The 70,517-nt window shown below is 41.2% G+C and overlaps 6 protein-coding genes and 1 non-coding gene across 7 annotated transcripts in view; 6 read left to right on the top strand and 1 right to left on the bottom strand.

Annotated features, from left to right (window-relative positions):
* Nucleotides 1-11,794, top strand: part of npy8br (neuropeptide Y receptor Y8b) — a 17,452-nt gene extending 5,658 nt beyond the window's left edge. The window contains exon 2 of the mRNA XM_048242555.1: nt 8,279-11,794. Within this exon, the coding sequence (XP_048098512.1) occupies nt 8,396-9,502 (1,107 nt within the window). The 5' untranslated portion in view covers nt 8,279-8,395 and the 3' untranslated portion in view covers nt 9,503-11,794. The remainder of the gene's footprint in view (nt 1-8,278) is intronic.
* Nucleotides 11,795-20,284: 8,490 nt separating this feature from the next.
* Nucleotides 20,285-27,267, top strand: kctd9a (potassium channel tetramerization domain containing 9a). Its single transcript, XM_048244247.1, has 12 exons — nt 20,285-20,446; nt 20,832-20,953; nt 21,200-21,243; nt 21,421-21,520; nt 21,736-21,794; nt 22,836-22,964; nt 23,057-23,124; nt 23,656-23,751; nt 24,462-24,611; nt 24,997-25,102; nt 25,848-25,981; nt 26,705-27,267. The coding sequence occupies exons 1-12, from the start codon at nt 20,399-20,401 to the stop codon at nt 26,819-26,821; spliced, it is 1,173 nt and encodes a 390-aa protein (XP_048100204.1). The 5' UTR covers nt 20,285-20,398; the 3' UTR covers nt 26,822-27,267.
* A 2,303-nt stretch (nt 27,268-29,570) lies between these two features.
* On the top strand, nt 29,571-30,901 carry LOC125294886 (progonadoliberin-1-like). The gene is made up of 4 exons (XM_048243934.1): nt 29,571-29,998; nt 30,219-30,345; nt 30,610-30,705; nt 30,822-30,901. Exons 1-4 carry the CDS (start codon nt 29,937-29,939, stop codon nt 30,858-30,860), a joined length of 324 nt encoding a protein of 107 aa, XP_048099891.1. The 5' UTR covers nt 29,571-29,936; the 3' UTR covers nt 30,861-30,901.
* A 9,223-nt stretch (nt 30,902-40,124) lies between these two features.
* Nucleotides 40,125-53,587, top strand: sytl1 (synaptotagmin-like 1). Its single transcript, XM_048244519.1, has 16 exons — nt 40,125-40,282; nt 40,356-40,571; nt 40,923-41,026; nt 41,503-41,645; nt 46,172-46,283; nt 47,507-47,640; nt 47,900-47,950; nt 48,710-48,801; nt 49,055-49,132; nt 49,261-49,427; nt 49,589-49,691; nt 49,896-50,051; nt 50,913-50,991; nt 51,112-51,208; nt 51,292-51,497; nt 51,631-53,587. Exons 3-16 carry the CDS (start codon nt 40,923-40,925, stop codon nt 51,768-51,770), a joined length of 1,662 nt encoding a protein of 553 aa, XP_048100476.1. The 5' UTR covers nt 40,125-40,282; nt 40,356-40,571; the 3' UTR covers nt 51,771-53,587.
* Nucleotides 53,588-55,140: 1,553 nt separating this feature from the next.
* zgc:110239 (uncharacterized protein LOC550326 homolog) lies at nt 55,141-61,841 on the top strand. Its single transcript, XM_048243448.1, has 11 exons — nt 55,141-55,378; nt 55,737-55,796; nt 56,064-56,156; nt 56,991-57,163; nt 57,256-57,505; nt 57,686-57,881; nt 59,016-59,203; nt 59,404-59,495; nt 60,050-60,211; nt 61,217-61,406; nt 61,598-61,841. The coding sequence occupies exons 1-11, from the start codon at nt 55,324-55,326 to the stop codon at nt 61,783-61,785; spliced, it is 1,647 nt and encodes a 548-aa protein (XP_048099405.1). The 5' UTR covers nt 55,141-55,323; the 3' UTR covers nt 61,786-61,841.
* Nucleotides 58,677-58,811, top strand: LOC125295372. The gene has a single exon (XR_007193663.1). It is a non-coding gene; the product is annotated as a small nucleolar RNA SNORA54 (small nucleolar RNA).
* Nucleotides 61,842-63,284: 1,443 nt separating the features above from the next.
* Nucleotides 63,285-70,517, bottom strand: part of si:dkey-166k12.1 (solute carrier family 22 member 13) — a 7,640-nt gene continuing 407 nt past the window's right edge. The window contains exons 2-10 of the mRNA XM_048243449.1: nt 70,285-70,388; nt 69,801-69,955; nt 67,936-68,104; nt 67,610-67,724; nt 65,623-65,729; nt 64,978-65,189; nt 64,670-64,778; nt 64,281-64,481; nt 63,285-63,518 (exon numbers count right to left, since the gene is read on the bottom strand). Of these exons, the coding sequence (XP_048099406.1) occupies nt 63,443-63,518; nt 64,281-64,481; nt 64,670-64,778; nt 64,978-65,189; nt 65,623-65,729; nt 67,610-67,724; nt 67,936-68,104; nt 69,801-69,955; nt 70,285-70,388 (1,248 nt within the window). The 3' untranslated portion in view covers nt 63,285-63,442. The remainder of the gene's footprint in view (nt 63,519-64,280; nt 64,482-64,669; nt 64,779-64,977; nt 65,190-65,622; nt 65,730-67,609; nt 67,725-67,935; nt 68,105-69,800; nt 69,956-70,284; nt 70,389-70,517) is intronic.

Consider the following 70,517-nt stretch of genomic DNA (forward strand, 5'->3'; position numbering starts at 1 on the left):
ACCAAGGCGTTAAACCTTTAAGCGGAGAGCAAGTGCTGAGGGGTGATTTATCACTGGTGATCAGCCAAGCAGTAAAGATATTACTGTATTGCTCTGTTGCGTTGGAAGTTTAATGTTTAAATTGAACGTGCTCTGCACTTCCCGTCTCCTCACAGCAGAACAGTCACGACTGCCGGGACGAGGAGCACACTGTTCACAACACGCACAATCAAAATGCTTTATGCTCTGCTGAGATTACAAGATATCACTCCATAGTGCAAAGGCCCCTCCAGCTAGTGACAGCACTAAATTAGTTTTTAGAATCACCTCACAGTCAAGTGAAACTAGCCTATAGCTTAATTACATCATTACATACTCCTACAAAATATGTACCATAATGAAATACCAGACTCTGACGATGTATGCGATATTGGACACTCCACAGGTGGATTAATTATGATACAATAAAAATTTAATTTAGAATATAAGCCAGGAGCTGCCAGTGTAAAGTAATATTTCAAAGAGCTTTCAGCTACTGACTGATGAAAGAAAATTATCTCCTGAGTTAATTAAAAATATTTTTGGAAAGACTGAGTCGCTTTTTATATGGAGCCATATTTTGTTTGGAAGTGAGATAATTTCACACAGAATTTTATGAAAGCCCCCTTCGTTTTCTTAAACAGTAGGAGTGCGTGTGGTTTGTGAGAGCACACATAGAAGAAGACATATTACTGTATGTGTTCTCACAGGTGAAATATTGAAATCTCTTTTAATGAATATCCATTTAAAGCTTCTGTTCAGAGATCATGAGCATGATATAACAACAAAACAGCATGAGTCTGATTTCACAACAGCATTCTTTGTAGAACATTTATTGATTCTCAACCTCCAATTACTGTGTGAACAAAAGAACCTCTTTTAAATCTTTATAGATAGCATCTGTATTTGCACTTTCTCTACTAACAATGCTGTCAGGCTGCAGCAGTTAATCTGCCCATGTCCTGTTTAGCAAGACCACAACAGTGCAATAGGAGGACGGCGAGGCGAGGCCGCAGATTTGAAAGTGTAAAGGTGTGGGGTTTTGAACATTCTAACATAAGATTACGTTCTGTAACAATTCAAGGTTCCAAAATTCTATGTTGAATTCAATGAACCCAGATATTTTTTAGAACGTTAATTTTCCAACATTCCCGTCACACCGGTGTGACGGTACACCTTTAAGGGTTAATGGAACGGTTTGACATCCCCAGAGATAGTGTGACTGAGGTGCTGGATAGACTTCTGAGATATTGATTATGTGGCTCTGGCATTTCAGGTTCTGTGTGCCCGTGCCAGAATGTTCACACTCTCAGTGAGTGTTACATCTGAGTGTTACACAGAATTGTTTACTTTCCTTTCCATGTATTGTTCATTTTCTTCTGTTCTACTTGGTGACATGAATTTATGAGCTCAGTGGTTTAATACAGAAAGGATCAACATGATCTGACTTTCTGAGCTACCGAATTGTCTTTTCGTCGTTCTTGTTGATATGAATCCCACCTCTCTCCTTCTGGCACACATTGATCTTAATGACAGGTAATGGATTCACAGTCAGGTTTTCATGGCTCTTCAAAGTGAGCTTTTGTGTGTTCCCAGTTGATTTTTCACAAAGCGCCAAACATCCTCCTCTACCCTAACAGACCAATTCCCTTGTTAGGGTGTTCTAAAGTCTAGAGCTGCTGTCTTTCCCAACATCTAATCAGCATTATTCATGCACTGTTACAGAAACACAAACCAAACTGTTCTGCATCAGTGAATGGATATTGTCACAATGTCAGCGCATACAATGAGAGAAACCCAAGTGTGATCCATATAGGGTATTAAATTGAAGCAGTATTGAAAGTTTTCATAACATCCTCTCTTAGTAAGGGTGGCATCTGGTCTGCGAGCAGCACAAATGTTCTTAGCCACACATTCTCAGTTTACATTAGAGCAGAGGAATTAGCTAGATGAATGTACTACTACCACTTGTATGTGTTACTGTGGGCTTGACCTTGAATTGGGGTTTCTGTCCCTGTCAGATGCAAAACACCACTTCTGTTAGTGAGGTGATCCAAAGTCACAGTATGTGTTCATTTAGGGAGTCAAAAGAAGATCTCACAAGCAGTCCACATTCTCTGTCAGTGAGCATCACATTACATTAAGTTTGCTTAAAAAAAGTCATTTTCTATTCCAGAGGCTCATTTTGAAAAGAAAGCCAGATTATCTCACAAGTGTTACATTCTGCCTACTAGGCTATGTAACCAGAGAGAGAAGACCACGCGGATTTTGCCGTATAAAAATATGTATTTATTTAAGTTAAAGAATTAACAACGTAAGTTAAGTAAAGTCAGTATAAATGATAGGTTGGGAAATAAAAGTGTATGCGATATGAGAATTGAGGTGTCGTGCGTAAAGAAACAAATAACCAAAATGGTGCGGGAGAGGAGGATAAGCGGCGGCCTCCACAACCAGGTCTGGCGAGATCTTAAAGCCCAAGATCCAGGAAGTAATCACACGCGTCGCGCCACACCTGTGCTTGGCCCACCTGTAGAGGAGACGCAAGACAGGAAAAAAAAGCAACAAGGAGGAGGAGCCCGGCAAGTCCGTGACACAAGCAAAACAATAATTGAGGGGCGACTTAATATTCAATACTTAAATCCTGTACACTCCGGTTAATGGCTCAGACTAATTTAACGCCTTATATCAGTGTAGTCTCACTTTTTCTGACAGTCAGGTTTTTTCATGAATACATAATATTAGATATGAACTAGAAAACGCAATTCCAGGGAATTACCAGTGCATGAAAATGCAAAACATATTGTGTGAAATATATTGTTAAAACAAATGATGTGCTAATTGGCAACCAACATGATGAGGTTTAATATAGTTGGAATGACTGAACTAGGTAGATGAGGTTTAATATAGTTGGAATGACTGAACAGTTAAATAGCTGGATAGTTTAAAAGGTTAAATTATTTGCGAGGTAGATGAGGTTTAATATAGTTGGAATGACTGGACAGTTAAATAGGGTGATAGTTTAAAAGGTTAAATGATTTTCTAGGTAGATGAGGTTTAATATAGTTGGAATGACTTTACAGTTAAATAGCTGGATAGTTTAAATAGTTAAATTATTTGCTAGGTAGATGAGGTTTAATATAGGTGGATAGTTTAAATGGTTAAATTATTTGCTTGGTAGATGAGGTTTAATATAGGTGGATAGTTTAAATGGTAAAATTATTTGCTAGGTAGATGATAGTGATGGGCAAATGAAGCTTTGGTGAACCACTAAACCACAGCAGTGTGAAGCTAGCAACACTAATGAAAAAATCCAATATGGCTGCCACATGAAGATTTTTCAACATAAAAGTCCTTACCCAAACCAGTATATGTAACCAAAAATATTGGTTTCCTAAGGACATTTATGTTGAAAAATGTATGTGTGGCAGCCATCTTTTTGCTTTTCAGCTAGTGTCGCTAGGTTCACACTGCTGTGGTTCAGTGGTTCACCAAAGCTTCATTTGGCCATCACTAGTAGATGAGGTTTAATATAGTTGGAATGACTGAACAGTTGAACAGGATGTGTAGTCTTATATTAAGAGAATGAGACTGCGATGAGAATGAGACTGCGAGAATGAGAGTTGATGCAGGTGGCCTGGCCACCTGGCACAAGAGTCTAATTGCTGTGATGTCATAAAGGCCTAATAGTTTTTAATTAATAGTTTAATCAATCAATCAATCAATCAGTTGAACTGGCTCTTTGATGGGGCCTGATAGAGGTGCAAATCAAGTTAATTAGCCCATTGTGATGTCATCAGCCTAATGTTAAGTCTATGGGGAAATTTTGAGTAGTTTTTAATAAATAGTTTAAAAAGTATAAAAGTTACAAAGATGGAAAATACAAAGCCCAGATGTCCTAAGTAAGACCTACGTAACATAGTTTGAATTAAATTTCTACGTTAAACTCAAGGGCTCAAGGGCTGAAGTGCTCAAGGGCTGAAGTGCCCTTGAGCAAGGCACCTAACCCCTCACTGCTCCCCGAGCGCCGCTGTGGTTGCAGGCAGCTCACTGCGCTGGGATTAGTGTGTGCTTCACCTCACTGTGTGTTCACTGTGTGCTGTGTGTGTTTCACTAATTCACGGATTGGGTTAAATGCAGAGACCAAATTTCCCTCACGGGATCAAAAAAGTATATATACTTATACTTACTTACTTACTTAAACGGTTGAAGCTGCATTAATTGCGTTAGAAGAAGAACTAGAAAACGCAATTCCAGGGAATTACCAGTGCATGAAAATGCAAAACATATGGTGTGAAATATATTGTTAAAACAGATGATGTGCTCATTGGCAAGCAACATGATGAGGTTTAATATAGTTGAAATGACTGAACTAGGTAGATGAGGTTTAATATAGTTGGAATGACTGAACTAGGTAAATGAGGTTTAATATAGTTGGAATGACTGGACAGTTAAATAGGTGGATCGTTTAAATGGTTAAATTATTTGCTAGGTAGATGAGATTTGATATAGTTGGAATGACTGAACTAGGTAGATGAGGTTTAAGATAGTTGGAATGACTGGACAGTTAAATAGGTGGATAGTTTAAATGGTTAAATTATTTGCTAGGTAGATGAGATTTAATATAGTTGGAATGACTGAACTACGTAGATGAGGTTTAATATAGTTGGAATGACTGAACAGTTAAATAGGTGGATAGTGTAAAAGGTTAAATTATTTGCTAGGTAGATGAGGTTTAATATAGTTAGAATGACTGAACTAGGTAGATAAGGTTTAATATAGTTGGATTGACTGAACAGTTAAATAGGTGGATAGTTTAAAAGGTTAAATTATTTGCTAGGTAGATGAGGTTTAATAGTTGAAATGACTGAACTAGGTAGATGAGGTTTAATATAGCCTGGCCACCTGGCCTAGGATTCTAATTGCTTAATGGCAGTCTGAATAGAGCCATATTGTATGCTTAAAGCCTGAGACAGAGTATATAGTTTAAAAAAATGTAGATAGTGTAATGGATGTTGATAGACAGAAAGTTGAATGGATGTTGTATAGGCAGATTGTTTAATGGATGTTGATGGATAGTTTAATTGGTGGATGAGTGAATGGTTTGAAGAGGATGAATGGATAGAAAGTTGGATGAAATGTGCCTTATATCCTTGTAGAATGGAGAGACACAGAGAGAGAGTTGGCCTAGTTCAACAGAAAGCAGTTGATACAGGTGCAATCAGTTGAACTGATTCTTTGATGGGGCCTAGATGAGCAGCTGGAAGTTGATACAGGTGCAAATCAAGTTAATTAGTCCATTGTGATGTCATCAGCCTAATGTTAAGTCTATGGGGATTTTATAAAAGTTAATAATTAATAGTTTAAAAAGTATAAAAGTTACAAAGATGAAAAATACAAAGCCCCCATGTCCTAAGTAAGACCTATGCAACATAGTTTGAATGAAGTTTCTACGTTAAACGGTTGAAGCTGCATTAACTGCTTTAGAAGAAGACGAATAATAAGAATAATACTAGAAAACGCAATTCCAGGGAATTACCAGTGCATGAAAATGCAAAACATATGGTGTGAAATATATTTTTAAAACAGATGATGTGCTAATTGGCAACCAACATAATGAGATTTAATATAGTTGGAATGACTGAACTAGGTAGATGATGTTTAATATAGTTGGAATGACTGAACAGTTAAATAGGTGGATAGTTTAAAATGTTAAATTATTTGCTAGGTAGATGAGGTTTAATATAGTTGGAATGACTGAACAGTTAAATAGGTGGATAGTTTATATAGTTAAATGATTTGCTTGTTAGATAAGGTTTAATATAGTTGGAATGATTGAACGGTTAAATAGGTGGATAATTTAAATGGTTAAATTATTTAGGTAGATAATTGATGATAACTGAAAGTTGGAATGGCTCTAATGTTTGCTAGCAGTTATGCTAACTATGTTATCAAAGATAATAATGTTAACCAAGTTACTTAACTTAGTTAACTTAGCTAATGTTTTCATTTTTAGTAGTTATGCTAACTAGCACTATGTTAACCATGTGACTTAGCTAACTTAGCTAATCATTTTTAGTAGGTATGCTAACTATTCTAACTAGCATGCTAACATGTTAACTATGTTAACCATGTTACTTAGCTAACCTAGCTAATCATTTTTAAAAGTTATGCTAACTATGCTAACTAGCATGCTAGCATACTAACTATGCTAACCATGTTACTTAGCTAACTTAGCTAATCATTTTTAGCAGTTTTTTAAAAAAATGCTAACTAGTAACATCTTAACTATCTAACCATGTTGCTTAGCTTAACTTAGCTAATCATTTTTAGCAGTTATCTTAACTATCTTAACCATGCTAACTAGCTACAGTGGGTAGGAGTCATAGTTGATGACAAGTATCAGTTACAATGGCTGAACAGTTAAAAAGTTCAGTAGTTTAAAGGGTTAAATTGTTTAACAGTGAAATATTATAGTGAGGACTTTTATTTTGAAACAGATTTTGGCAGAGGAAGCAGTTGAACAGGATGTGTAGTCTTAATAGGGCCAGTTTGTATGCTTAAAGCCTGAGACTGGCAGTTGATCCAGGTGGCCTGAAAACCTGCCATAGGATTCTAATTGCTTAACGGCCGTATTGTGATGTCATAATCATAATGTTAAGTCAATGGGGAAATTTTGATTAGTTTTTAATTAATAGTTTAAAAAGTATAAAAGTTACAAAGATGAAAAATACAAAGCCCACATGTCCTAAGTAAGACCTACGCAACATAGTTTGAATGAAGTTTCTACGTTAAACGGTTTAAGCTGCATTAACTGCGTTAGAAGAAGAAGAAGAAGAAGAAGAAGAACTAGAAAAGCATTTCCTGAAGGAAATACAGTGCATGAAAATGCAAAAAATATGATGTCAAATATCATACAGAGTAAAAACAAACTATATTGGTTGCTAGGTAGATGAGGTTTAATATAGTTGGAATGACTCAACAGTTAAATAGGTGGATAGTTTATATAGGTAAATAATTTACTTGGTAGATAAGGTTTAATATAGTTGGAATGATTGAACGGTTAAATAAGTGGATAGTTTAAATGGTTAAATTATTTAGGTAGATAGTTGACGATAACTGACACTTGGAATGGCTCTAATGTTTGCTAGCAGTTAACTAACTATATTAACAAAGATAATAATGTTAACCAAGTTACTATGCTAACTAGCATGCTAACAATATTAAAATGCTAAGTATCTAACCATGTGACTTAGCTAATTATTTTTAGCAGTTTTGCTAAAATGCTTAACTAGCATGCTTAGCATGCTAACTTTCTTAACCATGTGACTTAGCTAACTTAGCTAATCATTATAAGTAGTTTTTGCTAAAAATGCTAACTACGCATGCTAACATGCTAGCATGCTAACTATGCTAACCATGTGACTTAGCTAATTGTTTTTAACTAATCATTTTTAGCAGTTTTACTTTAAAACTTGCTAACGACCAAGATGTTAACATCTTAGCATGCTAACTATCTTAACCATGTTACTTAGCTAACTTAGCTAACTAGCTACAGTGGGTAGGAGTCATAGTTGATGACAAGTAACAGTTACAATGGCTGAACAGTTAAAAAGTTCAGTAGTTTAAAGGGTTAAATTGTTTAACAGTGAAATATTGTAGTGAGGACTTTTATTTTGAAACAGTTTTTGGCAGAGGAAGCAGTTGAACAGGATGTGTAGTCTTAATAGGGCCAGTTTGTATGCTTAAAGCCTGAGACTGGCAGTTGGTCCAGGTGGCCCGAACACCTGCCATAGGATTCTAATTGCTTAACGGCTCTATTGTGATGTCATCAGCCCATGTTAAGTCTATGGGGAAATTTTGACTAGTTTTTAATTAATAGTTTAAAAAGTATAAAAGTTACAAAGTTGAAAAATACAAAGCCCACATGTCCTAAGTAAGACCTACGTAACATAGTTTGAATGAAGTTTCTACGTTAAACGGTTTAAGCTGCATTAACTGCGTTAGAAGAAGAAGAAGAAGAAGAAGAAGAAGAAGAAGAAAAAGCCTTGGAATAACAGTACAGTGCATTTTCATGCACTGTAATAAGAAGAAGAAGAAGCCTAGGAAGAACAGTATAGTGCATTTTCATGCACTGTAATAAGAATAATAATAATAAGAAGAATAAGAAGCCTAGGAAGAACAGTACAGTGCATTTTCATGTACTGTAATAAAGCTTGGCTTTTAAAGATTATTACAAGCATTTGTTTATGTGTTTATCTAGGTAAAGGCAACGAAGATTGTCCAGAAGGTGCAATGGCATCTTTGGTCAACTGACTTCAAGCAAGCAGGAAGTACCACCTAACTCACTGCAGGCAAATAACAGGTCAAGATCAAAGACATGTCTCATTTCAATAACAGCAGTCACCCCTGGTTTGGGGACATGCCAAACTGGGAAGATGTGGGTAAGTGTCCGACGTCCGTCACCGGCACCACCTTCTTAATCGTGGCGTATAGCGTGGTGCTCGCGGTCGGGCTGGTGGGCAACACCTGCCTGGTCTTGGTCATCACGAGGCAGAAAGAGATGCGGAACGTCACCAACATCTTCATTGCCAACCTGTCCTTCTCCGACATCCTGGTCTGCCTCGTGTGCATACCAGTGACCGTCATCTACACGCTGATGGACCGCTGGATCCTCGGCGAGGCGCTGTGCAAGTTCACGCCCTTCGTGCAGTGCATGTCCGTGACGGTCTCCATCATCTCCATGGTGCTCATCGCCCTGGAGCGTCACCAGCTCATCATCCACCCCACCGGCTGGAAGCCCGTGGTGGGCCACTCCTATCTGGCCGTTGCCATCACCTGGATGGTGGCCTGCTTCATCTCCCTGCCCTTCCTCTCCTTCCACGTGCTCACCGAGATGAACTTCCACAACCTCACGCTGCCATTCAACCCCTTCCCCGACCACCTGGTGTGCATCGAGGACTGGCCCACCAACGAGAAGCGGCTGGCCTACACCACGTCCCTGCTGGTCTTCCAGTACTTCCTGCCGCTGGCGCTCATCCTGCTCTGCTACGTGCGCATCTTCCTGCGGCTGCACCGGCGCCGGGACATGGTGGAGCGGACGCGCGACGCCCGGCAGAAGAAGGCCAAAGGCTCCAAGCGGGTCAACATCATGCTGGCCTCCATCGTGGTGGCGTTCGCCGTGTGCTGGCTCCCGCTCAACATCTTCAACACCGTCTTCGACTGGAACCACGAGGCCATCCCGTCGTGCCACAACGACGCCATCTTCTCCGCCTGCCACCTCATGGCCATGGCGTCCACCTGCGTCAACCCCATCATCTACGGCTTCCTCAACAACAACTTCCAGAAGGAGCTCAAGGCTCTGCTGTACCGCTGCCGCTGCTGGGGGGCGCCCGAGGACTACGAAAGCTTCCCCCTCTCCACCGTCAGCACAGGCATCACCAAGGGGTCCATCCTCAGCAACGGCTCTGTCAGCATTAACGCCTGACAAATTGGCAGTGGAAGAGGAGGCTGCCTCTCTGGGCTGTAGTTGATAGATATGAATATCCACATGACGCCAAGGCACAGGTCTAAACCAATGTTTTCATTGGCACCTGAACAGGACATAAGTTGGACTAACCCATGAAGAGACACAGCACTTATTCATTTAAGACTTGAGGTCCTGCTTAAGGACCCTCGGTTATAGGACTGGTTGCAGACTGTCATTAGAGAGGTCATATGGCTTGGTTTGGTCATGTGAGTGTTTTGCAAGACCAGCTGTAAAAAAAAAAAGTATATTGTTGCTGAATGTTGTGGAATATACATGCTGAAGCAGCTGTTGCTTTGATAAGAGAGCTGATAAGGAGTTTCTCTGGAAATGTAACAAGAAACTTTAATGCTTTCCCAAATTAAACTAGCAGCACAGTATTTATCTGAGAGTTACATGCAAAATTATATTTTACCATGCTTAGAGGCACATGACATCAGGGTAATGTATTATACTCATCAGAGGAATTAAATTCAGCATTACGTTACTGTAAATCAAGAGGCTCTTATCTTAGAGCCAGTGTTAATATTATGTAGTCATGCTAATGGTTTGTTTGATAACTTGATATTTTATGATGTCTGAACCACTGTAATATACTATGTCATTTGTGGTGATTGTGTGCCATTGCCTTCTGATTGAAAAAAAAACAAACAAAAAAACAGGTTGTGTACTTTACTAAGGTAGCTTTTGTTAAGTGATCCCTAATTATATATATTTTGTTGCTATATTTAATTTTCTATCTCTTATTTCCGAGTCATTCCAAAGACTTTTTCTGTTGTGGGATGGAAAATCTGTGTTCAGGAAGTCACCAAAGACTGATAGATGAGCCTAGCCCAGTCATGGATGGATGGATGGATTTGTTGTTCTCCCATGAAACCACATGGCTCATTTCATGAGGCAAAATAGGCTTCTAAAACAAGCACCACTATATACCATAATTCTTGAAATCCAGATTAATTTGTTCATGAAGTGTTACTCCGAATAGGGGTTGAAAGATTTACTAATTGCCTTGCAGTCTTACCATCAACATATTTCAATAGTTATAAAGATTTGAAGAGGCATTATTTTACAGTGTAAAGTTGATGAGTAATATGATACAGTATAATTCCTTATTTGACATCTGTATATCTGATCAGCAACAGCAACATCTAAGCTTAGTGAATGTAATATTACAGATGTAATAGGTGTGTGTGTGTGTGTGTGTGTGTGTGTGTGCATGCATTCTTCTAATTGTCAATTTGTCAGTTCTATTACTTTCAGAAAGAAAATGCTTTGAAGAATTTATGTATCAGTAATCTCATGTTGAATATAATAGTCACTCAGTGTGTGTGTGATGTTGATGTGTGCAAGTGTGCATTTATGTGTGTATGTGCATTTGTGTGTGTTTTGTGTGTGTGTGTGTGTGTGTGTGTGTGTGTGTGTGTGTGTGTGTGTGTGTGCACTTTGTAGGCCTTCAGCTTTGGATTGAATGTATTGACAGAGATAAATGGGTCCAGTCTAATCAAGAAGTTACCATTGCAGAGCTTAAATGTCTACACTGTATATAATGAATGTAACCCACTCCTTATTTAAAGTACACTACATGGATGCATCTGTAAAAAACACATGCATGGGAAAGAAGCCAGATAAATGTGGCAATATGCTATAACACAATTTATACTATAAATATTTTATGGAATGGACATTTGATTATTATGTCTGCTATGTCATATAGATATTCAGTAGCAGAATACTATTTGTGTCCTACAGCATTCCAACATAATTACAATATCTGTGAAATGGGATTGTGCCAAATTAACCTTATTAAACCTACCATATTGTCTTTTATTCTATTGCCAACTAATTACACTGTATCGAGTTTAAAACATTATGACATTAGTCACGTACATTTTGTCAATTAAATTTCCAGGTTAAGTACCTTTGTAACCCCCCACACACACCCCAACACAGAAAAAATGTGTTTTCAAATGGGCAACAACATCTCATATTGACTGAGCACTGATGGTTTCAGATCCTCAGAGCTCAGGCAGAATGCCTTTATTTACCCTCTGACATAGTGGGTCACCATATTTTACTTAACAAATACAGTACATGTACCTTGCTATTTGATGCACTTAGATTGATCAGCTCCTGTGAAACTGAAGCATTTTGTTTTTTATACTGCAATTCCTTGTAAAGTGTGCCGTGTTTCTTCATCGTTTTGTATCATTGTTTTTCATTATTAAAAGGGTGAAAATACACCATTAGAATGAGGCCTTCCCTCTGGTTTTGTGTCTCGCTTTGTCCCTCACATTACAGCTGAACGCACACACACATCGGGTGCCTTACATAACCACCAAGCCTTCACAAGTTACAAAGTGCCAGGTTTCTATTGCAGCTCCAGGCCACGTCCATCGAACACCAATCATCCAACTCGAGGCTCTGTTGGCGGAGACCTTCCCGGGGAAAACGAACGCACACACGCACGCACACACACACACGCACACACACACATGGTTCTGCCTGCCAGTATCCAGGAGTCAAATACACCCCGCCCCCCCCTTTATACCCAGCAGGCCTGGTGCGGATGTGCCCGAACATGACCCCAGCACGACTGGGCCAGTGTAACTGGAAGCTGTAAATTAATAGGCTGACTTGAGGGAGATGACTGATATTTCACATGTTGTGTGAAAGCATGACATTGCACTCCCCAGTGTTCCCTGCACAGCTTCAGGTTGCCATACTTTCAGCCGTCACGGCTGCACTGCTTTGTTGTTCGGTGCACAGTCGTGAGTGCAAAGGATATTTTTGTCTTTCTGCACTGTATATTTCTACATAATGATATGACACAAATAACAACAAGGGTAATGATGCGGAAATCAACCTTCTTACTTCAAAAAGCAGTTTTTTGTCAAGGCACTCGAACGAAAGTTTTGAAGAGACAGGGGAATTCATGTGAAGAACAAAGCGATTTCAGTGTTAAAATTCTGGGTTAAGAGTCTGATTTTCCCACATTTGCATTGCTGTCCTCAGGGGCTCCATGGAGGGTGAGGGATCTAGGCCATACCTCCCCATCTCCTGCTCTAAGCAACACCTGACACATGAGACTGAAATTAAAGGTACATTTTGTGATTCTAGAATAGATCGATTCCTTATTAATCCAAAAAGGAAATGTAGGATTCTGGTGAATGGTTGTTGATATATGAGCTCAATCACCAAATGAATTGCATCGCTCCCTTCTGCTGTTCGTGCTCATGATAGCAATGTGTTGTTTGGGCTGTAGTGTATGGCTCAGTCTGAGCTGCTTTGTTTCCTATTCACAGAGCCAGGACAGGGTGCGAACACCAAGTGTTTCTGTCCACAAACTGGACAGCTAAAGACAGTTTTGAGGAGCAATTCACTAAATAAAAAAAAAACATAATGCCACAATGCTTTGAGCTCTTGTTAGTTGAGTGAGTGTTATGCCCTTTCTACTATTAGTGTATAATATATTCATATCTGTAATACCTCTAAAATATTTGCCCTCCATAGTGTTAGTACAGTCTTATAGTACTAGTATGTCCCAAAATACTATAAGATTCCTATAATATAATTAGTCTGAAATTACTGTAATATTTTGTCCCAAGATACTCAGATTCCTATAGTTCTTTTTCATGAGGGTAGATTTGTTGGAGTAAAATGGAGAGATGCTTTTTCTCTTCTCTCCTTCTCTGCACGACTGGATTCTCTGTGTATCTGGACGTTTCTCACTCAGTGGTGTATTTTGAGACAACATGTGGCCTCATATCTTATTCCTATTTTGTAGTACTTTACCTTCCAACCGTATGGAGTAATTGTTTTACTCCATAAAAGGTCTCTTGTGGCTGAGAAAAATTGGGAATAAATGTACTTTGGAGATATGAGCCATGCCTGGCTTGTTTCTCCCTGATAATGAGCCTGGCCACGTCAGCTCTGTTTATCACTTTGACATAAATATTTTGGTGGAATCACAGAGAGCCCTTGCCATAGTACTAGAGAGTTATCAAAATCTCAAAACCTCATGTCCTCCAAAATGACAAAACATTGTAGAGAATAATAAATGACCTCAGGAGGACTAAATCTTATTCTACCCACTGTTTGAAGTTAAAAAGAGATTTTACATTCAGAATAACGACATGTGTTCTGTGTCTTTGGGGTTTGTTTCTCGCTGTGTGTCTGTGGTCTTCATCAAAGTGACAATGCAAAGTTCCGACATACACGCCTGTGTTTTATCTGGCTGTAATTACCTCCATCAATCTCAGCCTTGTTCAGTTAAAGAAGCTGACAGCTTGGTGCGTATCAACATGGCACGGAACAGTGATAACTCTCTAGTCTCGTCTTCTCCACACTCTATGGGCACTGTTAGAACATTTCTCTGAACAATTTTTCAATGCTTGAAAGCTTGATGTGCTCTCTAGTCTTATAGTCTGTCCACACTGCTAACGGTAACTATAATGATTCAAATGTACTGTAAAAATATAGCTGTATGTAGTCCACAGTGCACCACACACTGTTACGATAATCTCATGAAGAACGATATCATTGGGGATAACTTTGAGAGCAATTTTGTGAACACAGATAACTGACAGAAACAGACAGCCAGTCAGAATCTATTGAATTACGTGATCTAGGTAATTCCATATGTTAGTTTCTGTGGTCGCTCATATCAGTATAGTTACAGTTGTCTTTACCATTAAAGGAGTTTTGAGGAATGGGTGGCTAGCTTGATACCAGTGGGAACGTCTGTGAGAACACACTTCAGTCCAGTCCCGTCTTTAACGTCATCAGGGACAGGCCTCAACTATATAAGCTTAATTTTCAGGAATAGCTTGGCACAAGGAAATAATGTTATTCTAGGACTGTTTTAGAAGTAAAGAGTGTTATAAGGAGGACTTATAGCAGCTTTCTCGGGTAATTTCCTATCCTTTCTATGTAAACATATCTGCCATCTGAGGCCAATTCTGACCGGGGCACCAAGCGATCATGGAGTACAAACCCTTTGGCCTCCTGTTAGCCTTCCTGGGGCCCTCTTGCTAAGGGAATAATAAAAGCCCTCTCTCAAGACCACCGATGTGAAGTCTCCAGGGGTCAAGGCAACTGGAAGAGGGGTGAGAGGGGAGGATGGAGAAGCTGGGGGAAGGGGAAGTTTGCAACGTTTCCCAGCAATCTGCTCTGAATACTAACATCTGCATTAAGAGGATCCAACCCCATCTACACACCCCCATATGGTGTGCTGCCGACATTCGGCCCAGTCAATATTTGTAACAGACATTCACACTCTTTTACCCAGTCGCAGCAATATTCTTCCAATCTTGTTTCAGTCAGTCATGTCCTAACATCACAATGACCCATAATATGATTTAACCATTTTTGTGGACATCGGGAAAACAACATTCTTTTTTATGAGCAGAATATCAGTGTGATGTTCCACATAAACCAGCCTGAAAATACATTGCCTCAGCAACACTGAGAAACACCATAAAAATAATGTGATATTTACCGTTTATTATTCTTTATATCTGTGACTCTTTTTATAACCATTGGAGTTTTGCTTTTATTTACAGAGCTCCTGTGTGGAAATGATGCACTGGGCAAACAAAGCCTATTTCATTGAGCACTCTCCGTGACCAAGGCCTCGACTAATTTCAGCTGAGAGAATACAGGCACCACTGGCATCAGTGCGGATTATAGTGCACAGAGAATGCTGCACAGAACGAGTCATCTGAGAATCTGTAGCCTCAGGCTTCAGCCAGCTGTTTTATAATTGAACCATCTTCATCTATATGCAGCACCCACACAACTATGTTCACCATCAAGTTATAACTTTGAGGGTTTTGGAACTTTTGTTACAATTCACCGGGTCACCTCTCTTCCACAAGCCATGGTACAAAGTGCTGTGTGCAAATATAGCAAACAATTTGGAGGCAAATTCAGATAAGTTCTTGGTCTTCTACAAGTATGAATTCTACTAATTCTCATCACAAATTAGTTGTTAAATGGCCTGTGTACATATTTCCTGTGTTCTCTGGTCATATTCTAATTAAGAAAGTGAGAAATAAACAATAGGGTCCTTATAGCATTGCTGAAACAAAACATATAAGGTGCCTGCTACTTTTGCACAGTACTGTACATCTCCACCAGATTTTACTCCCAACACAACACATAATCCAGGGTGGGGGATGGAATATTTATCAGGTGTCTCTCTAGTTCGGAGCTGTGTTGAGTCTGTCTGCTCACCAGTACTGGCGAGGAGAGGGAATCAGAGAGACTTCACATTCTGACAGTTACTCTGGTTGAGATGAGGGACCTGAAATTCTCAAACCTGCCTACACATACAGAGGCAAAAAAAAAAGTTGGCTAGAATAAATTGGGTGCTCTAACTTCATCCTGGGAGTTTCAGCATACTTTTCCTGAACACTACCATGACAATGTCATATTTATTTATTTATGAGGCTCTGGGTGAGACATTAATACTCTCTACTACTCCAATAATCTACTCCTGAACAGTTACAGTCAACCATATTTTAATATTTGCATGTTACTAATCTCTGTGTTTTCAAACAGAACAGCTGTTCACAAAATATCTGTTGTCACAGTAGTTTCTAAATATAATGGCCTACCATAACAAGGGAGGCCAGTGTGAAGCTGTTTTCCCCTCCACATATCCTTCTTATCTTTCAGCTGCAGAGGCCGCTTGGATTTAGGAGTCCATTTCTTTGCTGGAGGGGATCCGGTCTATCCCACAAGAGGGCTGACATTTCCCCACTAGTTCTCGAATGTAACAGTGAAAAGGAGAAAACAGAAATGCAGTCACAATCCATGAAAGTACACCACTGCCTTTGGTCATCGATCGGCTCCACATGTGATTTGAATTTTGTAATACTGCATATTTCATGTAATTTATACGATTCACATTGCTCAAAAGGATGAAGGCGCATTCTGCTGAGTATTAGTCAAGAGAGGTGATGTTTTTGAAATCATGGCAGACTGGCAGACGCACACCTCTGATTTTTAAACTCCGCCGTCTCTCCAAACGTTGCCTCTCTGCCGGCTTGTTGTGTTCTATTTTCTCACATTTTGACACTGAGCAAATCCATTCATTATTAATCTCTCATTTCAAAGAGTTCCTAAAAAAAAAGATCAGAGCTGTTGCTCCCTTATGTTTTATTTATGATGCATCTTTACAACTCATTGATGTTACCAACTCTTTCAGCGGGCCTCACTGGTGTGGCATAGTGGGGCCTTTTGTGTTTAAACCAGGTGGAAATGCACTTATGTGCAAAGATCACCTTTAGAGAAGACTTTAGAGAAGAGCAGCTATATTTCTGAAAATACCACAAACTCCATAGCACAAATTCCAAATGCCCCCTCCTCCCCAACCCCACTACACACACACACACACACACACACACACACACACACACACACACACACACACACACACACACACACACACACACACAAATGATTGCTTAGGTAAAGCACTTTTTGGCCCGTTGCTAACAGTTGAAGTGTTGGCTGTTAGCTTTATCTCTTTGTCTCCACCTCTTAAAGCTGACATTCCTCCTCACTGGATACTGACAGTTGTTCAACAGGTTATCTCTTGTTCTCGTTGCTAAGTAACTGCTTCCAGCACTAGTCACTTAGGTGATACTTGGCAAAAGACAAAATCAAAGCTCAGTATGATAAGCTGTCATACTAACATGCAGGAGAACAAAAAATATTTTAGGATTTTAGGTTTAAAAAATAAAAATTGATTTGAGATGACACTGTGATATTTCCTTTCGATGATCTGAGGGCTTAGAGGATTTTTCTTTTTCGTAGTCTAAATTGTCAACTAAAAAACTGAACAGAAAAAATATTTTCTTTGTTTTATACATTTCATTTGACTTATTTGCAGCTGCCATAAATAGTATCTGCTAACAAAGTTATTTCACTGTATGTCTCAATATGTTTGCCATCCTGAATGACAAAAATAACAGTTGTTAATGAGTCATTTGAACCAGCGTACTTGACAAAACAAAATATTTCCCTCAGGGAAAAATCCTCAATTAATCTTCAGTAAACTTCATGATCAAGCCTGTGCACATTATGTCTGTCTTTGAATGGCCACTTCCTTGTATACATCTCCTTTTTTAAGCAGGTCCAGGCAGTTATTGTGGCCTGCTAGATCAGTGTTTGTTTTATCCAGCTGATTTCAGCATCATTTAGCTATATTTACAGATCTCAGAGACCAATAAAACCATCAGGGCCAGAAGCTTTCGATATTTTGAGCAATGGCTGTGAGAGTCGCTTTATGGCTCAGACTATTTCTAAACATTGTAAAAAGAGACACATTATCACATTTCCCAAATGTATCAATTATTTACGTATTTCCCCCGAGTGATACTGATGGGGAACTGATAAGACACAGTTCCCCATGATGTAATGGCAGTGTGTGTGACCAATCCTGATTAATTCTGCACACACTGAATGCACTACCAAGACAATGTATATGTATCTTGAAATTGAATTACAATGTATGGGTGAAGTCTGTTATGATATCGTTTGAACTGGATGCAAAACCATGTAATGTGACATCCACCTCTGTCTTCTTGTCAGAACATTTTCTTGTGTTGGGCTCTAATGAGAAAGTAATTTTATCAGAACTCTGGACATCATGGTAGACATAGACTGCGTGTTATAGACTGCATATCAATGTGTACATTTGTTTAATGTCGCAATCGCAAAATGTATTTGTCAGTTGCAATTAAACAAAAAAAAAAGCCATGTTTTTACCAGGTCAAAAAGTATATATAATTCCTTATTGACTATCTGATAGCCTCCCTATCCTAAATTGTGGATCATGTTATTGGATGTTAAGGCCATTAATCAGTGCAGCTGTTACATAAATAATCTGGCGCTTGTGCTTCTAAAGATACTCACTGCCATGTCCTGCATGAGTTCATTTTCTAATATCGATCAATCATATGACCCCATTTCTCAGTTCCTGATATGAGAAGTATACAACTGGTGTCCAGGCCGACCCTTATCTAATATATTGTTTTCAAAGATAATACTTAGTCAACACTGACCAACACACTGTATGAACAGGGCCAAGTTTTGTGTGGGAGCCCACCATCTAGTCAACAGTGTCACCCAGATACACGATTATCTGCCCTTTGTGTTTACCGAACATGCAAGCGGCTTCAGGTACCCACACAGATATTCAGAAAAACACCTTTTTTTGCTGGCGATAAAATCGTGGCAACCGCATGAAAGGTAATCAGTGAAGAGGATATTGCTACACTTTGTCTTACTGTTTAAGCACCTTTATTAATGCCTCTGGGTTTTTACCCCCATTCAATGTAATGCCCACAACACCAAAAAAGCAAACAAGCACACTTAATTATGTCATTGTTAGTTGCTTGTTACCAGGTCCTTTGTATTAGCTAATTTGTAATATGAGTTGCATACTGTAGAAGAGGGCAACTTAAAGCACCTATGGCCAAGTTTTCTTACATAGGCTACTTACTACATACTCCACTTACTATTATAAGATATTGATCATCAGACATTGATATTGTAGTTTACCTACACAATTCTTATCATGTTTTTAGGCACAAAAGTCATATTATGCATGCAAATAACAACAAAGCCCAATTCAAGTCAACTATAATCCACTAGTCTTAGTCTTTCCAAATTCACAAAGCCTAATCATTCAGACATTTAACTTTTGATCCATATATTCATTTATCATTTGATATAATTTGATTCTCAAATGATAGAAAGGACTGCACACCTTGAAAAGTTCTAAGGTACTACAAGTGCAGCTATCTCACAGTACAAGTTCATAAAAACAAGTAATTTGTGATAACATCTGGACCTCATTCCCCTAATTTGAGCCAGTAAGTCATTTTTTTTCTCTCTCTGCTGTTTGCGCTAGGCTAATTGGCTGGCATGATACAGCCAAGTGCAACACATTGGACTGAGTGTCATTTACAATGACTAATGAGAACACATGATGGTCTACTGAATCTATGATGTGATGGCTCCCTCTGTGGGTGTACACAGCATCAAACCACCATGCACGTAGAGCTAGGTGGAGTTAGGTTAGTAGGCCTGCTGTAACATATAAGCCTATTGATTTAGAAACGAACTTAAACTTTACAGGAGCTTAATAATATTCTCAGTCGCCTACTCATGAGCTACAGCCAAAGAAATATAATCGCTGATGTAACTAACAATGTTTATAAAGTAGGCCTTATTTGCACCAACAGAAGAGTAATGCAGTCTGTAGCCTATTTATTCAGCTTTTGTGGGAAGGCCTAAGCTTGAGAGATCAACAAAAAATCATGTTTTACACTATACCATCTAGGGCTACATTCATTAAATCGATTATTACGATGCCTACACCTTATAGGTTAAAGCATAGACTTAAAGACACCAATTAACTATGCCAAAAACAAGAAAGATTGACCCTCAAAAGTTTGGTTTCCTGCCGCTGTAGGCTACACCAAAGATTGTTAAGGCGCCTTAACAATCTTTGGCTACACTGTACTCATGACTGGTATTATAATACATGTAGTGTCATTCATTACCAGAACCAGAAAGGATGTGATACGATTGGTTCACGAAGCTGACCAAAAAGCGATTTTAATATTTGATTGGCTGACTTGCAAAGACAGAACAAAGATCTAACATTTCATTGGACAGAGGCACACACTGCCATCTGGATTCAATATGTTGCTACCTTTCTATAGGAAGTGTAGTCTTCCTAAGCACTTAATCAAAGGCGACATTATTTTGCCTTTGAGGTAACACAGCGGCAAGTTATTTCGCCTTAAAGAAGTCATATTTCAGATTTGTTTTAATAAAAGCATGAGAAGAGTAACGTTCTTTGTTAATGGAACCTCAAAAAATGGAAAGGTAGGGTTATGTGGCTTAGTAAAGCTGAGACATTGGCTTTGCCTGCTAGTTTGAGGTAGCTAGCAGTAATGTTAACGTTAACGTTTGTAACTCGTATGCTACATTCATCTTGATTAGAATAACGTTACAGCTATTTCCCAAGTGTGAAAGATGAATTAAAGCTATTCTATTAAGAGTTCATAATAAGACTGTATCGTTCTTTGAAACAATGAAAATACGTAATAAGACGAGTTTGTTGGCGTAACATCAGCTAAGCTTTGCTGTCCCAACCTAGTGTTATCACTAGGGTCAACCAAACGTTATCTTTAGTTGATATGATTTTATGCTAATATGGCTGATGTTTACATTTAGATCGCGTCTTTTTATGCATATGCTTGTTTTTCAGGTTGTAGCTGTGTATGGAACTCTGTCAGATTTATTATCTCTTGCGAGTAATAAGTTGGGAATCAGAGCTTGCAGTTTGTACAACAGCAAAGGTGGGCTCATCGATGACATTGCACTTATCAGGTGAGACCTTAGGCCCAGATGTGTGAGTCATCTGAAACATAGGTAGCTCAGCTCAGCTGCATTGGCTTGTTTGTAGCATGAGGGACTTTGAGTAATGTGAAGGATGTTAACAGTATGGAGGGAGAATAAAGATTAATTGACTTCATATTAAGATATGTGAAATACTTTATTGTAAGTTCACCAAGTGTTGAACTGAAGGAAGAACTAATTATGTTTTGAAATGCTTAAATGGCATGTCTCCAACAGAGATGATGACGTCTTGTATGTCTCAGAAGGGGATGCTTTTGTGGGTAAGAACATTTCTGGGCCTATTTTGCCTGCATATATATCTTGTGTGTGGTCAGCCAATTCATAATGTGCCTTTCATGCGGATGTCGAAAGTTAAAGGAACTGGCTCCGTGTGACTTCCACCATTGTTTGGTTTTTGTTCTTTACTGAGCGCTCAGTTTGTTGTGTGTTTGCTTCAGATCCTCAGAATGCCTCCAAGGCCTCCGATGACTCCTGCTCAGGGGCTCACACTGATTGGTTGACCCTCAATATCGGTGGACGTCTTTTCACCACAACACGGTAAGATCAAATATTAAAGCTTTTCCGCAAGAGCTGGGTTATGCTAGTACGTCACTAGTATAAGTCTTCACTCTCCTGTCTCATTTGCTCCCTGTCTCTCTACTGACTTTAGCCTTTTTTGTTGTTGCCTTTTCTGTGCATTGTGAATATAATGTGTATCTAATTGAGGCTAATCTGAATTCTAACAATGTCTCATGTTTCCTCTGTACCAACAGGAGCACTTTAGTTAGTAAGGAACCTGACAGTATGTTGGCCCATATGTTCAGGGAGAAAGGTACAGTATTCCCTACAAGTGTCTTGCCGAGTGAACAAGACCTGCTGTCTAAGACTGCATTCATATAGCTGGTCTTGATGCATGATTTAAACCGCCTGTTTACATCAGCTTAAAAGTTACCCTTATCTGATTCTTGTGTTTACACTTGAAACCACCCACATGTGCACAGAAAGGTTTGATGACCAAAATAAAAGTAAACCAGCTGATTTTGTGCTGATCCTGTATTCACAAGTGATCTCCCTTTGTGGCTTCATCACGGATTTGTTTTAATACTGTATAAACCCTGTACTGGCATATGCCAACTTCTTGCCCTATAGGCTTAAAAGACCAGTAACCTTGGCAGGGGGTCACTGACCTGAGCCTTTGTTCTCTATTTCACTTTTCATCACTTTGGTAGTTGTGCATGTGAAAGTCACCTCACACCTAATTGAAATGTGAAAAATGCAAATGGCAATGGTAGGGAATATCTAATTTGTCTGATTAGATGACAACGTCAGCAGATATCTGAATAAAATTTGATTCATGGCCACCCATGAATAAGGCCTGAAATATATCTAAGCATATCCAATTCCATGTGCTTTTCCCCTGTTTTTCCACATTCATCTCATATTTTATCTGTACCATGTGTGAAAAGCAGTGTTAACATGGTCTAAATAAGCAGAGATCACTTTGTACAGGCATTGTCTGCAAACAGAATGTTTGTTGCATTGTAGCTCTGAGAGTGGTGATTCCATTTCAGTTTTGCTACCAGGCACTTTGCCAAGGTTGTGATGTCCTTTTTGTCTAACTAGTGTTAGGCCTACATTTATTAATGTAATCTACCTTTTCATTTATCATCTGGGTCACTCTGATCTCCTTGATCAGAAGATGAACCACTTAAAGAGATTTGTGTTAACGGCCATAATGCCAGGCATAATCTCTGCTTTCTCCTTCTGTAACAGGCAGCTCTCCTGGAGAGATGAAAGCTTTTCTGTTTGGGTCTGTCAGATGTCCCTTTTCATTGTAGCGCTTAACAGTTGTGCTCTTTGTGTTCTTGTGTAGATGTGTGGGGTAACAAGCAGGATGAGCGTGGAGCCTACCTGATCGATCGAAGCCCTGAGTACTTCGAGCCCATTCTGAACTACCTGCGGCATGGACAGCTGATTGTTAATGATGGAATCAATCTCCTAGGTGACAGGCCATGGATTAATCAAAATGAAGGCTTATACTGAAATGTTTCATCATTAAGGATCCAACAAATTAAATATTCAAATATGTTTTAGGTGTGCTGGAGGAAGCCCGGTTCTTTGGGATTGAACAGCTTGCTGAGCAGCTTGAAGTAGCCATAAAGGTACCAGAGATTTGATCCTCAAACCCTTTGAAGCATTGTGAGAATGCTCTTACTTCAAAAGTACATCAAAAGTCAAAAATAAAAATTATTTCGCAAACTTGATATTGTGAAGATAACAAACTATAGTCTTATGATGTTTAAGTGCTTAAAAGATCATGCCAACTTTTCAACCGGCTTATTTGCCATCTACCAAAGTAAGATAAGAGGACACATATCCCTCTCTTCTCTGTACAATAACCCAGTCTGAGTTTGTTAGCCAATCTTAGCTTAATTCTTAGGAAGTGGGTTAGACCAGTTAGCATTTAGCTAGCCTGTAGCTGAAAGGGAGCTATAGGCTAACTGATCCTACCCACTTCCAGTAAATTATGCTAAGCTAGGCTAACGGTGTCAGACTGGGTTATTGCATGCAAGCGAAAGGTATGTATCCTCTTATCTAACTCTTGGGTAGACACAAATAGGTTTATTTCCCCAAAAGTCGCTGTGTTCCTTTAAGAGATTGTAATAGTGATTGCAGTATTTATCATCTCGTAGAATACCCATCCTCCTGAAGACCACTCTCCGATCTCTCGCAAAGAGTTTGTACGCTTCTTGTTGGCCACCCCGACCAAATCAGAGCTTCGTTGCCAGGTAAGGTCTACAGTAACAAGATAATAATATGACTTTTACACACTAGGTCTTAAATACAGTTACGTAGGTTTAAATTATGTGAATGCTCTTTGAACACTTGTCTTGTACAGTTGTCTTGTAGATTGAAATTGTTTAGTACTGTAGTTCTTTTTCTTTATGGTAGAGATATACCACAATGTAATAAAGCTTCAAAGATCAGTATTGAACTGACAACTGAATAGAATGTATTGCAATACATTAACTTATTTATTTAGCTAGAAATTCAAGAACTCTTTCCTTCTTCAGAAAATTTTCCTTCATATCCTTTGTTTTTTTTGCCAATATGGGCTCGAAAATAAATTTCATTCATAAAGGTCTAAAACTGTCTTAAAATTTAAACCTGCAAAGACCCTGTGAAGTTGACATACTGCCTTCATTCCTTAAGTTGTGACCAGTTGTTGTCGCCTGCATTGTATTTCATTCTGATATATGCTTTGTGTTGGGCTAATGAAATAATTCGGTTATACTGATGATCTACTTTGACCCTGAAGTTTCATGACCAGACACACATACTTAGATGTATATAATGTTATGCAGAAATTATTTTGTCCTGACAAATCTTAGAGTTTGTCACATTGAGACTTTGAACCTGTTCTTGTGGCTCTGATTGGAGATGTACACATTGACTTGTTGCCATGGAGACCCCTTTCATCCTCTGTGTCCCTCTGCAGGGTCTGAACTTCAGTGGGGCGGACCTCTCTCGGCTGGACCTGCGATACATCAACTTCAAAATGGCCAACCTGAGCCGCTGCAATCTCACCCACGCCAACCTGTGCTGCTCAAACCTGGAGAGAGCCGACCTCTCCGGGGCCAATCTAGATGTGGGTCACACACACACACACTGTTGCAGCCAACAGTGTTTGATGGGTCTGACTTTCATGGGACACAATAGCTGCAACTGCTGAGCCAGGCTGAGAAAAGGCTTACAGTATTTGAGTTTTCAGGTGTTAATGGCCAGGCTTTGGACCGACAGTGGGGAAGGGGCTAATTACTCACCCAGTGTGTGCCTTCAGTCACTTGTAAATCACTCCGGACAACTTCCTGTCCGAGTGACATTAAAATGTTAAAAGTAATGGTAAAGTTACAATGCCATTCCTGTTTAATCATTCTAATAGGAACTGCCCTATAAGAAGCTCATGGCAAGGTGAAGGCATTTTTATGGGATCTGCTCTGCCCTTAAACAGCTGCATTTTAATCTGTTTACAGGGTGCTAACTTGCAAGGTGTCAAAATGCTTTGCACAAATGCTGAAGGAGCATCTCTAAAGGGATGCAATTTTGAAGACCCCTCTGGACTCAAGGCAAACTTAGAAGGTAAGCAGAATTAACAGCTCGGTCATGCACTATTCTCAAACACATTCATGGCCTGACTCTAGCCTGGCGAGCCAGACCCACATTTAAATGTAGGGTCCGGGCACTCACCGTTCGCAGTGCTCAGTCCGAGGGGCGGGATAATCAGTTGTCTGTCAAATTCCCTCTGCACGCTAATGGGGACTAATAGGATATTTGTTTTCAAGTAGCAGGGAATTCAAGCCAAACCGTTGCAACTCTGCCATCAATCATTATGTCAAGCCCACCAAACGACTCTATACACGATTTCAATGCCTGATTAAGTTTTGATTTCTGGAGCTCACAAGCCAACGGAGAGTTGCTAGACTAGCCCTGGCAGCAAATGTAATTTGCTGCCGCTAGGGGCGCGTCTAGATTTCTAGGCTAGGCCTGACTCCGCTGCAGGGTTGTGTACGGCTCATAGACGGCGATCATTTTTCATACATCTACAGCGGGATCCAGTGATCCCTCATTCATATTAATAAAAAAAAAAAAACATTATATAGCATGACGCTTTGTGTTATGAGCTTATGTGGTAATGGCTCAAATGACATAAAAACGTAATTATAGGTTCACACAAATGGGGATTTATGTATATCTCATAGATGTGATTCGCAAAAAAGTATATTAATCATGTTAATATTGCAGGGTAGGCTTGTGTGATCTTTTGGAATAATGGGTTTTAACCTTCACCCCTAACACACACACACACACACTTGTCTTTAACCAGGTGCCAACCTGAAAGGTGTGGATATGGAAGGCAGTCAGATGACTGGTATCAACCTCCGTGTGGCCACACTAAAGAATGCCAAACTGAAGAACTGCAATCTGAGGGGCGCCACCTTGGCTGGTACTGATCTCGAGGTGAGAGACCGCATGCTGCCATACTGAGTCTGTACATGTTGTAGGAGGTGTGTGCATGGATACGATCGACTGCGTTCGAGACTATACTACACAAATATTAATATCTCTATTCGCTTATTCTATAATGCACAAATTCATGGTAGAAGTTGTGCTACCATGGTAACATAGTGTATTATAGAAGTTAAGATACCATGTTATGCTACTATGGTAAAGGTTATACTACCATGTTACTGTTAAAGTTAGAATGCTGCAATCACAATAGCATTCAGACATTTTTGTCTTTCTTTGTTCTGTTTATGTAACAAATAGAGTGTGTAGCCCATACAATGCAGAGAAATAAAAGGGTGACTACCTAATCCACAGTCTAATAAAGGACCATCTTTGCATTGCGTTGCTAGGGACATTGTATCGGACAGACCAGAAGCTATCAAAGATAAGGTCTTGATAATGCACCCTCAAAATATCAGCGTTGGTAAGGTGAATAACCGAATAACCGTCAGTTAACACTGTCGGCTGTTAGAATATTTTGAATAATTTGAATGCACACCCCTAGTCAAGAGCACATGGGTTACATCCGTCTTGTCTGTCTGTATGCATGTATGTATTTATCTCTGACACTCTATCTCTTTCTCACTCACACTGAAAGTGTTTTCTTCTGCGGTTGTGTTACATAGTGATTCTGTTTATTTATTTATCTATCTTTATCTGCTTTATCTCTGACAGAACTGCGACCTGTCAGGCTGTGACCTGCAGGAGGCAAACCTCAGAGGCTCCAATGTCAAGGGCGCCATTTTTGAAGAGATGCTGACTCCGCTGCACATGTCTCAGAGTGTGAGATAACTCTTGCACCACACGAAACATTCCATTCAGATTCGGAGGAGGAGTGGTGAAGAAGTTGGGGTGAGGGGTTCTTGGCATGGCGCTCAGTGCGCCAGTGGAGCACACACTACACCCCTCCAACCCCCTAGTTCACCCCAGCCCACCCCCATGTTCCGTTAGATGCCCTGGAAAACATATGCAATACTGGCGGATAGCAGCCGTTATCTCCTAATCCCCAATCCCTCGTCCTTGCTTCACTTTATTCTCCTGCACTAGTGCACAACCAGGGTGCTTATCTTTTACTTTTCAAGAGCAACCTGCGAGCTAGTGCAGAGTGTCTTGTTTTTCACCTTGTCCCATTATTTATTTCTTGACATATAGCTGGAATGACTGCCTGGACTTACTGTTGTTTTGTGTTAGACATTGCTCATTCTGGTTTGCGGGGGTGTTTGTATACACCCACCATTTTTTTTAAATGTTGCTGTTCATTTCAAGATGACGTTATACCAAAAAAAAAGACATTACAGTTGTGTGAGTAGACAAAGAGCTCTAGACAATTCAAAGATGACGATGACCGTAAAAGATTTCAGTGAGTTTGCGTCAAAACCATGGCTATGCTAAATATTTTTGGGGGATGTTTAGTTGTTCTCCAGCTCTGCAGTAGCTCAGGGGCTAACATAGACCGTTTTTTAATCGAGAGATAGCCTGCACTTCTCTATGGACTGTAGTTTTAGGGTGTCGATGGCCAGGCACTGTGCTTGCTGCGCAATAATAACAATAACAATAAGAATAATAATACCCAGAAGATTTCAGGTTAAGATTAAAGCCATAATATATAAAGCACGTTTTCAAATGGCAAAAAAACATCTAATCATGTTATGCTAAGTCTGTTTCCCCAGCTTAGTGCAGTCCCACTGTTCTTATGTACTCATTGGTTTTGAGTATACAATTTCAAGTAGCTGCCACGAATACTGTCCACTCGTAGCCTAGATGTTCAGTGTTTCCGTTTTCAGCCATGTCTTGTGAGTGTATATGATGTGATGGAAGCTAGTGGATTGTTCTATGAGGGTTCCCCACGGATCTACTTCCCTCTCTGTTGGGACTTTGAGAAGGCTTTTTCTCAGTGGTTGGCTGCTCGGTCGATTGTATGGAAGAATGTCTCTTGTTGCATTTGAATGAAGCCGTTGCAATGACATTTGTTTTTTGTGTATGTGTGCGAAATGAAGACAAACCAAATGGTTGGATCGCGTGGGCTGTCCTTGGGTGAGAGTGCAGTTGTCCAACAACACTCATCATAAGGGTGATGCCTACAGACACCAATAGTATGAACATATCTTTAATTTGTATATTTCTATATCAATGCTTTCCACCAAAAATATTGTATCCGTTTTAATTATCTCCCTTTTTTTGTGTAATTTTGACATTTTTCCCTTCACAAGTTTTTTTTGTTTGTTTTGATTTATTAGAGCAATTACCATTGTACCACTGTGCTTCTTACACCAAAAATGTTATCACGGTTCCTAAGTTGTATCCTATTTTCAGTGGAATCCTTCTTCATTAGCCTGGGTCAGATTCTGCTCGAGACTTCAGCCAAAGCCAACCTCTGTGCTTGTACCCGAGTGGGTATGGGGAAAGCAGAGTGTTCCAGAAAATCAGTCTCCTATTCAGCAGCTACACACACATCTCAGGAGCTACAGTAACACAGTAGATATTGGACTGCTTTCGGCTGTACCGACGACAGAACTCCCAAGGCAATGATTCTTACGAGACTGTTATCTTGGGTTAGCACTATTCGATTCCATCGTTGCTTGATTGCCCTATAAGGTGTTTTTATGTTTATTATTTTTTATTAATATTATTATTATTGTCAATCATTAGTATTCACATATATCCTGTCCTGAACATGTATGACCAGAAATAGGAACTTAACCTTGTCAGTATTGTCACTTGTCAAAGAATTTCTCCCAAGAAGTTGCTGTGAGCATTTGGGATCATGTTGTGTTTTGCATTGTTGTTGTTACTCTGTCAGTAGTAGTATAGTTATTGTTATAGGTACTTAGTCTATCCTGATGAAGGCAATCACATAGAACTTTGCACTCGGAGGGCATCGTTCTATAAACATCAGACCCACACAATAAGGGGAGATGCTATTTATTTTATTATGTATCAGAATATATTTATCTGAGGTGGAGAAAGGTATACTTAGACAAAGTAGATTTGGTTCTCTTTGTGACTTAATCCTGCTCAACAGTTATTGCACTCATTCAACCAAGGAAGCATATCTCCATAAAAGGACTGTGAGAATTAAACTCTGGCCTTTCTTTGTCTTTATTTGGTAACTGTACTAACATGTAACATGCTTTATGGTATTCACATATACCCTGACATCAAAAAATATCTAAGCAATGTGCATGAATGCTGAACCCCTTTTTTCTTACATCTTAGCATCTTGACTGTAAAAAATCTTGATCTCTGTAGCCGACCTGCAACACCAAAGAGCCAGGCTCGTGGTATGGCTGTCAGAGCACATACTCCACCGTAGTCACGACACTGTAACAGTCTCATTACTTGATAGTTTCAGTCAATAACAAATGACTTGGGACATGAAGTGTGATTAATGAAGTAATCACCACTTAAAGAAAACAAATATATCTCTGACTTCTACTTCGTAAATATTTCAGTTTTGACATCTTCCAGATAGAAAAGGGGGTAATGTTAAATGGACAATGATCAGATGAAGCGATTGCTGAAGCAATTATGGTGTGTTTTTGATTATATTTTTTTATTAAAGGTTGCAGTAGATGGAAATCCTGCTTCACTACAAGAGAAAACGATCAGGAGCAACTCAAAACTACCATTGTACCTCCTTGCATCTTGCGTTGACTTTTTGCTCATTTGGCCTGGGTCAGATTTTGCTCATTTGGCCTAGGTCAGGCGCTCCCAAAGCTGATCTCTTTGCACCAAAATTTATGTACAAAAAAATGTTTTAGCGTCATGCTGTGAGGAGCCACTCCAGAGTGCCTCTGAGGGTTCAGCGGAAGGTTTTGATGGCTTAGAGCGCACTCAGACCCCTGCTGCTGTGTTTGAGACAGCACACCTGAGGTTAGAGGAAGCCCCGATATATAAACCCCACGCAATGCTATTCCTCAATCCACACAGACAGAACAAAGACGCTTCCTGCCTCTGCCACCTGAAAAGGTAAGTTTGCATTGCCAATCGAAGTCATGTTTGTTTTTTACATATTATACATACATGGACATGTTTTGTGGTAAATTGATGCATTTCATACCACGAAATGCATTCTGTATACAAAAGAGTTTGTTACATTGGTGCCCATAAAAGATTGACCCTCAACTGTAGTGTACTGGCAACAACACTGTCTTGGTTGGTATCTTGGTGATGCTTGATGTGTTTCCAGAATGGAAGGGAAACGTGCCCTCCTGTGGCTACTACTGATTGCTGCAGCGGCCTTTCAATTGTCCGCCCAGCACTGGTCTCACGGCCTGAGTCCAGGTGGCAAGAGGGAAGCTCACACTCTGTCAGAAGTAAGATTCATTTAACTTGCACTAACAGTTGTGGTCAAAGTATGAGCTAAGCTCTTGGCTTCAATTCTACAGGTCCACAAGCATGGTTGGTCACTGTAAAGAGCAAAAGTGATACTTATACAATATGGAAGTCTAAATGTTCTCGAATACATATGCACTGCTGTACTTTTGATGTTCTCTCTTTGTAGAATGTAACATTAGAGAATTAAGAATGTCCTTGAAGGGCAAGCGTATTTAGGATGTAACTTTACACAACCCCCTTAGGTGATGGAAGGTCTACCAAAGAGGAGTGCATCGCTTTGTGGGAGTGAATACAGGGACGGTTCCCCATATAAAAGGCCAGATAGACTTGAACAACTGGTGAGCATATCCTCTTGTCCTGTTCATGTTTTCCAGGGAAAGCTCATCATATATTCATTATATCCTGATTAAATGACTAAACTTTGCTCAATCTCTTGTCTGTCTGTCTCCCACAGCTTAATCTGATGGAGGGAGAAAATGTAGCTTATGACTGAACAACAAAAAATGAACAGATTCAATAAAACACTGCAGTGTCTTCTACATTATGGCATTCTCTCAACAATTTGTTAATAAGAATACTGTCTGTCTGTACATTGTACACACACAATGCAAAGACTGCTGCTACAGGACTGTGCTTTCATCTTGCCATCAATTTTGACTAAATTTGGTAGCTCACACAATTCCAAAACATCAGAGATCCACATCCATGCTTCACATCAGGGATGGTGCACTTTATGTCATAGCCCTGGTGGACTCCTCTCCAAAAATAATGTTTATGGGTGTCAGTGACCTTCAATCTAAATTTTTGTCTCATAACTCTATGACTTTGTTACAGAAGTTCTGAGGCTTGTCTAGATGCTGGTTTTTGGCTTTGGGACAGATTTCTTTCTTTTTTGGAAACCCTATTGTGCAGCCCATTTTTGTTAAAATGCCTCCTTATTGTGGATCTTAAAACAGACGTTTACGAGTAGATGTCAGTCTGAAACGTACTTCCTGGGAGAGCTCTGTCACCATTTTTGATTGTAGTGCCAAACATTTTTAGTAGGCCACACTGGAGACAGAAGAGACAAAACTTAAGGACAAGGTCTTATGTTTACCGGGAAAAAAAATCAAATTTTTAGAGAAGAATTGTGTAAAAGAGCGAGGTGAACACAAAATTAGCTGTACAGTAACATTAAAATAATTTCAAGCACAAATTTAAATATAACCGCGTGCAGCAATAGCAGGCTCGAGCACCTGCAGTCCGCAACCCGTGACATTTCGGAATCCGATAACGCACTCACATGTGGTGCGTTTGTCAACTGTACATATCTGATGTGTGTGCCATTTATTTTTCCATGTTTTGTAAAAATGTAAATCAGGTTTCTAGACCAAGTATACAGGGAATTTGGTCTCTGCATTTATCCCATCCGTAAATTAGTGAACACACAGAGAGGTGAAGCCCACACAGTTGCTACAGCGGCGCTCGGCACTGTGTGTAGCTTAGTGGTTCTCAAACTATTTCCGTCATTCCCAACTTTGGAGGTGGGGAATTTTCAAGCCCCACCTGACCCCATCACCCCAGCAAAATATAATTTTCACATTTTGGTTCCACGTTACATTTCCCATCTGGGTCCGCTGGATCTGATGAAGTTTTAATTCATATGTCGGTTTGTTTATGATTCCTTGGTTTGTGTGCGGCTATTTTGTTTTGAAACTATAATAATAATAATAATAATAATAATAATAATAATACATTTAATTTAAAAACGCCTTTCAGGCCACCCAAGGTCATTTCACAGATAAAACAAATATAAGAAAAAAAAAATATATAAAAAGGATTAAAAAAAAATTATAAAAAATATATAGTCCATTTAGCCATATCGTAGTCCATAGGCTAGTCTGAAGAGACAGGTTTTCAGTTCCTTTTTAAACTGGGCAGTGGATTCACACTGCCTGATGTCATTTGGAAGTGAGTTCCATAGCTTTGGGGCTGTGTGGGAGAACGCTCTCTCTCCCATGGTGCTGAGGTTCATCTTGGGCACCTTGAGCAGACCAGCTGATGAGGATCGCAGCGAGCAGGAAGGGGTGAAGCTCTCCAAGAGGTCGGTGATATAATTGGGAGCAAGGTTATGCAGGGTCTTATATGTCAACAGTAGGATCTTAAACTGGACTCTGGGTAACTGGTAACCAGTGTAGCTGCAACAGTACAGGTGTTATGTGGCTTGTGGACTTTGTGCCTGTTACTATCCTGGCTGCTCTGTTCTGAATTATTTGGAGGCGGTAGAGTGATTTATGAATGCCAGAGAAGATGGAGTTGCAGTAATCAGTGCGGGATGTAACATAGGCGTTTACAAGTACTTCTGCACTCTGCTGACTGAGGGAGGGGCGCAGTCTTGCAATGTTGCGCATATGGAAAAAGGCGCTGCGAGACACACTGTTAATATGGGCAGTGAATGAAAGTGTGCTGTCTAGTATAACACCAAGACTCTTCACCTTGGTGGAGCAGGCAATGTTGGAGCCATCCACAGATAGGGAGAGTCCGTTTTTCATCTTTGCCAGCGTTGTTTTTGAGCCAACAACAAGTAATTCAGTCTTGTTACTGTTCAGTTTTAGGTAGTTGTTTGTCATCCACAGATTTATATCATGCAGACAGGCAGTCATCGCAGCCGGAGGAAGGGAGGCAGTCGGTTTGGTGGACATATAAAGCTGGGTGTCATCAGCATAGCAGTGAAACTGAACACCATGTTGCCTCAGGATATTTCCCAGTGGGAGGAGGTAGATTATGAAGAGCAGGGGCCCCAGAACAGTCCCCTGCGGCAATCCCTTCGTGACAGCAGCACTCTCCAACTTGTGGTCCAAAACAAGCTGTGTCCTGCCAGAGAGATAGGAGGTAAACCATTGATGAACACTGCCCTGCACTCCAATGCTGGTAAGATGCTCCAGAAGCAGCTGATGGGATATAATGTCAAAAGCTGCACTCAGGTCAAGGAGGATTAGGATGGAAATGAGTCCAGCGTCAGCTGTGCAGAGAAGGTAATTTGTTACCTTCACCAAGGCAGTCTCTGTGCTGTGCTTTGGTCGAAATCCAGACTGAAATGGCTCAAACAGATCATTGTCCTTCAAATGAGATGCAACCACCCTCTCCATAATTTTTGAAATTAATGGTAAATTGGAGATGGGTCGGTAGTTGTTGAGGTCATCATGGCTCAGCCCACGTTTTTTCAGGGTTGGTTTGACAATAGCAGTCTTCAATGAAGGAGGGAATTGACCAGTGATGAGCACGGTGTTAATTATTGATGTTATCATTGGGATGATGGATGGTAGGCACATCTTGACCAGGCTTGTCGGAACAGGGTCCAACTGACAGGTGGAGGAGTTGCACTTGGTGATGAGACCAGAGATGTAACTTTCAGCAGGGAGACTGAATTCACTAAGTGCATTTATTGTAGGTGAGCCCAACTCAATCAAGGAGCATGGTTGTTTCAGCTTAGTAATTAACACACTCCAATTGCTGATGGATTGCCTCAATTTTTGTGTGAAAAAAGTTCAAGAAGGCTGAGCAGCGTTCAACAGATGCATTCTGATAGATGGTACTATCAGGTGGCTTGAGGAGGCCATTCACAGTGAAAAAGAGAGCCCTGGTTTTTCCTTCTCCCTCTTTGATGATCTTTGCATAGTATGAGCTCTTTGCAGCAGAGAGTGCTTTTTTGTACTGAAGAATGTGCTCCGAGTACATCCCTTGGTGGACAGCAAGACCAGTGTTTTTTGATAATTGCTCCAGGCACCGACCCATTGACTTCATTTGGCGTAGTTCAGGAGTGAACCAAGGTGCGGAGTGCACAAACGAAACGGTCCGTGTCTTTAAGGGACTGTTGAGTGCTGCAGACATGCAGTTGTTGTAATTGCCAACCAGATCCACTACTGAATCATTGGGAGAAGGGCAAGGATAGGAGGTAACTAGTGAAGTAAGTTTCTCTGGCACTACCTTTTTTATGTTGCGATATGACATGACACGCTGAACTTTAGATTTCCTGATGGACAGATAGGTGTCAAATTGCACAACTTTATGGTCTGATATGGGTAATTCAGCAGTACTGAAATTGGTAGGTGTTATACCAGAACAGACCAGATCTAAAATATGGCCTTTGTTGTGAGTTGGAAAATCAATGTATTGGGTGATGTCAAAGCAATCAAGCATGTCCCATAAAGTCTTTTGTGCATGTTTTAGTAGAATTATCCAGGTGTAAATTAAAATGACCCACCAAAATAATGTTAGGAGACATTGCATTAAGTTCAGTGAGTACAGTTGAAAGTTCAGAAAAAAACACATTTGATGGTTTAGGAGGTCTGTACAATACCGCAACAATGGTAGGTGTAGATCCTTGAAGTTTGACAGCCAGCAGTTCAAAAGAGGATTGATCAGGCAAAGTGAGAGGTGTCAACTTGACGTTCTCGCGATAGAGCAGGGCGAGTCCGCCCCCTCTCCCGGAAGAGCGTGGCTTGCAGATGTAAACATATCCAGACGGAACAGCCTGATTCAGATAGAAGAAGTCGTTGCTTTGCTGCCAATTCTCAGTGAGACACAAAAAGTCAATTGTATGGTCTGTAATAAAGTCGCTGATCAAAGGAGCTTTGTTGGAGATAGATCTATATATAGACTATGATATTCCTTGTTATAAAAAAAGAAAGTCATTATTAAAGATAGACACAAAGAAATGTCCTCCTGTTTATCAGGCTCCACCTGTCATGTCTCTATTCCCCACTAGTGGGGCCCGCCTCACACTTTGAGAACCACTAGTGTAGCTGACTGTATATGCCAACCACAGGATCAGTCAAATAAGGGGGTGCTAGCGAGTCCCTGGGCCACACCTAGGGCCAAGGCTTTGTCCCTGAGTAATGACTATCACACCTGATATATGTGCCAAATTCCAAGACTTTTTCGCCCATGAAAACCTCCTCAGAAAAATAAAAGTACGGCAGACAAAAAACAAATCGGACCAATCGGCATAATAATAATAATCCTTCCAAAAACAATAGGGCTTCACACTTCCAGTGCTGGGGCTTTAAAAAAATGGAAAAAAAGAACAATAACAGAAAAACAAAAAGGTCCACAGACTTTGGATTATTGCCTGTCTGGTGTACTTACTTCATTATGGCCTTTGATGAGATGTTCAGCTGTTTAATTCTCTGATGGATTGTACCTTTGTGAAGCATTATTTGCTGGTAGGCATTTTTGTACATAGGTCCTGGCCCTCCGCCTGTTTGCCTCAGATTTGGGTATGCAATGTACAAGAAGCCTCTTAGCAATCAGTGACCAGTGAGGTAACAGTTTCAGTGTGAGCCACCATCTTCCCTTCACTGGCTCTTGCTGGGCCACACTGCAAACAAGAAACGCAAAACCCACAGAAAGTAAGGACAATGTCAAATCAATCAAATCAAATGTTTATTTGTCACATACATTATACAGGTAGCCTATAAATGCAGTGAAATGCTTGTTCCACTGACTCCAAGACTGTACAAAGGATAAATATATAAAAAATGGAGAGGAATTAAGAAAGAAAGTCCAAAGTGCAAAGTGTTTAGGCTATGCTGGTGCTCCTGCTACAATCCTCATTAAGAATCCTGATAGCCTGGGGGTAAAAACTTTTCCGCATTCTCGACTGATGGGTTTGTAGTAGTTGGAATTACGATCTTTCACAATGTTGTAATTCAATAGTTACGAAACAAACTGCAAATGTCTTTACATGAAAAATTGTCTTTAAAATTGACAAACATCATATGGGTAATTCAAGGCACAAGTTAACCGGGACCAGAAAATAATTTCTTTTTCTGCCGTTCTGCCGTACTGCCGTTCAAATTTTTTTGAAAGATAGGTCCCATGGAGGCAAACGGAAGGGGCGGGACTTCACCACTCTATTGGTTTTACCAAAAATATTTTTCAATATTTTAAACTACAAAAATACATACCTATAAAGTATTTTGATACAAAATACGAAGCCGTTTTTTTCAACCCAGTCAAATACAAATTACGAATATACGATATATTTTGTATTTGAAATATGGAATACATGTAATAAATACTGCTCATCCCTGTAGGCATCACTTGTTCTGAGATACCATGTTTAGTTCAGGAGATATAATGAAGAATTTGGAATATAGAATATAGAATATAGGCGTAATTCAGTTATAGTGGAACATTTAATGGTTGCCACGGCGACCATTAGGGTTTTTTGATAATGGTTTTATATCTGAAAATGTTCAGGGCTCCAAACTGTACAAGTTCACCAAGTTTCATGCCTTTATGAAAGAATTTGACCTAATTTTCACATATCCCCTGTGCTATGAAAGTTCAATAAAACTGCCAAAGGTGCAGCTTTTCGCCATTGACCTATGCACAAATAATTCCAATTTTGACAATGTTCCACCACTTGGATTTTCATGGACTTTTGGTATGTGATATGGGAAGGTTTCATGAACTGAATACAACAAAAATCATTTCTGTTGCAATTAGTTTTGGGTTGGGTGATTTTTTCTCACAGATTGCCTGGACTAATTCAATCAATAATATAAAAAACAATGATATGGTAAGATATTAAGAAGAATATCAATAATAAACAATAATGTCAAATTAATCAACAGCCTAATAGAAATAAAATAATATTATACAAACCATAACGCATAAAAAGTGCTTAAAGAACTAAGTGCATGTTGAACAGGAATGTCTGGAACGGAGAGCACTGGGCAACTCATTCTACCAACATGGAACCACTGAGGAAAAGAGTCTTGAATTAGACCTAGTGTTTATGACTGGTCGACATAACAGACGCTCATCAGAAGACCGCAGTGGGCGGTTGGCCCAAAATAACTAGGAGCACATCCAGTCAGTGTCCTATAGGCCAAAGTGAGAGATGTAAATTTAATTCTGGCTACTATAGGGAGCCAATGGAGAGTAACTAGGAGAGGAGTTACATGTGTCCTCTTTGGCTGATTGAAGACCAGGCGTGCTCCAGCATTCTGAATCAGCTGTAATGATCTTATTACACAAGCGGGTAAGTCAGCTAATAGTGAATTACAATAGTCCAGCTTGGAGATGACCATGGTTTGAACAAGAAGTTGTGTGGAATCTTGTGTCAGATAAGGTCTGATCTTCCTAATGTTGTAAAGCATGAACCGACATGATTTTGCAATAGAAGCTACATGCTCAGAGAAGTTGGGTCGGCCATTAATTACAACGCCCAAGTTACGTGCCGATCTAGTTGGGGTCAGTGAAGTTGAGTCAAGCTGGATGTTAATCTGTTGGGGAATAGCTGTTTTAGCTGGAAACGCCAAAAACTCAGTTTTTGAGAGATTAAGCTGAAGGGGCCGATCTTTCATCCAGGCTGAAATATCCTCAAGGCATGCAGAAATCCGGTGGGAAATGCTAGAGTCATCAGGTGGGAAAGACAGGTAAAGTTGAGTGTCGACTGCATAACAGTAATAGTCAAATCCATGGGAGCGAATGGTCTCACTTAAGGAAGTGGTGTAAATAGAGAAAAACAAGGGTCCTAATACTGATCCCTGAGGCACACCTGTGGTGAGGTCATGAGACTTAGATACCCGTCCCTGCCAAGACACGTTGAAAGAACAGAGTAGACACATGCCGAGTAGTTTGGGGGCCTGTGTGTAGTCTGTTTAGTGTATGTGTATTTATGTGTGTATGCACATGTTTTCTGTAAGATCACATGAACAGGTAATTTCTCGCAAATTCATCTAAAAGCGCCAACATTTGGCACAGATGTAGGAAGGCCCTACCCTGGAAATCCAGAGTTCTCGCGAGAGCACAATGGATCTGGATTTTCCAGGTTAGGAAGGCCCCATCCCAAACTGCTTTTTTGGACAGCCGCCATATTGGAATTGTAGGAATAAGCAAAGATTGTTAAGGCGGAGCAAGATGTTTCATCAGGAGCCACTTCCGGGAACCCGGATCGCACGAGGGGGGGGTCAAAATCCCCCTTTATGCAGAGCAGAGGCAGCGACTTGCCATTGAAGTCTATGGGCATAGCTCAGAATTTCACCACATATGCTAAGGTCTTGGTTCTATAGAGTTAGGAATGTGAATTTCGGCACGCGTTTTCATGATCCTCAAACCCTTCTGAACATTTCAGGTACATTTTTAGCATTTTTGAGCATTCCAGTCTGAGAAAATCAACCTTATATCAGGTGTCGCGCCGGTTATTTATGCAGCTGCTGTTGGCGGTTGCAATGTACGCTCATCAATACGTCATCGACACGCCTCTTTATGCAGACAGGATTCGATCCCCATTTCGCGCCCATAGACATGAACTACCAAAGATTGTTAAGGCGGAGCAAGATGTTTCATCAGGAGCCACTTCCGGGAACCCGGATCGCACGAGGGGGTCAAAATCCCCCTTTATGCAGAGCAGAGGCAGCGACTGCTCCATTGAAGTCTATGGGCATAGCTCAGAATTTCACCACATATGCTAAGGTCTTGGTTCTATAGACTTAGGAATGTGAATTTTGGGCACGTTTTCATGATCCTCAAACCCTTCTGAACATTTCAGGTACATTTTTAGCATTTTTGAGCATTCCAGTCTGGAGAAAATCAACCTTATATCAGGTGTGCGCCAGTTATTTATGCAGCTGCTGTTGGCCGGTTGCAACGTACGCTCGTCAATACGTCATCGACACGCCTCTTTATGCAGACAGGATTCGATCCCCATTTCGCGCCCATAGACATGAACTACGACGAAGTATCTTGCTCCGCCTTAACAATCTTTGGAACTACTACGAAGTATCTTGCTCCGCCTTAACAATCTTTGGAATAAGGGGTCCAGATGTACCGGGTCATAAAAATGTGACCCTGCAAGGCGAAACCAGTCACTTCGGTAAAATGTACAAAATTAAGTTATTGTACTCACATGAACGGCCATAAACTAAGCTTTCCAACGACATGTATATCGAGGGTATTGCAAAAAGTATCGCTAAGATAACCACATCCAAAGTTGGCATGGTTCTCCTGTCACGATACGGCAGAAGAGGAGAAAATCACCTTTTTAAGTAAATTGTCACGTGCGATAGTGTGAGGGCACTGTTATTACAGAGAGGATTAAACAGTCAAAACGTATGTTTTTCCGTGAAACTTCCGTTGTCTTCCTCTAAGGACAGTAGTTTTTTTTGCCAAACATTTTAGATACATATTTTTAAAACTTAAACAAAATTGATTAGGCTCGTACTAACACAGTATCCAGAATGTCAGTTAAGCTAAAGGAGAAATCCTCCGGCGAGTTTTCACATAGATCTCCATTTCGCGATCACCGAGTAGCCTACTGTCGGTAGCCTACGAGAGAAACAAAACGAAAACAATCGGCTTTACCTAGCTCGAGTGGCTACAGCCAGTAGGTAATGTAGCAAGGCAGCTACAGCGCTCTGGGGGCATACATGGGGGGCTCACTGTGCCCTTTTTACATTTACATTTTTTTACATTTAATTCAGGAATACAATTCTTAACTTTCTCTTCTGAATTAGCCCATTTCACAAGATGGGGCCGCTGTGTAAATCAACTTCCTGTGGAACAGCACAGTCCCATAGACAGCAAAAAAAAAGTCCACAGGAAAGACAAAAGCAGGAAGACGTTTTACCCTGCCAATTAAGGCATCATTAACATCAACGAGGCCGGACACCTGGACACTGTGAAATAGGCTTATTCTTGATTGTGAATTTTGGAGAGCTAGCTAGATTGGTTCGATCTTGAAAAAGGAAAATACAGTGTCACATGTCAGTTAACATTCTGTGTGTGTGTGCGTGAATGTGCATATTTGTGTCTTTGTAAGTGTATTTAGTGGGTGAGGACAGATAACAGTTGACAGTCCCTGGTTACACCCATTTCTAAAGCCGGACCTGCATATCCGTGGTGTTGGTGGGGTGTGGTTTAAAGGTATATGGTGCTTTGATATTTATTTATTTAACAAACGCTAGCTAGCATATGAAGTAATCCTGTACATTGACAGCACTCTCTTGCACATCCCTATCCAAGTCTGTGCAGTGATCCAGTTCTTGTTTTCAAATCCTCCGGGTGGGTGGATGAGGAGAATGGGCTAATCAGGCAGAAAGCAAACCTTAACTCTGGGGAGACCGGCAGCAAGACACGGAAAGCAACAGACTGGAAAAGCAAGCTGGAAAGCAAAGTGGGCAACTTTCTGGTTGGTTGTGATGATGAATGCAAGGTAAATATAGAGGCTTTATTCAGCTCCTTTTTCTCTCCGTCCTCCCTTCTCCATGGTCCCCCCTTTCCCGGGTGTTGACAAGTGCTTCATTGTGTTTGTAGTTAATGGCAGGATGGGAAAGGAATCCACACTTTTGTCTCTGGTCTGTTGTTAATTCAGCAGAGGGGTACAGACTACTGGTTAGAAAAGTTTGAAGTTTCAGTTGCATGTGCACATTCTCAAGTGTTTGCATGACTTTCTGTACACAGGATAATTCTACACCCTAAGTTGTTGTGTTAGGGTGAGAGAGGGATTTATTTATTTCTTCAAATACCTGCAATATCTCTCTCTCTCTCTGATTGTATTTGTCAGATGGAGGTTGAATTGGGGGAGTTGACAGATGAGGAGGCAGCAGTCATCTTGGATGTTTTGGAAAGAGACAAGGAGTTGCAGAAACGGGAGGAGAGGAGACTATGGTTTGTGTTTGCATTGGATGTGTACGCACAAATGCACAATTGAATACAGTGCACACAAACACACACTCTCACACACAAGCTAACATAGTATTTATGATAAGGGGAATACGTTTGTCTGTACTTTTCCAGACTACCTTCCATTAGTGTGAAATTCTAGAATTTACTATATACTCACTCACCCTCACTATGGGTTGCTTCAAATGATCTGAGGATAGTGGGATGTTGTTAGGTGCAACATTTCACTGTCCCTCAGATGAAAAATCTCAGTTGTGCTCAGGACCATGTCCTCTTTTACAAGACTTCTCGATTGCTATCAGTTGCAGCCCCGTGCTTGTTTGTGCTTAGAAGGTGGGGTGAAGTAATGAGACCCTTTGTTGTGTATCAGATTTCAATTTGTTCTAGGGTTAGTTGCTGAAGCTCTCAACATTTGACAATGACTGTGTGTGTGTGTGTGTGTGTTTACCTGTGTTTAACAGCCAACTGGAAAAGACAGAATGTGACCCACTGCGTCTGCGCCAGCTTTCGGGCACATGGTTTACTGAGGAGAGGGACAGGAGACACCAGAGAGGTGGAGTCGACATAGTACATTCCTCCATCCGCCAAAAGAGATGTGTCAAAGGTCACATGCTCTTCTATTGCCTTCCATTAATAGTGACTAAGTGTGAAATCACTGATAAGAATATCAACTGATTAATGTTGACGTCTGTTAATGTGGTCATGTTGACGCCTGATTCATTTTGTTAAAATTTGAGTAGCCACACACATATTTATTGATGACCAACGTTTCGCCACACAGCCTTTATCAAGGTTCAATTTATCAAGATTTAATTTCATTTGATAATCTCCTGGCCAGTACCTTTACTTGGGTGTGCATTCCTCCTCCACACTTTTTCATTACATTACATTACATTACATTACATTTGGCTGACGCTTTTTTAACCAAAGCGACTAACAACATGGTAAACAGTAAGTTTTAGAACAATTCTCACAATTTTAGGACAGTTTAAAACAAAAACAAAACAAAAAAACACAGAGTACAATAAGAATAAGTGCGTCGGTGAGTGCTGTATTTTAACAGTTACTTGTCAGTTTAACGGCTGGTGAGTGCTAGGATCAGTAAGACTTGTTGTAAAGTGTTGCTATGAGAGTAGATGTTCTCTAAAGAGCTGGGTCTTCAGGAGTTTTTGAAAGTGGAAAAGGATGTCCCTGCCCTTGTAGGAACTGGCAGTGTGTTCCACCAACGAGGAACAACAGATGAGAAAAGTTTGGATTGGCTTGGCGTGCATCGGGTGGTAGAGCTAGACGTTGTTCGGCCAGAGGAGCGCAGCGGTCTGGAGGTAGTGTAAGTCTGTATGAGGGCATTCAAGTAGGTGGGAGCAGAACCGAGACTACTTTGTAGGCAAGCGTTAGAGACTTGAATTTGATGCGGCCGCCATAGGTAGCCAGTGTAGCTGGATGAGCAGCGGGGTAACATGTGCCCTTTGGGTTGGTTGTAGACCAGCCGCCCAGCGTTCTGGATCATCTGAAGTGGTTTCACTGGGCGCAGGCTGGGAGACCTGTCAGGAGGGCATTGCAGTAGTCGAGTCGTGTCGTGAGATGACTATTGCCTGAACCAGAAGTTGGGTAGCATCTTGAGTCAAGTAAGTCCTGATTTTTCCGTATGTTGTAGAGTGCTAAACGGCATGACCCGAGGCGACTGAGGCAACATGATCTGAGAAGTTTAGTTGGTTGTCGAGAACAACTCCTAGATTTCTTGCAGTCCTGGTCGGTGAAACAGACAGGGAGTCAAATTTGATGTTGATGTCGTGGTGTATGGTAGGTTTAGCTGGGATGACCAGCAGTTCAGTCTTTGAGAGGTTCAGCTGGAGGTGGTGTGCTTTCATCCATGTAGCTATGTCTGAAAGGCAATCTGAGATCCGTGCTGAAACCAGGGGGTCGTCAGGTGGAAAGGACAGATAGAGCTGTGTGTCGTCTGCATAGCAGTGGTATGAGAAGCCGCGCGCGAACGGATAATCTGTCCCAAGGAGGTGGTGTAGATAGCAAAGAGGAGGGGGCCCAGCACTGAGCCCTGGGGGACCCCTGTGGTGAGATGGTGAGGTGCAGATAGCTGACCAAGCCATGATACGTTAAACGAGCGTCCTGTGAGGTAGGATTCAAACCAGGAGAGAGCAGCTCCGGAGATTCCCATGTCAGCGAGTATAGAGAGAAGGATACGGTGATTAACCGTGTCAAAGGCAAGCCGATAAGTCAAGCAGAATGAGTACTGATGATCGGCGGTCGCCCTGGCTTCTTTAAGGCTTCTGTTACAGACAGCAGAGCCGTTTCGGTAGAGTGGCGCTTTTTGAACCCAGACTGATTTGGATCCAGAAGGTTGTTCTGTGAAAGGAAGTCAGAGACCTGTTTGGAGACTGCTCGTTCAATGCCTTTGGATAGGAAAGGCAGTAGTGAGACAGGGCGGTAGTTCTCGACTTGAGCAGGGTTGAGAAGCTTTCTTAAATAACGGTGTTACCGGGCCATTTTGAGCGCTGTTGGAAATGTGCGGAGGTTAGCGAGGCATTGATCACATGTGTGATAGCTGGAGCGATGGTCGGGCTGATGGACTGAAGTAGGCTCGTGGGTATAGGGTCCAGCGAGCATGTGGTAGGACGGCTGCATGTCAGGAGTCTGGACACTTCACTCGGAGAGAGGCGTGAATGCTGAAAAGGATGTTCCAGCAGTCCCTAGAGGTTGTAGGAGTGCGGTATCTGAGTCAGATCGTTGAGTGGGCATGTAGAGAATTGACTGCTGATTGCCGCCACTTTGTTTTAAAAAAAATGAGGCGAGGGTATCTGCAGTAAGGCTGGATGGAGGAGGAGGCAGCTGAGGGTTGAGTAGCGATTTGAAGGTTGAGAAAAAGTTTTCGAGTGTCTGTAGCTGTTGATTTTGTCATTGTAGAAAGCAGTCTTAGCAGCAGTGATGCTGGCTGAGAAGGAGGTCAGGAGTGTCTGGTAGTTTTTGAGGTCGTCAGCTAGTTTGATTTGTGCCATTTCCTCTCGGCTCTGAGTTTGGTGCGCGATCGGAGGGTATCATTTAGCCATGGATGAGAATGTTTGGATCGAGCTGGCCTTGTGGTAAGAGGGCACAGCTCGTCTAGCTCGTCCGTTTTTCAGGCCTCCACAAATTGACACTTGCTGATGAGTAAGAGAACTGACCAAAGAAATGGCATCATTATTGTGCCAACGGCGTCAGTGTCAATAATATTTTGACTGTTCTGATGGACATTAACTAGATCTTGAGGTCAATTAAAAGCTGTGGCCGCTGAGGGACAATCGGTCAGAATGTGCACACCAAAATGTTCTTCCAACAGGTTTATTGCAGAAATCCACAGATGGCTGAATCCCAATAAACAGGTCTATGTGTATGGGTGTGTAAGTGTGTGTGTGTGTGTGTGTGTGTGTGTAGGAGATAAGAGAGACAATAATCAGCTATGTGCTAGATACAAATAAACATAAGCTACAACATGAGCTATAGCCTATACATGTCTGCTACATGTTATAATAGCAACCTAGCTTAGCTGAACATAGCATGACCTCACCACATTAACATTAACACTACTGATGAATGTGTAACAGGTAAGTATAGCATAATATGGTAAACAAGTCACATAGGCATACATAATAATAAACATGGTACTATTCGACATTCATATGGAATGTGTCCTAACATTATGTGTGGCTAAGTCCACACTTACAGCATAAGCATTTCACTCGCGGTAAACACGCACTCGTGGTAAATGCATGTGTGAATCGCGTGCCTCACGCTTTTACGATATTTCTTCAATAACTTGACACATAACATACACCAAACATAATACAGATACTCACTTGTTACTGAACGCACACAAGTAGAAAATACACCTTAAAACACTATAACAAACAATCATTTAAACAGCACACTCAGTCACTTAACGCCAGCTCTCTCGAGAACTTTCTTCTTCCTCTGTATTAACAACGTTCTGAAGTCCCGGAGGGCAGCGTGCTCTCTGATTGGCTGGTTGGAGGCAAGCAATACGACTGATCTAGAGTCGGCCCTTTGTTACATTGACTGTGTGAATATTTAGATTTTTTCTACTACATTTCCGCACGTTATTACAATACTAAGTCTTGACTATTTGAAAAAGTGTAATATGTTTGTGTCTCTGCCACTTTGTACATAATGCTGGGATGTTAATCGCTCTGGGGAGTGTGCAGAAAGTGCTTGGTGGTTTCAAGTAATCCTGTGTTCAAGTCAAGTCAAGACATTTATTTATATAGCACATTTAAAAACAACAAGGGTTGAGCCAAGGCAAGTGAGAAAAAATATGTCTTGACATTGGAGTTAATTGTAGGGGAGGATTTGATATGTGGAGGGAGGGTATTCCAGAGCTTTGGAGCAGCTACAGAAAAAGCTCGGTTGCCACGGGTTTTAATGTGTGTATGTGGGACGGCAAGCAGCAGTTGACCTGGTAGTAGAATGTGGGGGCAGAAGTTCACAGATGTAAGGTGGGGCTAAACCTTTAAGGGCTTTAAAAACAAAAAATACAATTTTAAACTCAATCCTGAATTTGATAGGAAGCCAGTGTAGCTGAGCTAAAATTAGCATTATGTGATCACTCTTTTTGGTGTTGGTAAGGAGCCTAGCGGCAGCGTTTTGTACAAGCTGGAGTTTATTCAGGTTTGATTGTGACATGCCAATGTACAGACAATTGCAGTAGTCTAAGCGGGAGGAGATGAATGCATGGATAACAGTTTCAAGATCAGTTGCGGACAGAATGGGTTTCAGCTTGGCTATGGTTCCTAATTGGTAGAACCTGCCTTTGAAAGTCTTTCAACACAACATATCTAAGTCAAACGAGGAGGCTGTTTTACATTTTGGTGAGGTTTGGGGGCAGGCTGGCATATCGTTTTGTTTCTTTCTCACAAAGAAGATTGGTAGTTTGCCCATGTTAAATGAGTGAGTGAACATACAGTGGGCTAGCTAGCCTACTGGATGAGTTGGAGTTGAATTGGAAATGCCATCACTGGCCATATTCAATAACCATTCTGAGAAGGATCATAACATCAGGATTGATCAATTCTTTATACACTCTGATAAACTGATAAAAATTCTGATTGGAATATCCAACAGACATTCCTCTGACGACTGTTTTTGAGAAGCAGACAGACATTGAATGTAAGCAGACAGCTGAAGAGGATGACTATGACAGAGATGAGAAGGAGGAAGAGGATCGTGAAAAGGGGTGAGAAGTCCTAAGAGTGTGACTGTGCAGGTGCACGTGTACCCCAGAGTGTTCTTAGAAATGTATAAACTTTTGTGGAAGTGTATGTTTGTAACTGTGTCCCATATAGTTGTGCGTCATACCTGCCAACATTTAGCTTTCAAAAAGAGTGTTTTGTATTGATTCATTGATTCAAAAAGTGTTGTGTTGATTCATTGCTGTTTGTGTGTCTAAAAGTAAGCTATTTAGGCCCACTTGGAAAGATGATGGTAACCCACTTGTTTTAACTGTTCTGCCCACTTGTTCTTCATAGGCTATTGTTGTTTTTTGATGCTCTATGAAACAGATTTTATTGTCACACTGCAGCCTACACTCCAAACACAACACTGCATTTCAGTCATTGCTGTTATCTTTACTGAAAGTTGTACTCTGCATGCCAGTTTATGTACAATCCACCTGCTGCTGTACTAAGAGCAAATTATAGACCCTTTCAACAAGGTAAACAAAAACAATGCTTGAAAGTTATATTTGGGCCCCAATCTACTTCCTCTGCATTAAGATAACATATGGAATGTTAAAAAGGAAGTCTTGTGGGGCCAACTATGATGCTGATAATGGAATTCTCTTGAAAGGGTCCATAGGAAAAAGAGAGAAAAGAATAATGAAGAAAAATGCCTCATTCATTGGCTACTTAAAAACATTAGTTACTGCCGTCACCTTGCCTACATAAAAAGGTGCCTCCCACTCAGAGACAAGCCTCTTTACGGAATGAATACAATAAAACCAAAAAATATATATATATTAAGAAAAAAGAAATGAAATGACATTCAACTCTTTATCAAGTTGGTTACATTTCTTCATTTTAGTGCTGGTTGACTTGGATTACAGTTACAGTTGCATTACAGTTCATGCATGTAAGGTACAATAGTAAATGGGTTAAAATAAAATCCTGAATCATTTCACTGTTACTGCACTGGATGAGTGTACAGTATATGTCTATATTTTATTTTTCAGGGAAAGTAATGCATAATTACAAAGTGCTGTACAGATTGGTCTTGTATGCAGGCGCCCTATAGTTCCCTCTGCTGTATATGTGTATATCCATTTTCAAGTTGTGCTATGCAAAGTTTTGAACACAAAAAAAGTATGCAGCTTCTGTGTAGAATATAGTGGTCATTCAATGTGCTCTACATTTTGTGCTTAAACTTTAAGTGTTGTTTTATTTGTTTCTTTCCCCATTGCAGTTCCCAGACCAGGGTGCCTCCCACACCTCGCCCAAGAATCAGAACACCTCTGCAACTTCGGTGTCAATGTGTGGACTCAAACCATGTTCTCATGCTCTTAATACTCTTCACAAGCACTGGCCTTTTCTGCCTTTGACAGACTTTTTTTTATGTTTGTAAAACAAAAGGACAGGGGCATTAACCATATCATCCATTCAGTCAAATTCTGATTAGAAATACTTCAACATAAAACATGTGCCATGAATGCTCGTATCATTTTGACCAAAACATTAGTACACCTCACTTCAGTCTTCTTTCAAAATCACAACAGACACATCCATATGATTAATGATTCAATCCGGCATGTTAACTCTTTGACTTCGATGCCTCTATGACTGATGTTGAACATTTTGTTTTGCTTTTTAAAGTGTAAAGATGCGAATGAAAAGAATTCAGAAAACAAAGGTACCGTATCTATCATTTCTCTACTACATTGTGTTTGACTATGCTTTTATCTGACAAGATTATTTTTTTTTCTAGTTTGCTACTATGCCACTATGTTTGATTTCATAAAATTGTTATTAGATAGATAGATAGATAGATAGATAGATAGATAGATAGATAGATACTTTATTGATCCTCAAGGGGAAATTCAAGAAGACACGGAGCTACCTCGACAGGCTGCCTCTCTCGACAGCGCTGGAACCGGAATTATATCATTGAAATAGATGATGCACTGCTAGAATTATGCATATATTTAATGTTTTAGATGTATCTATCATTTCTCTACTACATACACCTTTTTCACAGCAGCCATTTTGACATGAAATAGTAGGGGAAGCACAGGTGTTACTAATTAATTACATGAATGAAGTCTCTGATCAATTAAAGTGTAGCAGAATCAGAACCTTAATTTAATACACCTGGGTGTGCCATAGATTTCATATGAAAAATGGCTACTGTGAAAAAGGTCCATTGTGTTTGACTATGCTTTTATCTGACAAGATAAAATACTATGCCACTATGTTTGATGATTTCATAAAATTATTATTATATCATTGAAATAGATGATGCACTGCTAGAATTATGCATATATTTAATGTTGTAGATGTTGTAAGTATGCAGAATGATGGGAGAATAAAATAAAAGGTAGAAATGAAGTGAAGAACAGATGTAGTAAAGACTTCTAGATGAAATAACACTTGTGCATTTTCTGTCTAGTAGTCTCCACACATGGTGATGTGTCTCCATTAGGAAGAGATGTGGAGGAGAAAGCTGAGGAGAGTATCTCTGACCCGACGCCCTCCTCACTGCAGGTACCTACACACCCAGAGTCTCTCTACAGCTATTACTGTATGATGCGAGAAATTCACTAGAAAGTATTTTTCCTGACCAACAACACCACACAGCCAGATTCATAATCCGCCCCCCGAAAACACTGATACAGTGTAGCACCTTGATGTTAAACAGATCAATTGTAAAAAAGTACAATTTCAGAAATGATCACACGTCTTAGTCTGTGACTTGTGTAGACATTGTGAATGACGAGGTTTGTATCTATACTTGCAGGACACAGACTCTATCAGCATTTTGGAACTTGATCCAATCAGAATTGGCTCAACCAGCAGTTTGCAGTACAATACTACGGTAAACACCACCACAACTGTCTCTTTGTGTGTGTATCTCTCTCTCTCTCTCTCTCTCTCTCTCTCTCTCTCTCTCTCTCTCCCCTTAATACATAAAATAAATAACTGATGTCTCTGCATGTGTTTCAGTGGAATGGCAGTGTGACAAGTTTGATGAGTGTTGGGGAAATTGGGGATGCGGTTGTAAGTGGACGAATCCAGTTCTCTCTGCAATACCACCACCACAAGGAGGAGCTTGTAGTGTATGTGTATCGCTGTCAGGATCTTGCACAAGCCCGCAGAAACCGCACAAACCCGTGAGTACATTTCAAAAGAGAGAGAGACATGTCACATGTCAATCTCTCTGTCTCGCTCTCTAAGTCTATGAAAGCACAAGCTTCTTGTAATGTATAATGTATTATTGTTGTGTACTTGATATCTACGTACAGTGTATGCCAATGGGTCATATTTATTGTAGGTATGTAAAGGTCTATCTACTGCCAGATATGTCCAGTCAGAGTAAAAGGAAGACATCCGTGAAGAAGAAAACAGTCAACCCAATTTACAATGAGATCTTCACAGTAAGCCACCTCCATCTAAACACCTGACGCCTTTAACACAAAGTCCTCACATTAGAGATAAACCACTGTTCCTCATGCCTATCCTTCTGTTCTTATGTCCTTTACTTTAACAGAATTTATCTACCTAACACATCTATCTGCAACTCCATCCCCCCCCAGTATAAGGTGGTCTGTGTGGTTATGCCTGTGGTTTTGCTCTCCCAGTATAAGGTGGCTGACATCAGGGGTCGTGTTTTGTCGCTGTCCGTGTGGCATACTGAAGCTTTGAGGGCCAATGTGTTCTTGGGGGCAGTGGAGGCCCAACTAAACCAGTGGGACTGGGACAAGAGCCAACCCTGCTGGCACTCCCTGCAGCCCCGAGTGAGTCCACCCTCCTCCTACCCATCTAGCCCCATGACAATGTGCCAGTGTTACTCCTTACTAGACAAATTACCACTGAACCTCTGAGTGTTTCCATGAGTGCAGTTGTAGTGAGACATTCCATAATGTATATTTTTTAAATCATTTATTTTAATTATCACCACCCAAAGCCTTTGATCAAGCCAACCCAAATGACCTTTCGTCAGTCATGTCCATGCACGACCTTTTGTCATGCCACATGATGGCGGCAATTAATCATTGATGACAAGGTTTTCTCTTGACACAATCACCGATGATTACTATTTCCTTTAACGTAATGCCGGCGCCTCACAAGACAAGATACGGCCGGAGAGAGGGCCCACGTGAGGCGACGAAATGAGGATGACTAGAAACGTATTTAAGCAAGAGAGCTTGTATTTTGTGTGGAGTTGGTACGGTGGTGACTCTGGTATAGCCTACTTGCTATATATATCTTGAATTTCCCCTTGGGGATCAATAAAGTATCTATCTATCTATCTATCTATCGATCGATCGATCGATCGATCGTGCTGTATCAACTCCCGGATTCGTTAATAAACCTCAAGTTTTTTGTCTTTGCCACTGCTCAGTTTGGATTGTCTCCACTTTGTTATGTAGTTGGTTATTTTTTACACTACACAGTGAGGTCTGAAAATAGTTCCCCCAGACATATCTAGTCATATCTGTTTTTCATTATTTTGTTTTACTTTGACTTCTTTATTGTGAACAATGATCAACATTCATTCTCTGATTACCTGTCTCTATTCCACACTGACACTTCCATCTTCCTCAGTCTCCTTCCTTACCACTCTAAACCATCTTCCTTGTGCTCCCTTCACCCAGTTCCTCATGGATCCTGCCATGGGAACTACCACAGGGACCATACTGCTCTCAATGAAGTTCGTACCACCTGGCGCCGAAGGTACACACACAACGTACCAAAAACAAACAAGCGTGAGAGAATTGGGTCTGTGTTGTGGAGCCTGTGTGCTGACTCTTTACTTTTCTTCCTCACCCTTTACCTTTCTTCCTCACCTACTAGGCTCTGGCCTGCCCCCTACAGGAGAGTTGCACATATGGCTTAGGGAAGCTGCGGTCATCTCTTCAAAACAGAGAGTTCCCAGCACATTTGTGAAAAGGTACACAGTTGCGCGCACACACACACACACAAGCAAGCTTACTAATAAACATCCCAACCTTGTCCTTGTTTCTGTGTGCTCAGCTGTGTGTTACCAGATGAGAACCGGTCTAGTGGCCAGAGGACTCGCGTGGTCAGACGGTCAGCTTCTCCGGTGTTCAACCACACCATGGTGTACGATGGCATCCACGCATCTGACCTCACACACATCTGTGTGGAGATGACTGTGTGGGACAAACACGCACTCGCCGCACATTGTTTGGGAGGAGTGAGGTTCAGCACAGGCGCAGGTGAATGGCACACATCATAAACAATGCATTCATATGCTATGATGACTATGGCACTCCAGATGAAAATGAGGTTTACAATGAGTTATGCTTCCAGTAGTCCTACCTGACCTATCTCGGTTTTCTCTGTGTGTAGGTGTCAGCTATGATCAGACAGTCCTATGGATGGACTCCTCAGAGGAAGAGCAGAAAGTGTGGATGGCAGTCATGAACAATCACAACCGCTGGGTAGAGACTGCTCTCCCACTAAGAACTGAACTACAACCCTACACCTGAATCTAATTCTTAGGCTTATTTCGCTTACTTGCACTTAGAACTTTAAATGCCAGTGTTATTTGTACCACTTGTGTGAAGTATAAGGGGGGGGGGGGGCAGACATGTGAAGTTAAAGAATTTGGTAGGTGAATAGAGTAAGGTGTCAACCTCTCTTCTGTAACACTGAAATGCTGTTTCACAAGGATGCCAGTACAGGAAGTGGGCGCAAATGCCATTACAGGAAGAAGACCAGGCACTGCCATAAAGAATTAGGTGCAGATATGTATGAGTTGCTCGTATTGCTTTGTAGAATTAATCTCTGAATGATGTGTGATTGCTGCTGTACAACTACCGCACAAAGAATTTGGGGCTCGTTGTCTTCACTCGATTTTTGCCACACATGCACATCGCATGCACATGTGCAACCATACGGTTGAGTCACAAACATGCACACACACATGTGCAACCATACGATTTAGTCACAAACATGCACACACACATGTGCAACCATATGGTTGAGTCACATTAGCACATATATGTGCACGTTGAGTCACATTAGCACATATGTTTGCACATTAATGTGACTCAACCGTACCAACCGTATCTCCTGGATCAGACTCACTAACTTAACTTCTGGCTATGTCTTAGTTATTTGCCCGACAGTTTAGACCTAAGGTGGACGAGTACAAGCTTGCTAATGCTTATTTACAATTATAAGAATTAAACATTTTTAAACATACCTGCGAAAAATGCTCACATGTCATTTCACAGATTTTCTTTTTAATCCTCTCAGCTCTTGTTCCATTTTGAGGTCATTTCTGTTATAGCCAGTAGTTAGTCCAGTGTTACAATCAGCTAATGAAGCTTGTCAGGCTCAATCAACACAAAGCAGGGAGATGTTGGAGGGGGGCACCACAATCTTTGATTTTGTCATTTTAGGAAAATATACTGTGTGCTGTGTAGTTTACTGTTTGATTGAGTAAAAAGTGATTAAAATGAACAAAACTACTGTTATTGGTTCCCTAAGCACAGAATGTGATGTTGTATGCATACCACCTCTGTCACGCCACTTTTTCTGGTGTTATGACACCTAGGAAACCTTGGATGAATTGACTGATTTCAAGGGGCCTGCACTGACAGCACAGCATAATGACCAATATCATTGGGGGGAGGAGGGTATATTAGTTCAGATGGCCCACATTTTCTAGCAACTCCCCTGCATAAATGTAATCTGCTTTTTTCAGGAGGGAGGGCAATGACTTTTAGTTTACATTTGGATTTTGTTGGATTGTTTTGTTTTTGTTTTGTCTCGATTTAAACCCTGTATATTATCTGAATGTGTTTTGGTTTTAGATGGTCAGGTCCAGTGAATTACATTTACATCAGAGCACTCAAAGAGTTTTACTGTAGAGACAGTAGAGATTACTGTCTACACACTCTTACCCATTCACACACACTCACATGCATATCATCGATGGCGGTTGCTACTGTACACAAGGTAACCTGCACAACTGGGCAGTTGAGGTTCAGTGTTTTGCTAAAGGACACTCTGACACAGAACCAGGGGGAGTTGGGATTGAATCAGCAACCTTCCCATTATTTCACAGTGTTTCCCACAGAGTTGAATTCTATTTGTGGTGGTAGGTTTGCAGAATTAACTGTTTTTAACCAATTAGTGCAGCGTGGTTATGATGCAGGTTTAAGCACGATTTAGCCTGTGGACTTTTACAATTGCAGGATTGTTAATGTTTTCTTTAAAAATGCATGTAGGTTTGTTGAGAGACAAGGGGAGGCTGCGCAAAGGTGCACATATCTACAATAAACAAATTCCATCTAAATTAAAGTACAACATGCAAAGTCATTGTGTGGTGGTCAATGTTGATAATGTGGTGGGCCGCCACAAATAAGTCAATGTATGGGAAACGCTGTTTCACACTACTTCTCTACCTTGTGCCACTGTCAAGTCAACACTGTTGAGTTGTTGGGAGCAACAACAGAATGTCGTCCGAAAGTTCAACAAAGTTTAGCAGACAAAAAAGTATTTTGGCTATTTGGTGGAATTAAGGGAAGGAAAACTATCCAGGGTAATTGTTCACATGACTAGTGTGAAACTAAAAGTCACCATGTACTTGAATAACAATAAGTATGTGGCCTGTGAAGGGACATGATGGGAATTTATTTTGTATCTTCTATTGTGTTCCTTCACAATAAATGTTGCATTCTTTCACAATAATGTTGCGTTCCCTCACAATAATTTTGACTTTGCATGGGAATTTTTATTGCTGATGACAGGCCTTGGTGACCAACCTAACAGCTGAGCCCTCATTATGCTCAGACAAGCAATTGCAGAGACCCGAGTGTTTTTTTTACAGTAGGCTAATGGTCAGCTAGATGAAATGGGCTTGAAATCATGTACAATCGCTAACCTAGGCCTCTGTCAGAGTCAAACCTAAGACAATTTTCTGTCATTTTGAGAGAGACAACTTTAAACTTTTTGATTTGAATTCTTTGAAAATCTATGCCACCATATGTCTCACTATGTCAGATAGGTGAGCAATGTTTCACACTAATTATAGCCTACTGTTACACAAGAATGTGGATCCATGAGGAACTTGACTTTGATTTTGCTCTAGCAAGCCAATTTGTAGGCCTATTGAGACCTGGCTGGCAAGTTATTTTTTCTTTCAGACATCTACTTTTTCTAGGTGAACGGTGTGTATTTTTGTTGCGAGTTTTGGTATTTTTGACGACTTTATACATGGATTTCTATGCAACGTCACGAAAACATGCGTGCGCAACCAAGAGGCAGAAAGCACCATAGAACAGCATAGAGCAATGCAAAAGAGCAAAAGAATAAAATGAGTTTTTGTGCTGAAAACTGCACCAATTCGAAATCACGATGGTTAGAGAATGTTAAATATGTTCAATACCCCTAACGGAATGCATGTCTTCGCCAAAAATGACAAAATACAATGTTATATTAATAATCCAGAATACAGGAAATCACATCAAACAAATTTAAAAAATTCTGGGGGAGGACGCCCAAACCCCCCCTCCCACATATACCACAATTAGTGGGGGGCCCTTAATACTTCTGGGCCCGAAAGTTCATAATCCGCCCATGCTGCGCGCGCATCTAGTTTTGTTGGTAAACGGGAAACCCGTGTGCAGGCCTATTATTACTGAGCAAAACTTTTTCACAAAAATGTCCAGGTCTTTTTCCAGGTCTAGAGCTTTCTATTAAAATATCTATAAATAATATTCCAGAGCTGCACAACATCAGACTTTCTAGACAGCTGTTTTAAAAATCCTGCAGCACTAGCAAAGATGTCCGCTGTCTCATCAGCTGATCCATCAGGTGACGTTCAACCTCGTTGTCATATGACCGAGGCTAGCCACTCTACTAGTTTAACCGCGCGTCTGCTCTGTCTGTGTTGTTGTTGAAGCAATGAAGCAACATTGCACTTCGAGAAGTGGTCAGCACTGAAGTTTTTGTCGTCTGCTGGTCAGGCACATTGTGATACTTTTTGAGACCAGTCGTTTGTTTTTGGTGGAGCAGGTTTAATGTAATCGAATGCTAACAATGTGGGCCATGCTCTTGTTCGCATTTCTTCTGTTTGCCGTGGAAGGTAGGTTGAGACGAAGGAGACGAAGGGAGATCATTAGGCGATCTGGTTTATTAAGATTCTGTTGCTGTAACCATGGTTGGCCTCTGCTTAATCTGAAGCGGGTTAATTCTAAAGGGTGATGGGCTGTGGAAAGTGTGTGTGTGTGTGTGTCTGTTACACATTTCAGGGAACTGTTGACCTCATGATTTCTTAAATTTTGCATCATATTGTCATAATTAGGGCAACGCGTAGTAGGCCTGCTACTTTGGGTTTCTTGTTGGGTTCTGGAATCGTATTGGCTCAGAATTAACACGAGATTCCAGAATTTGGTTCTTGACTTTAACCTTACTGATGAAAAACTCGTGTTCTTGTTCCGCAGAGATCAAAGCCACACCCCTCCTTGCCGTGCCAGACTTTGGACAGGCATATCACGTGAAAGGTCTCCCTGCAATTTTGTTTGTCTGTGGTAGTTTATATATAGACGCAACTTCTGTCCTTTCCCTGAATTAAAAAACAACCAGCTCTGTTTCTAAAGCCTTTATAACATTTATAACTCAAAATGCTCATTTATTTCAGTGTGTTGCTGTGTTCAGTTTTGGATCCTTTATTGCTGTTTGCCTTTTAAAGCAGCCTACATAAAGCTGTATCTTTCAATGTTGAGATTGATGTGTTGCTGAATTATAACTGTAATTGTAAATTTGTGCAGGAGTCATCTCTCTTCCTTATGCGGAGATCAAGGAACCTTTTGAGGCTTGGTATGATTTGAAGGGAGGTAGAAGCCGGGTTGATTATTATCATGGTAAGCAGACATGCTCTCTCTGAATTCCATCTCCCAAATGCAGTAGCACTCTGCGACACCCTAGCTGTCCAACCTAGTTGTCTAACCTGAGTTTTGAGAAGCCCAGTGCTGCACTGGACTGGGGCCTGTAGGCCTACCCTAGAGAAGGGAAGACCCATGTGCTAGTGGGTAGACTAAAACCTGTGATATGGGAACAAGATTTTCTCTCGGTTAACCATCTGTTAGGGCAGAAGTTCTCAACCTTTTGGGGTCTAAGGCACACTAAAGGTCAAACCAAAACACCAAGGCACACAGACTTATGGTTGCTGATTATAGATTATGTCACACATGACAAAGTGTGACAAGTTTTATGACCACAGTGATGGGCATACTATATGCTCACATGATGTTGACTGAGCTTTTTAATTAAGAAGCTGTGTCATTGATACTCAGCCTGTTTCATGAGCCCGTATAAAAACACATTGGGTTCCTTAATATCCCACAACATACCTCACTTTCCCTCACGGCACACAGGTTAAGGTCCGCTCTGTTTGTGTATTTGAGGGACTGCTAGTCAATCCCTCAATTTGACTTTAGGGCACGAGTGTTGACTTCATAAAGCACTAAGTCTTGAATTGCGTTTCTGTTAACGCTTGAGTTCTTACACAACATGTAAGTGATTTCTACAAAGTTCAAGAGGGTCAAGTCAAAGGAGAAGTGAAATTGATCATGACTTGTGTGCTTAACAATTTCTGCTGTCAAACTAGGGACTTATACAAGTCTGTTTTATATATATATCTGGGAAACTAAACACATGTTGACTTTCACACGCTCACCCTCTCTGTTTATCACTAGGTCAAGTCTCTACCTACCAGCTCAGTGCCCAGAAGCCTGCTGGAGTTGCTTATAAGGTAACCCCTGTTACCACAGAAACTGAAATGAATGTCATGAAGTGTTTCCAGGTCAATGGAACTAAGGAAGACCCAGTCTTGCCCCAAGTGGCACTGCCAGACACAAGAAGCTTCCAGGTGTGTGTGTGAGAGTTTTGACTTTTTAGAGTTTTGAACCCCCTGAATTTTGATCATGTTTGGTTATGTTTAATATATGCGTTTTTGTGTAGTTTGTGCGGACGGAGTATTTTGGTGGGATCCTATGTGAGGTGTGGCAGAATGTCACTCAAATGGGCCCTAAACAAAACACCTACAGCCTGTGGGTGACACGGCCAGAGGGAGGACCCTCACCACCAACACCTGTTCACTATGAAATGATTGGCTACAACACCCTGTTGGGATCCCATTATGACAAGTACCTTTTGGACTACACTGAGTTCAGCACAAACACTGAGGATAAAGACTTCTCTTTACCTGAAGGTATACACATACACACCAGCGCAACACACACACGTACACACGCATTTAATGCCCAGAGCACATTTTAAAATCAATCTATTATTTTGGTTGCACATTTTAAGTAATGCTACTAGCTGACCAATGGGTGTTTCTCCAGGAAAACATTTCTCCTTCTTTCTGCTATCTGTTTTATCTCTCTAGGAATGACCTGTGGTCCATTCCCTGGCCCTGGAGTAGAGCACCGCTTGCTGGTCAATCCTATTCGAGATCTGCTGCACACATCCCCAGTGGGTCATGCCCACCACCTCTTCGGCCATTTCAAGGAGAAATTTGCACGTCAGTACAAGGATGACAAGGAGCATGAGGAACGTGAGCACACGTTTGTCCACAATGTGCGGTGAGTTGTAGAAATATGCTTGATTTGATCCCACTAATGCTCCACACAGATACACGCATCTTCCGTGATGCCTTGCCCTTTATCACATTTTCACTTTTGTTGAAAATGTAAAAATGGAGCTGGAAAGACTACTTGCTGTATACCACCTGGGCAGTATGAAATGTAGATCACTTTATACTGATTCAGCAGACAAATAATGAAGAAAAATATTGTGATAGACATATTTGCACAGCCTAATGCTTTAATTAAAAAATATCAAAATTTGGCGACAGTGGCAATACGATATATTGTGCAAGTGGCGATACGATATATTGATATTTCAATAGCAATGCACAGCCCTACTACTTGCTTATGATTCCCGCACACAGTTGCGTTCCGTCAACGCATGCAAGTGGGTGTTCCTGACGGTAGCTATGCAAATGACTTGAGGTATAACCCACAATTCAGTTCGGCAACGGATGACGTGAACCCATGTAAAGTGAACGGGATGCGTCTCTAGCACTGCAATGCACGCAACTGTGTGTGGGAGCCGATAGAATCAGGTGACCGTTCTACTGTAGAAGAGGGTTAGTCAAGTGGTAAGTGCAGATTAAGCATGGAGCTAGAAGAGCTGGGTCTTCAGGAGTTGTTTGGATATAGAGAGGGACATCCCTGCTCTGGTAGGAACTGGTAGTGCAATATGTGGTCAGTTAGTATACTTAAAGGGGACATTCACAAGAAGGACACTCCCACTAACTGTCTGCAGCAATGCCTCTACATAGTGTGCTTCATTTATACACATCTCCCGCTTTCCTGCTGCACTGTTCGTAACCTGCCTCAGCACCCAGTCTGAAGTTTGGGTTCCATTCCAGTGCCAAAGTAACTCTTCCAGTGAGGCAGGGGAGCGGTGCCTGTTTGTGCTGTCTCCCTGTTCACTCTCTGGGAACAGGTGCTTCTTGTAAATGTGGCAGTTGTTGTGTAGTCGTGGAATGCCCCCTCTACTTCTGTGACTCAACGTGTGTGTGTGTGTTTAAATGTCACCAGTTGAGGCCATATATTCTTGGCCTCTAGATGGCAGTCTTGCCCAATGAGTCACCTTCGTGGGCAAATAGTCTAATCATGTTAAACATTTTTTTGCCTTTGTATTGTCCTCAGATATGTGCACTCTAAGAACAGGCAGGGTTTGACCTACACCCTAGCTGTGAATCATCTGGCTGATCGCTCTTCTGCCGAGTTGGCTGCCCTTAGGGGCAGGCGTCACCGGACACCCAACAGGGGTCTGCCTTTCTCCAAAGAGCTGCGTAGTGTCACCCCCCCAGAATCACTGGACTGGAGACTCTATGGTACCTATTTCAGCCATCTATATATTTCAGTCACGGTTTTTTGACTTTGACTCTTTTCATGTGTTTTGTTATTATTGTTAATACCAGTTGCGCGTGTGTGTGTGTGTGTGTGTGCGCGTGCGCATTTGCCATGTGACTGTCATTTTGCTAATAAGTATTCTAACTTTGGTATAAAGGAATATGTCTGTATCTGTGTGCAGGTGCTGTAACTCCAGTAAAGGATCAAGCAATCTGTGGCTCATGTTGGAGTTTTGCAACAGCAGGATCTCTAGAGGGAGCACTCTTCCTGAAGGTAATGCCACATTGATTCAGTCTTTCAAGTAGGCAGCCAGGTGTCTCTAAACACTTTAATGCTACACCTAACATGTATGCTACATGGGCACACTCAAGGTGTAATTAAACAAGTGGCAGATCATAGTATAGTCATTTTGAGTGTCAGTACATGGAGGGTAGGTAGGTAGGTAATGGTCACCATTAAAATGAACATATTGGAGTTGGGACGCTCCATATACAGTATGCTCACCTGGACCACCACAATATCCAGTTGTGTTTAAATACATCACACATTTTCCTAACTTAAGAGGAAATGTGCCACATTAATTGTTTAATTAAATTAGTGAAAATGTCCTATTGATGATGTATTGCGGAATCTTTGTGACTTAAACTAGTCATAATAGGGCAATCAAATCCAATTGATTGTACCTGTGTTTAACTGACTACTGCTCAACTTCTAAAGTACTCTGTATATAGGCACAGCAATCTGTCACTTGATTATTTCTTTGATGCTGGAAATAACATTCCCCCTGTGTTTTCTCTCCCTCTCCCTCTCTCGCTGCCCTCCTGCAGACGGGAGTGCAGCAGGTGCTATCGGAGCAGATGCTGGTGGACTGCACCTGGGGCTATGGGAATAATGGCTGTGATGGCGGAGAGGAATGGAGGGCATATGAGTGGCTCATGAAACATGGCGGCATAAGCACCACTGATGACTATGGAGCCTACACTGGCATGGTAAGCACTACTGATGACTATGGAGCCTACACTGGCATGGTAAGCACTACTGATGACTATGGAGCCTACACTGGCATGGTAAGCACCACTGATGACTATGGAGCCTACACTGGCATGGTAAGCACCACTGATGACTATGGACTGGCCTAAGCACCACTGATGACTATGGAGCCTACACTGGCATGGTAAGCACCACTGATGACTATGGAGCCTACACTGGCATGGTAAGCACCAATGACAGCCTACTGCATGACTACTATGGAGCCTACACCTGATGACTACTGGCATGGTAAGCACCACTGATGACTATGGAGCCTACACTGGCATGGTAAGCACTACTGATGACTATGGAGCCTACACTGGCATGGTAAGCACTACTGATGACTGGAGCCTACACTGGCATGGTAAGCACTACTGATGACTATGGAGCCTACACTGGCATGGTAAGCACTACTGATGACTATGGAGCCTACACTGGCATGGTAAGCACCACTGATGACTGGAGCCTACACTGGCATGGTAAGCACTACTGCACTACTTATGACTATGGAGCCTATACTGGCCTGGTAAGCACTACTGATTACTATGGAGCTTACACTTGCATGGTAGGAGGAGTTTTCACACACTGATGGTGGTACATGGTTATTTAGCACGATACATGCACTGTTGTTGAGGTATATTCTGATATATATATATATATATATATATATATATATATATATATATACTGTTGGCAGCAGTGACCAGTATTGACCCATTATTTTTAGCAGAAAAGGTCTCCCCCTATATTGCCCAGTCATCAGCTCCAAGGACATTTTACCAAAGACTTTTGAAGTTTTTGAAATGATTTGGGATTTCTAATTAATCCTGTTGTATTTAGAAGAAATCGTATGACTTTATGCAAGTTTTAAATGTTTCAAATGCTGGATGGATTTGTGGAATTGCCATTGAAACAGAAATGTATATTTGTCTGGGTTCATCAGTCCAGTGTGTGTGTTTTCACAGAATGGTTTTTGCCATTATAACACCTCAAAGTTGACTGCGCGTGTGAAAAGCTACACCAATGTTACCAGTGGTGATGCACAAGCCCTGAAGGTGGCGCTATTCAAAAACGGACCAAATGCAGTCAGCATTGATGCTGCACACAAGTCCTTCACCTTCTACAGCCACGGAGTGTATTATGAACCTGCTTGCAGTGAGTGCCTTCCAATCTATCACTCACACACACACACAATCATTTATACAGATACACATTCTCAACATAACACTATAATTATGGACTATTGTCCAGTGATTCTCATACACTACCATGTGTGAAGTCTACTATCAATAGGCATGTAGTTCATCTTCTGTTAACAAGCTTTCGAATTCTGTTTTTTTCTGCAGAAAATGGAACTGATGACTTGGACCATGCAGTACTTGCAGTGGGTTATGGGGTGCTGGATAATCAGCCCTACTGGCTGGTGAAGAATAGCTGGTCAAGTTATTGGGGCAACAGTGGTTTTATCCTCATGTCAATGAAAGAAAACAACTGTGGAGTGGCAACTGATGCGACATATGTCACTTTGGTCTGAAGACCATCCATTTTACGACGATTTTACTTTTTAATAAAAAAATGTGATGGATGATACATTTAGTCAGTGTATTTTTATTGTGCTTTCTGTCACATTTTATTTTTATGTACCGGTACAGTACATTCACATGCTATTTTTGCCATCAAAGTATGGACTGTGTAAGTGCATTGGAGTGTTTATTGGTTTTATGAAGTACATATCAAAGCCTATTGAAAGAATGCCTGTCTTTTGACCTACCTTAACCCCTCTACATCTAAGCAAATTATATACATCACTATATACAGACCATGGATTGCATATACACTAACATCACTTGTCCATGTACTGTGTGGTGTACCTAAAGAGTTCAAGGGGATATCCCAAGTATGTGGTTTAGTCACTTACTCAGTTTTGTGAGTAACCTTGATACGTTAACTCTAAGTGATTGGAATACACCCTTACATGGCAACAGCTCTCAAAGGCATTTTGAATCGCACATCTACTGGTACACTGGTACAGCTTTAACGGCTTCTACACACAGTTGCGTGCGGTGCAGTGCTGGAGACACATCATGTCCACTTTACATGGGCTTACGTCATCCGTTGCTTTAACTTTCAACTTTTGGTTCAACTTTTGCTGCACCGACGGACAACAACAGAAGGCACCAGCCAATCCAATTACGGCTATACTTACACAAGTAATTTGCATAGATACCGTTGGGAACACCCACTGGCATGTGCCGTTGACGGAACACAACTGTGTGTAGGAGCCGTAAGTGCAACCTTGCCTTGTACAAGAGTGCAGCATATATATAAGTAAAGGACCATAGCAGGTCCTGTACTTATGATCACACACCTCTGGAACTCATCACATTTCCCCTACTAACTCTCCATCACTTTTGTATTAATTCCCTAGTTAAGCAACTTCATTCAAATACTAAAATGACTGGTCTAACAATGATGAGAAAACATAGTTCACTAGCATATTCTCACTACGTTCCACGAACACAGAAAATGCAAATGGCCTTCCGAAGACCTAGTAATGATTTGCTGCTCCAGTTCCACTCATGTCACCGTGTGGGATTAGCTGGATCACAGTCAGAGCAGTGTTTTTAGTACTCAAATTCAGCCTCCAGAGCATTTCCTGTCTTGCCCCCGTTACAATGTAATACCCATCACCCACTTCATCATGCTGTCATGCCCTGCTCATGCTCTCCATTAGCTGCAATTCACCTTTATTTTCCCATCATTCACCCATTGCTCCCTACTTTAAAGGAACCGTATGTAAGAAATGTATTTCAATTAATCATAAAATGGCCCTGATATGTCACTAGACATTAATAAATCATGTTCATTTCAAATACTTATATCACTGACAACAGTAGTCCGGACAAGATATTGTCATTTAAAAAGTGAAGTTGCAGTCCTCAACTGATGTCGATGTTGTCATGTTGTGTTTTGGCCTGATGCACCACCTATCTACTAATCACAAAGTCAGTAGTGTTTCGGCATCCGGGTTGCCAGCTCTGCCAGTCAGGGGGGAGGGGGAGGGGATACACCGCTCTACAGTATTTTGAAAGTGATTGCAGTACCAGTTTTGACCACAATCTTACATACGGTTCCTTTAACAACCCCAACCTCATGAGCTTGTGCGTGTTTTGTGTGTCAGTGGTTTTGGGTCAAGAATCGGGTGCCAAGTGCTGCAGCTGCTGTCCTTCTGATGGACTGTGAGACTGGCTGATCCCCACTGAAGGTCTACAGTAAAGAGAATGAGAGGAAGACATAAGCATATGGTTATAACAAGACTTAGAACAGCACTAAACAAGATTTGCTCTCGGCCCCCCCTACAGTTGAGAAGCGCAATAATAAACAATCTAAATATGCATCTTTTGCAACAAAGCATAACTCCGATATAATATATAGGGAATGCACCGACAGCCATCTTTAGAAAATGATCTCCAAATTCCTGTAGCATAGGAGCTGTTTTCCGTTTCGTTTTTTTTTTTTTTTTGCTAGGTTGGTAATCGCCTAAAGAGAGCGGCTCAGACAAAGGAAGAAATGCCGTTCATCATGTAATGAGGTTATGTCGTGCCATCAAAATGATTTTGGAAACGTTTTTTTAAGGTAAAACTATTACGGTAAAACTATTAAGGGTGCCTTTCATTTTTTTTCAAGGTGCTATATGTAGTTGTTTTTTAGTTTATAAAATAGCAACTGAATGTGAAGAAACAAGCATTTTAATGTAATGTAAAAAACACCTACAGTATGCTCTGTGATGCCCAGATATCCTCTAAAGTTAGCATGCAAACCAGCTGCTGGCGCTCTCTTCTAATACCACTTTGTACCACGTATGGTCAGGCCTGTACTAATTGCAAACATCATGGTGCATTGAAGACAACTCGAATCCTACACAGAGCCCCTTTCATGTGCATATACACACAGCACCTGCACCAAATATTTGATGTGTTAGTGATTGTTGATGGTGTTATGCAATGGGTGTGTGTGCATGTCACTCACTCCTGGATATCCTGGAGATTATCTGGAAGTGGCTGGTTGGCCGTCTCTGGCAGAGCCAAAGCGAGAGCTGCCCCCAGTAGAGGGGCACAGCCAAAGATCACCATGGGAACGGTGGGGGCGGGGTCTCTCAGCATGTTGATTAGAGGGGACAGGACTCCTCCCATTCTCGCAAACATGGAAGCCATGCCTATCCCTGTCTGTCTGCAGGGAGGAAAGTCACACAGAATTAATATGTGTGTCTGTGTGTGTGTGTGTGTGTGTGTGTGTGTGTGTGTGTGTTATGTTAGTGAGAGAGAGACAGTAACAGAAATCCTAGCTCTGTGTATGTCTGTGTGTGTGAGAGAGAGGCTGGTCTAAAGGAAAGGGTTTGTGTGAAATTTGACGTGTACCTCAGAACTGTAGGGAATAGCTCAGCAGAATAGATGTAAATAACAGCAAAGGAGGCGGTGATCCCAAACTTTCCAACCAGAGCCAGAGCTGTAACCACCTGGGGGTTACCTGAAAGCCAAAAAGAAACAAACAACAGAATGGCTGTGTCCATTTATATATGGCGCTCATTTAAAAACAACAGCAGCTGAGTAAAGAACAAAAGGACATTGTGGAAAGGAATAATGGAGCAGCGTATGATATGGCCCCATTTAGATGGCTTATGGGCTGCTAGACAGGTGAACATGTTTGTGATGATCCGCATGTTTACCTGCTGGCACAGTAAGGGTGAGGAGACAAGCCACACCACCCACTGCCATGAAAAAGCTCTGGGGAATTCTGCGACTCCATGGTAACACCACCAGAACCACTGATCTGGCTGGAATCTCCACCAATCCGAATATGAACTGTGTGAGGTAAAGATCCACCCCCAGACTGGACACACCAAGAGAGAGGCCATAATACACCAGCACATTTACAAACCTGAAAATGATTAAAAAAAAAAAGAAAACACAGATAGGGGCACTTACAGACTGCAAATGTTATCTGCAAACAGGGATGGATTACTGCACGGGCCTACTGGGCCCAGGCCCAGGGGCCCAAGGGGTCAGGGGGCCCTGAAGCCCAAGCCTTTGCATGGAATCATTGCCTCAATATCAACAAATCAGGATGTAGGCTATGAATCTGATTGAATTTAGTATTGGCCATCCCCAAAATGCACCAGAATACAGGAAATCACATCAAACAAATTTAAAAAAAATTCCCCCATCCCACATATACGACAATTAGTGGGGGGCCCTTAATACATCTGGGCCCAGGGGCCCGAAAGTTCATAATCCGCCCATGTCTGCAAATGCTATCATTTCAGCTTTCAGTAAGCATTTGTGTGTGTGTACATCTCTGTGTGTTTCTGTACCACAGGTAAAACAGGATGAAGGATCTCCTCCTCATCTGTGGAGTTTTAAGCAGGTCGATGGCGCCACACTGACCCTTCCCCTCTCCAACGATATCACACCTTTCCAGCTGTCCACACAGAGAGCACAGAATCACTATAGACGTCATGATCCAAGATTAAACAAAGACAAATCATGGACATAATGAGAAAACTATGACGATGACATGATATTGTAATGATAAATGGTCAAGATTTGCGATTTTTTTAAATGACACATAATACTGATGGATTTAAACACAATAACGTCTGAGATAATATGCTGAAAATAATGTCTGGACTGATTGTGTAATTACAGTTATGCTATTTGCATGTTTTGATAAAAAAAAATGATATGGAGGTTTAAAAGATTTTGAAGCTGTAAGGTGTATATTAGAGGTCTGCACTCCCGCGGTAGACCCGCGGGTCCCGAAGCAAAAGAGTGCGGCGCAGGACAACTTTTAAAAGCTCTTTGCGGGAGCGGGTGGGATGAGAGGGCGTTCGCGGGTGCGGGACAAACCGATGATTCACTGCACTCCCATAAAATTAAATATGTGCATAAAATTAAATATGGAAATGATTAAAGTAGTGTTCATAACTATAGTTCAGCTGGATGTTCTGTTAGGCAGCATTAAAAAACGAGGTTTAAGCATAACTGACGGATAGCAGGCCTATAGCCTATATTGTCGTTTACGTGGGTTCAATTTGTTCCTGCTGCTCATTGTCAAAACTTGAAATCGAAAGCATGACAGAGGAAGAGGGCAGACTAGGCCTACTTCAGTTGTTAGCCTACATTCAGAACCAAGAAACTGACATTTGGAGTCTTTCTCAGGTGTGTGTGTGCTCCTTTCGTGAGACAGAAAGAAAAGCTGAATAGGCTATCCCTCCTGCATGCGGGCTTTAGCGGGCGGGAGCGGGACATCATGTTACAGATGCGGGCGGGAGCGGGACTAAAAATGACACATTAATGTGGGAGCGGGATAGAATATTGCGGGAGCGGGTGGGCGTGGAGTCCCGCGCAGACCTCTAGTGTATACATAGTATATGGAACAAACTAATAACAGATTTACCGTAATCTTTCTTGAACATTATTTAGCTGGGCTAAATTTTTGGTGTAGAGGTACATTTTCACGGAAGGCATGGTTTGGTAAAATACTGAACTACCTTTATTAGTTACGGTATTTAAATGTGACATAAGGATATGCATCTCAAGTGAGTTTATGTTTGTCCATATTTTCATAAAAAAAAATCCTAGGAAGTGGAGAAACCTGGAGCATACTGCTGAGGAACGTTTGGCAGGCCCATCTGTCTCTGGCCCGTCCATAAGAATAGAGTTGAGTGGAGAGGAGAGGGCAGTGAAAGAGAAGGACAGACCGATGGAAGACAAAGATGCAAGAGTGACGCAGGAGAGAGGCCAGATTTTAGAGCACTCAGAAAGGGCAAGAGAAAAAAGATGAGGCCTATGATGTCCATCCGGTTATGGCATGTAGAACATCTAGTCCAGCAGTATTGACAGTAGTATAATCAGTGATTAAACAATAACATGATCTCTATTTCATTCTTATAATTACCCAGAAGAAAATATTGCTGCTTACAACAGTCTTGTCAAAAAAATGAATCGGCCCTTGCCAAATTTTGGCCTGTTTCTCCTAAAAGTAAAACCTTTTTAGCAGCACAATAATAGCAGAGGAATCATAAGTTGAACTTAAATTGGACTTCAACTCTTATAAAATAACCTATTTCAGCCCAAACAACTAAATATGAGACAATGGACAAAGCCTTCATGTTAAATTGAGCACAGTTGTGCAAGGAGAAATAAGCCAGACAAGAATATATTTAGAATTTCCTTTCCTCTGGGTAGTCATGGCACTTATACAATACAATACAAAGAAGTGCAATTTGACCCAATCCTTTTGATAATTGGTAACATTAACAACATTGCTCAATACTTTTGGGATAAGATTTGACACACCTTCGCAGAAGAGGGGAAAGGTCGTCCATTGACCTTGGCTGCTCTCCTCAGAAGAGTAACTGCCTCTTCTGTGCGGTCTTTCACCAGCAGCCAGCGTGCAGAATGAGGGACGAGCCTGAGGTCAGTAAGACAACACAAACACACAAACACACTTATATTATGGAAATTTTTAAATTATGATGAAGAAGCACTCTCATTGGGAGGAACATTTTGTATGAAAACAAACGGCATGCCATTTAACCTAGAGCGGTTCATCAGTGGTTGAAGAATTTCTTTCAACTGTGTGACACCTTGGTTGGTGTGTGTGGATTCATGGCCTAAATTACCAGATGTAAAATATAAAAAGGACTCCTGGGGCAGAGATGGCCAGCTGCAGCTGTCTCCAGTCCCTCAGCAGGTACGCGATGCCCGCCAGCAGCATATTGCCCACTCCAAAGAAGTAGTCTGTGAAAATGCCTGCTAGCATGCGGCGCTGGGTACACGTCCACTCTGTGCCTGTGAAGGGGTCCAATGTAGAAAGCAAGTGCTTCAGGTCAACGTGTCATAACTGGGGTCAGAATCAAGTCTTGTGGGGTGCTGTATCACTCGAGTCAAAATTATCTTTATCTTGGTTATTTGAATTATTGATAACATTTGGTGACAGACAGATACTCCCTACAAAGGTGGCATGCATCTGCAAAACTTTTTGTGCAAGAGAACACATGCAGATATGTCCACCTGTGTCACTATACTGGTTCTACTGGTATCTACAGTTATGTTTTGCTATAGTCTATAGTGAGCCATGTTGCAGGCATTAACTATTCATAATTGAAGATCCTGTTCTAAGGTGCTGGGGTCAAGGCTTGATCTTGGGTCAAAGATAGAGGGTCAGGCTGAGGCCAACTGAATGAGATGTTACCTTCCATAAAGACATTTTGTGCCTGCTAATGGAAAGGTCATTCAATCATCAGTCAGCACACACTGGAGTTGTTCATTTCTGACCCTGACACATGAACACACATGCTATATACCTGAAGCCTCTTGAGCCTGAGAGTTCCATTCATTATCAAAATGTAAACAACTGAGTAGCTTAATCTAGGTCAAAATTTGACTCATCAAATAAGAGCTTAACCGACTTCTGCTTTCTGTATAATTCCAAATACAGGATATAGATAAGGGTATTGAGACGCCTGCCATTTCATCCACGGCAACTTAAATGACATCCATTCAAAATCCATAGTTTTAATATGGAGTTGGCCCCCATTTCCAGCTGTAGCAGATTACATTCTTTTGGGGAGGATTTCCACAAGATTTTACTCTTCTACTCTTTTAGGGAAGATTTCCACAAGATTTTAGAGTGTCTGTGGTTATTTGTGTCTATTCATTCAGATGAATATTTGTGATGTCTGGCACTGCTGTGAGATAAGAAGGCCTGGCTCTCTCTACTAGTTCATCTCGAAGGTGTTTGATGGCATAGAGAAATCGGTCCTCAGTGGGCCAGTAAAGTTCTTCCACACCAAACTCGCCCAACAATGTCTTTATGGACCTTGCATTGTGCCCTGGGGTACAGTCATGCTGGAACTGTAAATGACTTCCTAAAACTGTTCCCAAGTTGGAAGCATTTAATTGTCCACAAATGTCTTGGTATACTGAAACATTTCCCTTCACTTACCCAGGCCCAACCCCTGAAAAAACCCTTCCACTTGCATGACTGTACATAGTGTAAAAAACAAGGTCCGTAAAGACATGTTTAAGTGATTTTGGTATTGAAGAACTTGACTGACTTGCAAAGAACAGGGTTCTCTAAATCATGAAACCTTTAAGGACGAAGAGAGATTGCGAGCCAGGCTTTATTGTCCAACATCTGTGCCTGACCCATAGACTGTAAAAAATCCCACAATACTCCTCTGATTGAATGAGCAAAACATTTTGAGGAATCGCTTCCCAGAACAGTGGAAGCTGTTACAGCCATAAAGGAGAGACAAACTGGATTTATTATGAGATGTCATTGAAGCTACTGTGGGTGTAATGGCAGACGTCCCAATAGTTTTGTCATACAGTGTATTTCTTCAAGCAGCATTGTTCATACAAATCAATATGGGTGACTTAGCCCATCCAAACTTCCAACTGCTCTGTCTAGTGCCTGTGGCCTCTTGGTATAGTGCATGTGGGTGGGTGTGTTGTTTATGAGTATGTGCACACGTGGTCTAACCCAGCACAAAGGCGTTGATGATGACTCCAGAGATGGTGGTTCCCAGCACAAAGCGCAGCAGCACGTATGTGGGGAAGTTGGGAGCAAAAGCAACAGAGATGCCAAACACAGCCTGCAGCGCCAGAGACAATAGCAAGCAGAACCTACGTCCATACCTGGGAGAGAGAGAGGGAGAGAGGGATGGAGGACCAGAGGAAGTGAAACAGGTGAAAGGGGAGGAGGAAAGGCAAGGAGCAAAGGGGGGAGGGAGATAAAATGCAAGTGACAAAGCAGTGAGGGGGAAGGAAGGGAGAGTGTGGAACAGGCATAAACAAACACCAGGAAGACAGGGAAGATAAGTGAGGAGGAGTAGAGAGGTACACTGTAGTATAAAGGTGTATGTGGAAGAGAGGTATGTATTGTAAAGGTGTATCTAGAAGAGGTACAATGTAGTGTGTAAAGGTGTATGTGAAAGCTTGGATAGTATATGAATGGAGTACTATACCTGTCAGCCATTGCTCCAAACACAGCTGCTCCAACTAATAAACCCAGCATGTAGATGGAGGACCCAAGACTGTTCAGACTGGCTCTGTCACAAACCAAATCCCACTGCATATGTATAAGCAACACAAAACAACACACTTCATTGATATAATCAGTCACTTAAACAATTGAATGCCATGTCAAATTCCAATACTGATGTTACACTTTTTTGTGATAGTGGTGGTGCTGGCGGTG

This window comes from Alosa alosa, chromosome 5 (genome assembly GCF_017589495.1).
Source record: "Alosa alosa isolate M-15738 ecotype Scorff River chromosome 5, AALO_Geno_1.1, whole genome shotgun sequence".
In the NCBI taxonomy this organism is placed as follows: Eukaryota; Metazoa; Chordata; class Actinopteri; order Clupeiformes; family Clupeidae; genus Alosa; species Alosa alosa.

Excerpts from the sequence above, each read along its gene's own strand:
- kctd9a (XM_048244247.1), top strand. The coding sequence starts at position 20,399 with ATGAGAAGAGTAACGTTCTTTGTTAATGGAACCTCAAAAAATGGAAAG. Across the intron at positions 20,954-21,199 it reads GATGACATTGCACTTATCAG|AGATGATGACGTCTTGTATG; the intron begins GTGAGACCTTAG and ends TGTCTCCAACAG. Across the intron at positions 23,752-24,461 it reads AATCAGAGCTTCGTTGCCAG|GGTCTGAACTTCAGTGGGGC; the intron begins GTAAGGTCTACA and ends GTCCCTCTGCAG.
- LOC125294886 (XM_048243934.1), top strand. The coding sequence starts at position 29,937 with ATGCTATTCCTCAATCCACACAGACAGAACAAAGACGCTTCCTGCCTC. Across the intron at positions 30,346-30,609 it reads AAGCTCACACTCTGTCAGAA|GTGATGGAAGGTCTACCAAA; the intron begins GTAAGATTCATT and ends CAACCCCCTTAG. Across the intron at positions 30,706-30,821 it reads CAGATAGACTTGAACAACTG|CTTAATCTGATGGAGGGAGA; the intron begins GTGAGCATATCC and ends TGTCTCCCACAG.
- sytl1 (XM_048244519.1), top strand. The coding sequence starts at position 40,923 with ATGGAGGTTGAATTGGGGGAGTTGACAGATGAGGAGGCAGCAGTCATC. Across the intron at positions 47,951-48,709 it reads AAAGAATTCAGAAAACAAAG|TCTCCACACATGGTGATGTG; the intron begins GTACCGTATCTA and ends TCTGTCTAGTAG. Across the intron at positions 51,498-51,630 it reads GAGGTTCAGCACAGGCGCAG|GTGTCAGCTATGATCAGACA; the intron begins GTGAATGGCACA and ends CTCTGTGTGTAG.
- zgc:110239 (XM_048243448.1), top strand. The coding sequence starts at position 55,324 with ATGCTAACAATGTGGGCCATGCTCTTGTTCGCATTTCTTCTGTTTGCC. Across the intron at positions 55,797-56,063 it reads ACAGGCATATCACGTGAAAG|GAGTCATCTCTCTTCCTTAT; the intron begins GTCTCCCTGCAA and ends AAATTTGTGCAG. Across the intron at positions 60,212-61,216 it reads ATGGAGCCTACACTGGCATG|AATGGTTTTTGCCATTATAA; the intron begins GTAAGCACTACT and ends GTGTTTTCACAG.